Source organism: Corapipo altera, unplaced genomic scaffold (genome assembly GCF_003945725.1).
Source record: "Corapipo altera isolate COAL_440 unplaced genomic scaffold, ASM394572v1 2b, whole genome shotgun sequence".
Taxonomy (NCBI): domain Eukaryota; kingdom Metazoa; phylum Chordata; class Aves; order Passeriformes; family Pipridae; genus Corapipo; species Corapipo altera.
This window is the reverse complement of record NW_020884874.1, coordinates 35,103,766-35,175,666: the sequence shown is the minus strand read 5'-3', so window position 1 is coordinate 35,175,666 and position 71,901 is coordinate 35,103,766. Positions and strand designations below refer to the sequence as shown.

The following is a 71,901-nucleotide window of genomic DNA, read 5'->3' as shown; positions in this document are numbered from 1 at the left end:
AAGCTTTTCACCCTCTGAAAAATATTTTTCCATTAATTCATTGTTTCTTTCTCTATTTCTGGTCATGTTTGTATCCTTCTGTAACTCTTCCAAAACAAATACAGACTGTCTTTCCACAATGCAGGAAAGCTTTATGCAACACGTTAGCAAAGCAGATCGGGTGTTCACTCAGGGTTGAAGGTACAAGTCACTGATTAACTCTGTACTCTGTTAACCCCTTTGTACATTACAGGACTTCAGACTGTAATGGAGGCATAAGGTCTTTGCTGCAGCCGATACTAGGAAGAGGATATATTGGGGCAACAACTGATAACATTCAAAATGTTAAATGAAACAAAAGAAAGACCTATAAAAGGTATTCCCTGAAATATTTTTAACTGTTGAGCACTGCAATGCAATTTGCAAACTGGCCAAGTGGCATGTAGTGCACATGTGGACAGTGAATCTCAACCTGGCTTATTGACTACATTGGTGGATACACATCCACCATGGCTTCCTTACAGATGGTGACTCTGTCCTGAAGCCAGTCCCTGTAACATCATCACTTCAGGCAGTATCTCCAGAGCTAAGGACAAGTACCATTTAAGCCCGAATTCTCATGACGAAATACTCACATTTGAGACTTTTACATCACCGAATCCTACAGGAGGGTCACTTTCATGTGAAGATCAATACTTAGGTTCTGCATTAATGTGAATCAAATTCTACCTGTATTACTTCAGTTCCATTTCTCTCTCCTAACATCCATAATTTAATCTTTGGGTGAAATTGTTCTTTATGTGGCTGTTATTTGTATTCTAGCTGATACCTTTTCAGAAGATAAATAGTATTGAGGTGCAAAAATAGATATCTCCACAGATCAGTCAAACAGAGAGACAATATAGAAAGGCTTAATTGCCCTGTGGAGGGCCTTTCACTCTTCTTTTCATGCCCTTGAATATAGTATGAGTCCTGTTCACTATCCATATATCAAACCCTTGCATCACATACTTGTCTCTTTCGTCATAAATGGCTGTTAGACACTTAGTAAATCTAAACACAAGTTTAATTAAGCATGAGGAGGTGTTAAATCAAAAGTATAACTGTAAGACTTGGAAGATTGATAAAAGTTACTTACAAACAACAATTTAAAATTATTTTTCTCTCAAAATGCAGAACCATCAAAATGGACCACTTTATTGGAAATATTTTCTCTAGCAGTGCTATTTTACTCATAAAAGTTTGGGACAGTGTTCATACATTATATTCTCTGCCAGCTTTGTTTTTGTTATTGTTTTCAGTTTTCTGTCCATGTGTTTACTCTGAGTTGCAAAGGAAAATTTCCTTCCCCTTGCCAATACTAAAGAGCATCAAGAAATTAAAACTTTTTTTTCCTGTCTTTGGAGCCAGCCACCTGAATCCTGAGGGAGCCAGATAAGACCTTGACATGAAATTTAACAACCTGAGCTACTGGGGACAGAGGTGCCTCCAGGTCCTTTAACCCTTAGACTCTGATCTCTGCTTATCAGCAGGGTGCTCGATGCTGTCACAGCCACCTGTCAGTCTGCTCAGGAGCTGCAGAGGTGAGGGCTCAGAGAAGCCCTGTCTCTCTGGAGAGACTAGTGGTAACCAGGTGCCCTGAGGATGTCGAGAGTCCCAGTCCCAGCGCTGTCTGTCTGACAGCCAGTGTCTTAGGGTAAGCAGGTGACTGACTCATATGGCACAGCTCATATGGTCACCAGGCAAAACTCTGAGTTGCTCAGTTACCTACAGGAAAATCTGCCTTGGATAGAAATGCTGGTATCAGAAGCATTTGCAGTACAACATAAAGAGAAAATTCACCTTAGCCAAAGATTTACCTTAGCCTTGTTTTGAAAAATGGATTGGGGAAAAGACATGAAGTAGGAGATGGGTTAATATAATTTTTCTGGTTTGTTCATCTTCTTAGAGCAAACAGCAAAAAATACAATGTAAGCATCCCCTTCAGTGGAAATATATAATTTCAGGAATCATAAGTAACAAAAAAGACTAGACCAAAAAGAAAGATAATTTTTTTTATTATTTTGAAGATTGGTAAGGATCTAGCAGTAATAACATTTGAAAGCCACTCCTATTGTGTTAGACAATTATATCTTACCTTGAAAAGAGATTCCCAAATTTTTCTGAATTGATTCTCACACTCACTGACTTCACCTCTGCTAACGTTTCACTCTCTCGTAATGTTAGTCATCCATCAAGTTTCCTTGCCTACATTAATTTTCTAACACGGCAGCTTGCCTTCTCTATCCTCCCCTCTCCCACCTCCTTACTCCACTAAATCCAAGGGCCCACAGTGTATCTTCAATAGGCCAAAAGCATGTGAGGTGTTACTGCTTGAATAGCTCGGTCCTTCAGAGTGAGACTGTAGGGGCACAAAGAGACTAAACCCAAGCCTTGGGATGACACAGGAGAGGATAAACTGCAGAAACAGGTCATGGTCTGGTTTTCTATCAGATCAGTGAGGACATGTCTATGTTTTATTTTAGTTTAGGTGTTGTCCAACTAACTTTAATCTAGTTCAATAGAGTAATGGTGATGCATTATTATTTGAGGAATTACCCAGAGAGCCGGTCTTTCCCCTGGAAGCCGTGTAGCATCCAGTGTTTGCAAAGATTGTTTCCAGACTCAGTAACAACTACCTACATAATCTCTCACCCAAAAATGCTACAAAGGTAACGGTTTTTTAAGATTAATGATTTCACCTTCTTAACTAAAATAAATGCGATATGCAGATTTACTTCGCAAAGTCCATTGTGCCTGGAAAGCCTCACTGCAAGGGAAGGTTCTTGTGTGGTATCAGTGTCTGAAAACCCAAAAGCTTCCATGAAGCTGCAATGGGGCTCAGCCAGTGAGAACCCAGAACGCAACTCTAAAATCTGGTGTGGATCTAATTGGGGGGAAATTATCACATAAGAAGTCAGACTTGATAGACTTTTGCCTGTTCCATAAACTGAGGTGTTTGGTGAAAATATAATTCATGCAAGAAGGGGTACGGGCAGGGGATCAGTAAGAACGCAGAAAGCTGGTCTGCTATATTACAAGATGCCTACAAGTATAGATCTAGAAGGGATTTTATGTAAATTTCTAGTCCTCACCTTGTACTGCTAAAGAATCAAGCATGATTATCTTTTCCCTGACAGATGAAATTTCTTTGCAGTCTGTGCAGAGCATCATTCTCCAGTTAAGACCTGCAAACAGAGGCTGTAATAATTATTGCCTGTGTTTTAGGTATGGTACTCCTGTTACAGTAGACCTGAATAAGATTTGGCCATTTTTTTCCAGCACTGTCACCATGTTAGTTCTTGCTGAGTGTGATTACTCAGGTCTTTTCATGCCAACTGCTGCATCACTGGTTTACCCCCATTGAATACCTGTGCCTTTGCTTTCTCTTTTCTAAATGTAGTGTTTTACACTTACTTTTACTGATCTTTGTGTTTGCTAGTCTTTTCAATTTGCTATGTTGTTTCAAATTGTTTCCCCATTTTCTCAAGTACTTTCAGCTGTCTATTCTGATCTCTAGACTTAAAAGTCAACCATTTATGACACAGTATGTGATATTAGTTTGTCCAGCAGTGCTAAGAACAATGTTGAATATGACCAGGACTCACCACTAGGGGATACTGCTTTAATTGACCTCCCAGTTTTGCTGTCATCCAGTATATGCAGTTTGACCATGAGCATGCAACTGAGTTCATAACATCCATGTAAACAAGTGGATATTCGTGAAGGTATTGCTGCTGGTGACCCTGCTTCTGAATGCCTTTTGCAGCTGTTGTATGAATTAATTGGAACACAAATCTACTTTCAGTACTTCAATTTCATTACTATAACCACATTTGCACACTGCCATCTCCACATACAAGGCCATACATTTCTGGATTTACACTGTGTCTCTTCTGTCATATAATTTCAGACCCTTTCTGATGCTGTCACCTATTGTATCTTTTGTCTATGGCTTATTCAAGAGGTAAGTTATCTTTTAAAGGAGGAACACAAACAGCTTTGACATGATTTATACTTACTACCTTATTATCCTCAAAATGTTTCATGGGGGGTTGCTTGGTCATTTTTGCTAGTGCATTTCCAGGTATCAAGTTAAGGTGACTGCTCTATTTTGATTCTTTCTCAAGTTTTTAACACAGCTATTACATATGTTCTCCAAGGCATCTGGTACCTTTCTGGGTTCTTACCCATAATTTGTAGTTGTTCAAAGATGACTTGCATCAGGATTTTCAGCTGCTCTGCTTTCAAATTCATTCATTTTTTCTAAATATTAAGCATTCCTATTTCTTTGCAAAACTCTACATGTCTACATATGTCCAGGCAAAACCAACAAGCTTTAAAAGAGTGAAGCATAAAGTCAAAGAATACTTTATTATATTTTATTTTTATTTCATATCTGCTTAGTGGTGAATCTATAAATTGGGTGTGGTTTTTCCTGTTTTTAATTCAACTGTACTTAAAGAACTTCATTTTGCTTCTTTTCCCAGAACAGGTGGCTGAAGTGCAATTAGTCCCTGGACAGGTCTGAAATACTGTGTCCACAGTGCCAAATAACAATGGCAGTACAATATAGCTGAGTATAGTAATGTCTCACACCATCACTCTTGGCACTCCCACTCTCTCAACAGAACCATTTTCAAGACACTGACAAATTGGAGGGGTTCCAAAGGAGGACCACAAAGATGAGAAGGCTCAGGGACAACCTCATCACAGAATTTCAGTAGTTAAACGGCAGCAACAAAGAGGACAGAGGTTCTCTGTTCACAAGGAGCCATATGGAGAAGGTAACAGGCAGTGGGTTCACGTGAGGAGGGGTTTCATCTTAATATAAGAAAAAATTTTTTAAAGTGAGAACAATCATTCACTGGAACAACCTCTCCAGAAATGTGATAGAGTCTGTCCTCATCACTGCAGGTCTTCAAGATGCAATAATCTCATCTAGGCTTCATTTCTCATGAAAGGTTGGACCGTATCATTTTTCAGGATCTCTTCCATCCTGGGCTGTTCTATGTTCCTATAAAAGCAGTGCCTTTGAGTGAATTTTTCCGGTTCACACCAGCCTATAATCTGAAATCCATCCTGACATTTTGCATTCAGCGAGATTAAAATCCTTATTCCCTTTCTTTCTTCTCTCTCTAGCTCTGATCCAGTTTGTGCTGAAGTCATGGAAGACATCCTTTGTCATTAGGTTTGTGTCAGATCCATATTTTTGCTAGTAATCTTTTCTGTGAAGATTTTGCTTGATTTGAAACATTTTTGAAGAAAACATTATCTGCACAGTAAATAACTATAAAATAGTCTAGAAAGATGGGGTTTGGCTAGAAAGAAAAGGGGCTTTTCCTTCCAGGTGACAGCTACTGGAACAGGGCTGTTGAATTTTTGTGAATATGATTAGTTGACATGTCTTTCAGCAAATGGGTGTAACCAAAGCAAGCCAAAGATCTCACCATAAAACAAATGCCTACTATTCATCATCGTCACTATAAAGGCTGCTGCAGTCTGTTTATTACAGTAATTTTAAGGTGCTTTGATAATTTGATCTAATTTTCCAGTATATAGTATTCAGATTATCAGCGTGTGCCTTGTGAACTTCTTGTTCTGACCACATTTTATTACTCTTCAGGCTTTACAGTACACTTCATACTTTAACTTTGCTCCGAGTTTAGTTCCTCCTACATATTCTTCAAATGCTTTGTCCATTTTCTCATTCTGATCTTCACTGAAAAGATTTTTCCAGTCACTTACAGCACCTTCAGAGAAGTAAAGAAACTTGAAAATCAAAAAATTTTCTATACATCTGCCATTCTTATTCCATTGTGCACTAAATACTGTTGATCTATTTTTCCAGATAAAACTTTACTCATTTCTGCACCAATATAATTTTGTGAACTCAATGGAGCTGCATATCTGCAAAACTGCTATAATGCAAAAGAGAATACTCCTCTTCCGGTGATTGTGTTCAAAAAGGCAGCCTAAAGTCCTGGTCCCCTACAACTCTCTACTCCAGTCAGTTATGACTGACAAAGCGAAAGATCATGAAGAATTGATTAAGAATTATCTCGCAGGAGGCAGAGCTGAGTTTCTGCTCCTTTGGCAGCTAGAGTTTTTATCTAATGACTTCTTTAACATAAACTGCATAAATAGATTGACAGCCAGTTGGCCTTCCTATTTCTGTGTCCCCTACACTATGCTGCAAAAATAGTTCCCTTTTGTTGCCCCTCTGTGTACCTGATTCTTTGCATGCTTGACTTCCTCCTAACCTGTAAGAGTGAACAGAGGTTTGGCAGTGGCCCTCCTAAAAAGTGTGATCGTGCCACTCAGGTTGAGTTTGGCCCAGTGCTGCCTGCTCGGATAAGCCTCTAATGGCTGAACAATCAGTGACATAGGCACAGAGGTGAAGAGGAGTTCAGACACATGACAGTTCCTCCTTCCTGAAAGCCATCTGTGGGCCTATAAAATTTGTTCTGTTGCCAGAGCCTTGCTGGGTATCTTTCTCAACACTGCTCCTTGAATAGCTTTCTCAAGTGAAATAGTGATAACCTGCTTGATACTAACTTGCAATGCTAATATGTATGCAAAAAAAAGAAGTAACGAATGGCCCAAGTTCTTGAGAATGTGACATTTCTACCTCTGAACTGCTTGGAGCTTCCTACCTTTGCGAAAGAGAATGTTGCCTAATGCCCCATGGGTCTTCTGTGAGTTCTTCTTCATTGATTCAAAGCTGCTCCTCTCCACCACAAACTGAAGCTCCTCCTCAGTCACTGAAATCCCTAAGAAAGCAGCTATGTTTTTCACACCCACGACAGGATTCTGGAAAGAGGAATGTAACATACCACATGACATTCAAGGAAATTACACTGCTTTCCAAGGCATTTACAATTCCCTACATCTCTCCGTTAGCTACATATATGGAATATTCATAGAGTTCAGTAGGACTAGAGTAATACATAGTGTTTCTCTTCTCCATAATTATTTTAGAGGAGATATGAGCTGTTTCCCTATAGATTACAAAAGATTGTGCACGATTTACAGCTGAACAAAATCTACACTGTTGAATATATAAAAGCCCCTCCCAGAAAATTATTGGGGATTTTGATTTTCAATTATTTGGTCTTATAGCACAGCTAAATAAAAAACAATAATAATTTTCTCAGGCGAAATTTTAAAAGGTTTTTGAGTTTGCATTTTACCTTTTCTTTACGTAAAACAAGAATCTATCCCACACAGTTTGCATAACCTACATGAATATAATGGTGACTTGGTTTAGGAAAAAATGCTCTTTGAAGTATAAAATATTTGTAATTATTGATATCCTCACCTCTTTTAGCTCTTCATAAGTTATTGTCATAACATTTTCTTCATCAGCATATTTGTTCCATTTGGAAAGGTATTCAAAGTAGGATCCCCAGACCACTAAATAGAACAAAAGAATACTAAGATGTGTCATAAATGAACATTAGACAAGCTCCTTAAAAAATAAACTAAATTTTATTCATTAAGTTGATCTCTCAGCCACGGGCACTATTAATCATGTCTATGGCAGAGTTTACACCCTTCTGTGGAAATTATAGGTTTTGCTCCAGGCTGTTCTGGCATATGCACAAGTCTCAAGGATATGATACAATTTGTAAGTTGGAACAGTAAAACTTACTAGTATCTCGAGGCAGACGGGACTCCACCAAAGAGCTATCAGTACTCAAACCATCTTGCAGACTCCCTTAATCCACTTTGAAACCTTGTGTAACCCTCCCTTCAGCTGGCCGTGTGCTATGCTAAACTTATGCAATTTAAACTAGTGTTATTATTTTCTCTCCTTTTTAATGCATTAGACTTAGTCCAAATAATTCCTTTCATCCTATTTAGCATGTAGGTGTTTATATGCCCGTATGGACACGAGATGATGGACACTGGAGAAGAGGGGTGAAGGGGATCCAAGACAGAGATAAGGAAGAACTACTTCTTTCAGAAAAAGTATCAGTTTAGACAAGTTAAAGCAGCTTGTGGAACTGCAGTTTTGACAGGGACTTATCCTCAAGCAGTAAGACAAGTATGGTAAACTTTAGTGCAAATGTCTAACTTTCTTTCTTTAATCTCTACTTTTGTACTGTAAACCAAAAATTCCTAGTGAATCTAATTTACTGAAGTAAAGCTTTTTTAGACAAAGGCAAAGCCTTGAATAATTGACACAGCCAGAATAATATACTGTACCTTTCTTTGTCATGAAATCTGTGAAGAAATCATCCCAAGTCTCATAGGAGGGAAGAATAGCCAGGCCATTGGAAAAATGATAATAGGATGTAGCTACATCTTTTGGGTTACGAATCAATAACAATATCTAGAAAAAAAATTAATTATTTGTACAGAAAGATGTAACAAACTATAGCATGAAAACAATAATAATATACTTTATAATTGCAGTTGGGGAATTTCTAATATCTTGTATGCTACTTGCAGACATAGTAATTTCATTCCAAATTAAGAAGGTGAAGTATTTAACTTTGCTTTGGAACCATGTGAAGATGATTGCCTTTATTTTATACAGATTAACCAAATTAATTATGCAGAATCTAAGTATGTTTTGCTCAACACAAGCATAATTCATCATTTAGGTAGCAAGGAAAAAATCACAAAAATACAAATTCTCTCTGAAACTTGTCACACTGAAGCCCTCACTTGTGACAACACCACAAAATGTCTCCCATGGGAAATTGTGTCAAAATGCATTTTGCCTCTGGAGGATTTGTTCAAGTCCTGCAACTCCCTTATGGAGACTGTCACAAAGGTGCCAATAAGGATGAACAGAGGTTAAGTGAGATGAATGGCAATACTTAAACAGGTATGTAGCAATGGCCAGGCTAAACACTTAAGTATAAGAGTGATTCTGAAAACTGGCAGAAAAGTATTTCATTGGTATAAAAAAAAAAAAAAAAGCCGTTGAAGTGTTTGCTTTCAAGACATTAAAATCAGCACTCACCTTGACTTTATTTTTGAAGATAGACTTGGGAAGGTTTTCAGGACGGAGATGAGTAACCATAAATCTTGGAGAAGGTAATTTGGTCATTCGCTTTAGGAATTGGAAGGAGGAGAGTGGACAGTTCACTACAGTCAGTACAAATATTCTTTCCAACAGCCTATTTTAAAATGTTGCCTTGCTAAACTTATCAAGTTATTGGCCGATAAAAGTACTTTTCTGTGTGTGTATGTTTTACCCTGGGATATTAGTGGGCTGCTGTGAGTAGCTCTAATCTTCAAAAACCCCTGAGAATGAGGGACTAGAGAAAGATTATCCATTGTTAATTCTCTTTAGTGATAATGAATTTGACATGTTCTGTTAGATAAGGGATCAAATCTGAAGGTAAGATACAGACTCTAACTGGGTATATGTGAAAGCTGAAGAATCTCAAGGACTGGATGCAGGGGTGAGGAGGAAGAGCTAGTAAAAGACACAAAAGTTAGTATTTCATTATTTGATATTTCTTGAAGCTCTTCTTAAACACAGAAGATGCTATGTTGAATTTCTGCAGTTCTTGTGCATCTAATGGGTAAGTGCTCCTGTCACTCTCATTGAAGTGTTCATTTATCCCTCACCATTTGGCAATCCAGACAAGATTCATCCTGACCAGATGCCATATACAGAAAAGCGGGAGAGTTCTTTTCAAACAGTGGAATATTTCACACTCCATATATTCAGTAATTTTACACATATTCTGTTCCCACCTCATATTTCTCGGCATCTCCAACTTCAAGGTAGGGGAATTCTAGTTCTTCGTCATTCACACCGCTTTCTCTATCCTGTGTTTTCTTTTTAGATATGTTTATCAGGTCAGTTAAGATTTGACTTAGCCAGTTTGTGCCTGAAAGAGGAAAAATACAGAATTTCTTGTAAAAGTTTTAGAATAAACAGAAATGGATTTTCCAGGAAAGCCAGGAGGAAGGTAGTACTACTAGGTGAGTTACCTGGTCTCCTTTCATGTGATACAATCACAACTGACTATCTGGACAATCACCTGTCAGGGTCCTACCTTTGGTCCTCTGTGCTGTATGTACTCATTTGCTTTGCCAATAGGAAAAAAATTCTCTGAAGTGACATTTCCTATACACTTTTATTATATTTTTCTCAAAACATACCAAAGAGTCTGTAGCGAACTCCCATCTTTAGTCTACCATTTCCTGACTTCTGGATACTGGATTCCTACATCTTTCTCACTACAGTCTTAACAACTGCAGTCTGGTGCAAGCATTTCTTCAAAAAGAAAATATGATAAAAAAATCAAAAACCTTGCAATCCTTTCAGCTCTAAGACAGTGCGAACCCAGCTGGAGGAGAGAAACTACTAGATTAAAATGAATATGAGACACATTTGACCCAAACCTGTGGCTCTGATAAGGGGCAGCACAGGGTGCTCTCAGGCAGAAAGGAGCAAAGGAGCAAAGGTTGTAAACTTACACTCCTAGCAAAGATCTCCTCCTGATTTCCTAATAAGCATTGAACAATGTGATCATTTCAAATGCTAAAAAATATTTCTGATAGCTATTTCCTGACATCTGTATGAAACAAACTAAAGAAAATGCAGCATGGCATGGGAAGGTATGGAAAGCTCAATTCTGTGTAAAAAAACAAAGCTGTTAACTTTACAAAGATAAATGTGACAGCAGATCCTGTAATATCAAGAGATATCAGTATGTGTGGTGTAAATCAGTGTATTTTAATTCTCTCCAATTCATGCATTTAACTTCATAACTATGAAAAGTAAAGATAACAAAAACCTTTACATGTTATAGAAATCAGATTGTTTTTCTCAGTCTTTTGGAAAATTTCCTACATAAAATCCTCATAATTAACTATCTTGTGCTTTTTCAGAACAAAATACATTTCACAAAATTTTGTGAACATTCTGAATACAGTTATTTAATATAATATATATTATATCATATATATTGCATATATTAATACAAATCCACCTATTTGCAATTATATGACCTTATTTAACAAAAGCAAAATATATTCACCAGATTTAAGGTATCCTGCCAAAATTACATCATCACTTCTGGATTCAAAGGACTCCAAGGCTCTGAATGTTTCAGGACTACAAATGGTGACAGGGTAGAGAGTTCCATTGTAAGAAAACAGCAGTTCATCACGAGGCAGTAAACTGGCAGCCGCTATTCCTTTATCTATAAGATCAGTAAAATGTTTCCTGGACTTATCCATTCTACTTCTCTCTCTCACATACACAGGCTCTGACACAGTGTGAAATACTATGTAGAAAAAGCAACCCACATGTTACCTTTTTATAGGTGCTTGATTTGTTGGGGGTTTTTTGAGTTTTGTTTGTTTGGAGGTTTTTTGGACCCTATAATAATAATTTACTACTCTTTCTGAACTATGCCACTCCAAAGAGTAATTTGAACCTTTTGAAATCAATGAAAGTTGAACATAAACAAGGTAAACAACCAAATGCAATTGCATTCTAGGAAAAAGGGCTTAGATAATTTCAAAATATCATGCCTGTCACATGAAAAGGGGCAGAAAAGAAGCATTTTCTGTCCAACCTGTATTAATTTATTTTTTTGGCTATCACTGTCCCCCAGGAGATCAAAGCCTTTTAACATCCAAAACAGTCTTTTAGCATCTCACCTAATGAGACCCTTGGCTTAACAAATTCACCAAGATGGATAGGACATTTGATACCTTTTATATGGGGACTGCACTTAATAGCGTTAGAAAAACTCCTCAGCAGGTTTCTCCTATGAGTTATTTCACTGTCGACAAAACTGTCAGCACCTGAAAATGAACTCACTCCAACAGTTCACAAAATAACATGTTTATTAATACATATCTGTGATAATATATGGGGTTTGCTGTGCCTGGAATAGGGTCCAATTGCAAAAAAAGCACACTTATAGTATCTAGTAATAACAATAATACAAAGCATAGGCCCACACCCTGAAGCAAAAGCAACTTACAATGAAGTAATAAGTAAAAATTTTAAAGTTGCATGGAACAAAAGTAAAATTAGTGCATATGTATAAAGCAATCACTAACCTCACGGCATTCCAAGAAGGTGGAGGGAGGAAAGGTAGCCCTTCGGTTACCTCCGTGGCATTGATGGAACTTCTCCCTGATTTTTGCTTATGTCCAATATCTCTTTATACCTTTTTCTTTAGGCAGTTTGAGTGGCTATACTCAATAAACTAATCTTTGGGGTGATAGACAGATGAAATAGGCCCAAGGGTCCACTTCCCAAGTTCGGGGGCCAGGATGTTCAGGAAGAAAGGCCGTGTTATCTCCATATCACTCCTTTCTTGGTTTTAACCCTTTTATCAGTTCCTGAGAATGTCTCCCCTGGTGATGGGTTTTTCCAGGAAACCATCAGGAGCCTTTTTCTTCTTTTGTGTGGCCTTACCTATCACCTTATACTGCCAACAAAAATCCATGATTACAACACAGAGTTTGTAAAAAAAATATAACAAAATAGAATTACATGAATTGCAGACTGGAATTTAAACGTCAAAATCAAAATCCTAAAGGCAATTAATCTCTTTCCAGTACTCAGTCTGCTGGGATTATCTTTTTTTTTATTGTCTCACCAAAGTTAGATCAAACTTGTTGAGACTGGGAGAGGAAATGTTCAGTGTGCTAGTGACTGAGCTGTGGGCAGTCCCATGAGGGTGGCAGACTGCTCCCTCCAGCTGGTGCCCAGGGGCACAGGGGCACATGCAGTCCTTGGCCACTGTTCAGACTATGGTACAGAGTTTTATTTTTCTGGTGGTTACACGGAAATAACTTATTTATACACTTTCTTAATGAGCTCAATCATTGTTTAACAGTTGATCAGTCATTCCTCAGTTGGTAATAATATAACCTCAGCTACAATGATTAGCATTTATAATGTACTTAAGGTGATGAGCTTCTGAGTGCACTGACCTCAGCAGAAGAACTGGTGTTAGGTTTTAATACTCAGGTCTCTGTCAAAAGGATGGATGGGTCACAAGGAACAAGAAAATAGCTCCTCCAAAAAATTTATGCCAAGCACTAAAATAGCATGCTTTCTTATCTCCAGCTTCTGAATGCTGGCTGTTAGGCACTGGAAGCACGAGGACCAGCAACTATCTACCTGTGTACTTTTGCCATTTGCTCTCTCTGAGGGATTCACACCTGGTCCCTGAGGCATGGGATGACGTAGCCCTACATTTTTACTGCAATTTTGTTCAACCCATACAAAATCTTTTGCTTTTCCTTTCGTCTCCTATTCTCTGTACGGCTGTATCAACATAGAAAGACTACCTATGAACAGGCATGATCCAAAACAAGTGGATAACACATATCTCTTCCTGGATCCATCTGCTGAACGAGATCTGGGCCAAAGGGCAGCCAGTTGGCCCCACCTGCATCACTGCAGGTTAGCTAAGAATTGCTGAACCATGAAATAGCACCTTTGCTGATTCTTGAGGTATAACCAGCCACCCTAGCAAAACAAAAAGCAGCTTGCTTATTTTTTGCCTTACGTTCCCTTGGCATTAAACTGTTGTGGACTGAAACTAAGAAAATGTGTTTAATTGGTATTTTTACCTGCTGGCAAAAAAAAAAAAAAATTAGTTGCGACAGTCCTCCCTCAGGATGGAAAAAGAGAGAAAATGGTACGTAAATTATTAATGTATCTCATGCAGTAGCATAGCGTTGGAGTAGGATTTCCATAACAGAAAGACAGCTCATTTCAATCCTACACTTCACTTATCACAGAATAATCCAACGAAATTTTGATAGCAAAAATGCAGAGGGTTTCCTGTGTATTTTTGCAAGAGAGGGCAGTCAGGCCAATTATTCCCTGGAGGCATGTTTTATCCCTAGGAACAAAAAAAACCAAAACCAAAACTAAAACAAAACAAAAAACACAAACAAACAAACAAAAAACCCCCAAACAAAAACAAACAGACAAACAAAAAAAACCCCCAACCAACCAACCAAAAAACCAAAAAAAATGAGTAATGTATTAATGGAGAAAAAAACAATTAGAAGACATAAGTCATGAGGAGTGATATTGAGAGGAGTTAAATTTCTTGGCAAAAAAAGCAGCAGTACCAAGATTTACAAATGTGAGCCTTTGATACAGGCACCTGCCATGACAGCTGAGCTGGGAGATGGGAGCAGTGTACCTCACCCCGTATGCATTACACAAGACCCTCTGATCCTGCCTAATACTGAACCAAGAGACTGACGGAAAGTATCAGTTGATTTAAAGTTTCTAAGAAGCAGCTTAAAAAACACAGAGATTAAAAACAGATTAAAGGATTTTATAATCTCCAGATTAATGGTATTTGTTGTTCAAGCCACCACAGTTCCTCTAAAGGTTTCTGGCTTCCCATGTGTGGAGGTTTGGAAAAACAATTTTAAAAAGCTAATTTCAAAAGTTTTTCTACAATTTGTTCTAATGTGTGTAGAGAAGTTTTCAGACAGGCACAACTCAGTATGGGGGAAGGGAATTATATTACAAGTTATTACTTACACAATAAATGCTATAATACATATATATTCATATATATAACAATTTTAACTATCTCTTCTATGGTGAAACAATATATATACATAGACCATCTCTCCTTTCCTTCAAAAAAAAGTCCAGAAAGAAAGAAGAAGAAGTCTTCTTTTCACTTTCAGGCCACAGTTCTTCCAAATTAATTTCTGTGGCACTTGGAAGTGTCTCTTATCTTTAAGGCAGCAGTTTCAATTTGTCATAGCTAGAATTCTTCTTTCTTCTAAGGGGTGTGGTGGGTCTGCCCCCACTTCTCGCTCCTTGGCCACCTCGTCCAAGGGTGTTACCATGGGTTTCAGGGGAACACCCATGCCACCACGTCTACAGCACGAAGTACAAGGAGTTGAAGTTTAAAGTCTTTATCCCCTGCTCTTGCTCCGTGAAGGTTCTGGTCCCTGGGGATGAGCTCTCGGGAGACTTCTTGGGGGATTTCCACCCCTCCTCCCTGGAGTCAAAGAGTTTTAGGGGCTTTCAGTTTAGTCCTTACCCTAGAACTGATTGCAACCAACTCTCTCTCTCTCTCTCCCTCTCTCTCTCTCTTTCTGTTGGATGTCTCTGCGCCTCTCAGTCTGCTCCATGCCATATTTGCTGCTCGTCTGCTATTTTCTCTTGCTGCTAGAGTTCCTTTGCACAGTCTTTTGGCCAGAAGCCCGTCTTGGCTCACGGCCACAGCTCTCTGTTGTGCTGCTTTTGCCACTGCTTTTCTCTCCCCGCCACTGCAAGGGGGGGAAGAAGATGCAACCCAGGGGGTCTTCCCGATCTTTCGGGGTCCCCCTTGATCACAGGCTTCAGGGGGGGCTTCACTCAGTGGTTGTGCTGCTCCTGGCCCCCCGACCCCCCTCTAACACGTGGAGCTTCAAGGCATGGTTGCTTCTGCTTCCAGCTACACAGTTAAAATTAATGTCTTCTCTTCCAGTTTTGTATGTAATTTCCACAGGGTGCATCAAATTTTAATTGGTCCAGTATCAAAAACACTACCCCCTGGGGCAGACTATCACCAGCCCCAGGGGGGAAAGGTTTTTCCAAACCACCACACCATGCTTACCAGACCTGGCCTTTCCAGACTGTGGAGCTTTACAGAAGGAGGATGGTGACTTTTCTGTGATAGCTACAGGACGCTGCCATCTGGCCCTTGTGTAGTGGACTGATCTGCTTATGCAGATCCATTCCCTGTTAAATGAAACAACAAAGCACAGTCTCAAAACTTTTGCTTTCATGTGGTAAATGAGAAGAGATGGGGTTTTATAACGATTCCTATGATCTGCATTAATCTCAGTAAAACTCTGGAGGAGTCTTCCATAAATTATTCCTCTAAAATAATCTAATAAGTTTTAAGATGGATCCATTAAGATTGATCCATTCAAGAAGGTACTTTAAAACTCCCCTGATCATTCATCTGCAAAAAAAGAAAAGCTTGAAGGAATAAGGACATTCTCTGGGCTTCTACAAATGAGCCCATGAAAAGTAAGGCTTGAAGCAGAATTGGCTCTATAATGAAAATGCCATATGTGGCATTTTCTCCTTTGAATAATTTAGTATGTGGCCGATCAGAGTGGAGTCAAAGCCTCCAAACAGAGCCCAGGGTAGTAGGGTGTCTTAGGTTATGCGATAAAAGCTTGTCTGCACATCCACAAGGAAGCACAGCAAAACAATGGAGAGGGAGCCCAAATAATACCCTGACCAGATACTCCCATGCCATTGGCTGATCAAAGGCCTGTCTACACAACCTCAGAGGAGCTCAGGCAGGCCAGAGACCAAGTTAAGGATTTTTACAAAGGAACACCTTGTCCAGGTCCCTTCTACATCCCAGGCAAGCTTTAGCCCCATCATACTGGTGTGAAAGTGACCTATCAAAATGATCAGTGCTTGAGAATATTTTGAAGACTGGCAGAGACTGCTGTCTCAGGGTATAGGCACATGAAAGAATGCCAGGTAAGAGCTTTTCATGATTGCACATGACTTACTATGTAAGGATTACATGACAGGTATGAGACAACTACCTGCAAACAAATTATTTACCATCTTGCATGACACTATTAGCATTTACAATATAGGAAGTACTGAAATAGAGATAAAAAATAACTAATCCTCAGTACACGAGGGTTCATTTTCTTGACTACTCTAAAATACTGTTTGGGCTACAGACTAATCTGTCATAACATTTTCTTGGATTCTCCTTTACCTTTTTTTTCCCTCTTGAAATGCACAGCCTTTTTCACGATGGTCACCTTCTCTAACCAGGACGAAGCTCATGACAACATCAGATTAGACCATCAGATGACAACATCAGATTAGACCACTATCCCTTGTCTACAGAAGTATACCCTTCTCAGTCTTTCTGCTACCCAAAACTTTCCACATCTCTTCTACACTTTCTCTCACAGCTTTTTTTCAGCCTCAGCTTTGCTATCTCTGGAGAGTTTCCATTCTTGTAATCCCCACTCTGGAACAAAGTAAGAAATAAGCAATTTTCCACAGCTTTCATCATCTTTATTAATGTATTGGCTAGTTCCCAAAGTTGCAATGGTTACCTACCCTCTCCCTCCTGTTAATACTCCACTAGATAATATGAAAGAACAAGCCAGTAAATACAGAGAATGTCACAGTACACAATGACGGAGAAATAATCTTCTTAACGCTAACTTGAAGATGTCAGATATGTGTTAACAGACTGCCCAAGCCACCATCTGGTTTTAGAGGGTATGGAGTTAATTTTCTTCCCAGCAGTTGGTACAGAGCTATGTTTTTGATTCAGAATGAAAATAATTTTGATAACACACCGATGTTTTGCTTGTTGCTATTAGTGCTTATCCCAAGTCAGGGACTTTTCAGTTTCCCATGCTCTGCCAGCCAGCAGGTGCACAAGAAGTTAGGAGAGAGCATAGCCAGGACAGCTGATCCAAACCGGTCAAAGGGATATTCCATACCACAGAACATCATGCTTAGTATATAAATGGGGAGGAGTTAGCCTAGAGGGGCCATCCACTGCTCAGTCATGGGCTGTTGCATTGGTCAGCAGATGGTGAGCAATTGTACTGTGCATCACTTGTTGGTCCTGGCTTTAATTCTCTTTTTCCTTTTTGAATAATTATTAGTTATTATTAATTATTATTACTGTTACTGTTATTATAATTTATTTCTGTTATTAAACTGTTCTTTTCTCAACCCTCAGGTTTTATCTCTTTCTGATTGTCCTCCCTATCCCACCAGGGGAAGTGGAGGGTGGGGAAGTGAGACAGTAGTCGTGTGGTACTTAATTGCTGGCTAGGGTTAAATCACAATACATCAAAACAAATTTCCTTGCTTGTTTGTTTTATGTGATGTCTCCCAACTATATTGGTCAAATTACTGTAAAAAGTTGAAATTCTCTGACTAGAACTTTATTACTATATAAATGTCAGGAGCCAGGCCAGTGACCTCAAGAAGTCTTCTGTTGCCTCATTGTGTATCTACACAACTTGACATTAAAAGAGGAAGAGGAAGAAACAGGAAGGAAGGAGTAAAGAATGCCAGAAAACACTCACTGGTGTTATGGAGGACTTTCTGATTCTTGCTAATGCACTAAATGTCCTATTTCCTCCAAACCTGTCATTAATCTCCTTCTGGTCTATGCCCCTGAAATAATCAAAGCCCTGGAGCCTTTAGGAGAGAAGTTATTATGTCCTACAGTGTTACATGGCAATACAAATGAGGCTGAATATAAAATGCAAATGTAAAATATGCTAAATAAAGCTGATTAAAGAGGCATTTGAAAATTGAAAGGTGCATTAAAAAATTAGTTGTGTCACATTTTTGCATTCCATGCAAAAAAAAAATGCCATTTTAATTCTCAGTATAGGAATTTGAATGCACCAATCAGTATTATCAGTGTGACTAGCTCAGTAGAGCATATGAGACATCAGCGGATATAGTGGTACAGGAGCTGGAAGTGTGCAGCTCTGGTCTTAAGCACAAAGTAAAAATTGTGTATTTAATTTAATTCTTTTTCTGAAACCCATATTTGAACTGGGGTTTTTTCCATTTAATTTATCAAAGACATTTAGTTTTGTTCAAATATCATGGTATTAGGAGTAGAAAGTCATGCAAAAGAAATACAGGGTGTTTTTCTTTAATTTATTTCAAAGTGTTTCTCTGTGGATTTTGTTGAGTCACAGTCCATGACTGTAAAATAATCCTTTAGGAAGTTCAAAGAAGAACTGATGGCTAATGGACTGTGGGCTAATTCAGATGCTGATTACCTGGCTACCAGGTCAAAATGGGCACCACTAATAACACCCAATGATCTTTGCCCATGACCCCGTAATTCTTTCAGCTCCTGCTGCCCTCTGAAGGACCAAGGGAGCTAACTGAGCTCCACATGGTGTATTGTGGAGAAAGAAAAGGGCTGGAAGCAAAGGTGGGACATGGGAGGACATAGAGCTTCGTATCCATTCCCTCCTACCCTCATAGGGTATGGAGATGAGGGAATAGCAACATGAGTTGATGAAAACAAACAGAGAAGGAAACAATACTCTGAGCATCTCTTCCCTTGAAATACCCAGTTCACCACTCTCTATGGGCAGTTTAGCCAGACTGAAGATTAACAGCTAGCAGAGGAACAAGAGTCAAAAGTTCAGACAGAACTCTGTGATAAGTGCTTTTCTGCTGCTTCCAGGGTAAACTTCGCAGCATAACTCTTTTTGGTAGCATTGCTTCTAATAAACCCTGAGAAACAAGACATAGTTCCATGCAAAGCTTCTCCAGATGTCTGTACTGCATTTCCTAGTGCTCTGGGTGAGTGCTGTATCCAACCTCGCTCCAGTGTTTGCACAGCACTGAGCCTTAGCAAACAATTTTTCCTAGAAGCAGCACATGGAAAGCCCAATGCAAAGACATCTAACCACTTCCACAGGGACAAAACTGATGCCAAACAGGCAATTAAAACCCTGCAAGACACAGGCTAACAAAGCCACTGTATCAGTATTTGGCTTCCCAGCATGTCTTCTGGTAGCCATATAATCAGACTTCCCAAGTCTGAACACAGGTATCTCAAAATTGCCCATCTGTCTTTCCCTGCTTCATGCAGCATGTCATCATTAACAAATTACAAAATTCCTGCACTGCATTTTCTTCCTGAGGAAACCCATTGCTAATGAATTCAGAAGATTATTTCTGCAAAGATATATGTCAGACTATCTGAAATTCCCCTGCAATGCCCAGGTAATGTGCATTCTTCATAAACAGAAGTAAACCCCAGAGACAAGGCAGTGAGTACATTTGTGTGCCTGCTTAGCTCTTGGCCTGCTTCCCATGAGTGCTCTGCTTTCTACCGAGAGACTCTACTCAAGTGAATTCACCATGGCCCAAATGTCAAGTGCTCACCATAAAGTTCCTCCTCATCGTCCTTTTTATATGTTCTACCATTTTCTTACTCTCCTGGTCCATCAAAAGGTTTGTTTTTCTTTAATTAAAAACCCACTTTTTTTATCCTCTCATGATTTTCTCTTCTTTTATATGATCAGCAGGTTTGATTCATTTCATAAATTAATTATTTTGAGCTCAATCAGGACTGCATGGCTCTCATCTTCCCTAATTAGATTCCATTCAATGCCTCCAGATTCATTCCTAGAGGGGAAAGGGGAATTCATATTCTACTTGATGTACCTGATACTGGACAACTGTCTCTTCAAATCTTCAGAGGAACTTTTATAGCTTAGACTTAATCAAAATACCAAGTATCCTTTGATGTCAGGAAAAACAGAGATACAAAAACATGAAAGCTTCTCCCTCTTTCTATTTTACCCTACTTCTTTCTTAGTCTCAAGACTCCCTCATCTTCACCATTCCCGTTTTTGATCCTAATATGATCTTTCAGCTTTCATCTTTCTTTACACATTGCCTAGGTCGAGTCCATTCCCTGTATTAAGATTTGCTTCACTGGGTAAGGTTGATGGGTTTTTACATCCAAAACAAGATAATAATAGTCGGCAGTAGCACAGGTCACCAGCCTGACTAATCTGTTCATGAAATATATTTCCACATATCATTCAGAAAAGGTAAAATTTCTGTTTCCTTTTACTTTGTGAGCAATTTATCTCATTTAAGTAATTCTCTGCCAATAGTTATGGCTGCTCTGCATCACAGTAACTCCACAGCTGCTGCCTTTGAAGAGTAAATACAGATAGTTACTGACAAAAGTCCTAAATACCCTCAGCTTTTACCATTCCATTTTAAAGTATTCTTAAACTGATGTTAATTTTCCTTGATGTACCAGGGATACCATTCAGGAACTGCTTTTGAAGTTCAGTCCACTAGACCTTTCTCCTCCAGCCAGTGACGGAGGAGTCCTCCATGATGGTAAGACAGCACAGACACCTGAGGCCAGTCCAGTTTCAAATCTGTCTCACCATATGGATTGAAACCTGTGTTTCCCATTTTATACAGCAATTTTATAACAGCTGCAACTGACTTTATCAGAATTGCCAGGATCTAGAAGGCAGTGCAACAAGACAACAAAAAGGCCCCTGTTAGTGTAGAGTGCCAAGTTAGTATAATATTTTTCACTCCTCATTAATTCCAGTGGTGTTCTCACACTTAATCTCTGTCTTGTGACCAGCAGCAAGAGGTGCTTGGTAACTGGGATCCTTCATGGCTGTAGGAAGGAGTGGTCACTGACCAGAGGACACCAGGACTAGCTTTGCTGGCTCACCCTATTCCTTAATGAGTTGATGACTGTCATGGTTTGAGAACTCCAAAAATCTAATTCCCTAGTCCAAGCCCCTTTCCACATCTCAACCCAATGTGAGATGGTTTTTTCCCAGACAAAACACGAGACTCAAAATGGGGAAAGGGAATATATTACAATGACTGTACAAATAAATATTATAATACATTATACACACAATCTCAACTAACTCTACCATGACATAAGTATTTACAATGGATCAGATCTCTTCTCCCCTCCAAATAAAAGTCCAGGAGGGAAGAAGGACAGATCCCTTCTTCAGAGCAGCAATGTCTCTAAGGCAGTAGATCTCTCTATGTCTTCTATGCAGCAGTTGGAGCTGGATCTCTGCCAGCACACATCAGGGAGGCCTCCAAGCCCCTCGCAGCCCCTCGACGCAGGTGAAGGGTCTTCCGTGGGCTATGTTCACCCCAGAGAAAGGTCATTCCACCACGGTCATACCACGAAGCACAGGGGGGCTTTGTGACGGTCTGGTATCTTCGGGGGACTCAAGCCCCTTGCAGAGCTTCTGTGCCCTGCCTCAAGATGGCCGCGAACTTCTTTGTAGCTTGCAGCAAGGGAGGGCCCCAAGGTCAACCTCCTATACACTGTCCTGGCTGAGCTCTCAGGACAACCGAGCTTCTTAGCTCCTTTACCCATTTAGGACTTCTAATCCGTAAAAGTCTACCCCCTTCATTTTGAGGGATCTCAAAGAAAGTTTAGGGGAGTTTTGCAGTTCTTACCCCCAAGCTTCCTCTCTGTAGAACTTAGTTTTGTTCTCTGCTGCAGTTCTTCCTCTCTCAGGCTTGCAGAAGTTCTGTCTGCTTTGCTGTATGTTTATTTGCTGCTCTCTTATCTTTTGGCTCTGTGCCGCCGCTTTTCTCTGGTCCGTGCTGGCTCCCACTACTCTGGTATCTCTTGTTGCTGCTTACACTGGAAAAACATCTCCTGGTTTAACTACAGACACTTAACCCAGTCTAACACTGTTCCAAGTCTCTGCAGTCCCTCCAGCCGGGGGCTGGGGGACCAGAGCCCCTCAGGGGCTCTTGCCCTTTTCTGCTCGTGGCTCACAACATGGCTACCTCTTCTACAACAAACTACAACTTACTTTCTCTTCTGTTTGCTTGTGATATGTTTATATTTTGCAGAAGTGTTCATTGGCTAAAACTTCAAAACTTCCAGGATCACCACCCCCTGGGGTTTTACCACTTTCTTAGCTTCAGGGGGAAAACCAGGTTCAAACCACTACAATGCCATACTTAAGGCTTAAGGTTATTAGTAGTTATTATTTGAAAGAGACTCCAAATAAGTATGATTACTAAATCATATAAAGAAGTTCGGGTTAAATAGTACAACTCCTCAGTGAAGGCTTTATTATACACAGACCAGATCATATAATGGGTAACTGTTGTTTCACTCATTAGGTCTTAACCTCCACACTTACCTTTCTTCCCAGCTGGGTTCTCACTAACCCTTAGTAGCTGTAGGCTCGCATAAGAGTAGAGTGATCTCTAGTTAAGGTAATACATACCAAATAAAAGCAAGTTATGGAAGAAAAGTGGTAGAAATGCAAAAAAATTATCCTTTTCCCCAGACCTCAATACTACCAGTTTGGAGAATTGCAGGGTGAGGGAGAAATGAAAAACATAACTTTGAAGAGAGGGATAAAGAGCGGCTCTGAGGAAATGCCTCGACGAGAGACAATAGATTTTATATACTAAAACACTCTTAGATTAATAAGTATATATATTTTTATGAGTATTGAATATTTAATTGATTTGTGAACTATATAAAGAAATGTTAATGCAACACATGCAAAGAGCAGGTAGCAAAAGCTGTCATCTGCCATGTGGGGAACTAACTGTTGAATATTTGCATAAGTGCCTTGCAGATTTCTTGGAAGCCCTCTCTTCTAGTCTGGAGGGAACAGGTAGGACAAAAGCATTCCTGGGACCACTTCCTATATTCAGGCTCAGAGTTGTGTCCTATCTTTATCTGCAGCAGCCAGTAGTAGGGGAAAAAAATCTGTCTCAGAGTCTTTAATCCTGATCTGGAGGGAAATGTTGCTGCTCGGTCACTGCACAAGCTTTGTACATGCTGAGTTCTGCCAGGTGCATAAGGCTGCAGAGATGGTCCTTCACTCCCCAGGGAAGGCAAGCACATAGACTCTGGTGAAGACAGAGGTGTCCTTTAGGTCAGCACACTGACCTCATGGTACAAGCGGCTGTTACAAGTCCTTTTGTGGTCAGGCAGGGTGTGCTTGTGAAAGAGTAGCTAAAGGTTAGCTGGGAAGTTTCTTCTGAGCTTCTATAAAAGCCCAAGAGGCTAAGGCCCTGAGCAGACCTCAGTAGACTTCCATAGTCAGAGCAAAGACATATCCCTCCCACAGAAAATATCTACCACACACACAGCATAGTGAGTTGCCTTGAGCTCCATCAGCATTCAGGGGAAAGTCTCAAAGTTTGGGACTAGTGCTTCACTTCTGACTTCAGAGCAGACCTGAGTGGAGGGAAAAAGTAGCCAAGAGTCAAGTCCAGGGCACGAAGATCTACCCATCACTTTTCCACATTCATGCCAGTCAGGTAAATGTCTGTTCCTTACAGTAGTGTCTTAATACATAGAGCTACCACTGATAATTCCAAATATTCCCATCAAAAAAGCTGTTACCTGTAGGTGACTAAATGACACCACTGAGTGATGTCAACAGTGAAATTATGGTTAAGGGTCCACCTCCTGCTTCTGTGAGCAGGAATGAATCTCAGAGCAAGACAGGTCGGAGGGCGTGTTAGAAATCCATGAAACAAAGGCAAAGGCAGCTCTAAACTGTAGCTTTACTGTATAGTGACGAAACCAACAACAAAAGCAGCATCTAGGAATGACACATATAAACATCATCTGTTTGCCTTATGACAACCATTTTTATTAGGCTAAAATAATAAATCAGGAGGCTCAAGCAGCCATGATACATCTTTATATGATTCAGATTTTGGTTGATGCAGACTTGCAAAGAAGCATAAAGCCTGGCAGAGAATTAACAAAGCAACCTTTGTAAGTAGATTTACATCAGGATTACCCAAAGCTATGGAGACAGATGCTGATATTCTGTCTTCAAAAAGATAACTATACTTGAAACAGATTGAGCTACTAACGTGTCATGAGCTTCTTTCTTAGTAGTGTTTAATGCAGATTTAATTCAGATTTCAATTAAGTCAATGAAAAATTTCCATTTATTTGAAATATAATTGGATGAAAGCCTAACTATGGCAGAAACTTTTTACCAGCAAGCCAAGAAGTGACCTGAATTTAGTCTTTAGAAAGGTCTCTAGGTATATAATAGACTTCACTACTCTAAAAAGCCTGAGGAATTCAATAATAAAACAGGAAATATATTCTTCCATTAAGAAGGCATAGCATGAAGCACAGCCATTAGATTCCTCTGTATGTGATCAATTATAATACTGTTCAGTAAATTAACAACTACTCAGTATGTCAAAGGTCTTACATTTAGCATTAACACCTGACATACACTGCAGCCACTAAACAGGCAGCTGTAGTCCAAATATTACAACACCTATCTGGAGCATCAACTTTTGTCCTGCGTATTGTGCAACTGCATTCACGATTAGAGTTCAAGAAATGATTGCTTTAACAGCTCTCTTTTATCTCTCAGGATTTGCAACACACATTATATTTTAATGTGGAGTGCTTGCTATTAACCATTCCTTGTACACTTTCTCCATTTCCAAACTATGCTTTCCCTCAAAAAGCTTCCTCCAATAGCTAACATCACTTAAAAAGAACCCTTATTGACACTGTAAGATTAATGCAAAGAATTTTTTTTTTACTTTCTCAGGAAACATTATTCACATCCCTCTACATAGGATATAGTTTATTGGAAGGGAGAAGTCTACAACATACAGTATTACACATGAAAAGAAATTAGACAGCTTTATGACAAAGTTTATGGTGGGATCTTTTTTAATTTTCAAATAAGAAGGCCATTGTCCTTTCTCACTCATCTCAAATAAAACCTGAAATAAATACTTCATAGTTGCAAATGCAACATCATAATGACATTAGTAGTAGTAATTACTATTATTATTGTTATTGTTACTGTCATTATTATTGCTATTGATATATATGTTCTGATTATCAACATTATTATGGCAACCCTCTTTGTATAGCGAGAAAAACATATCTGATTTAGGAAAGCTTGCTAGAATAACATCATCTCTTCTGGCTTCAGAGGACATCATAGCTTTAAATACTTCAAGAGTGCAAGGAGTAGTGGGGTAGGCAGTCTCCTTGTAAGTAAAAAACAGGTCTTTATGTTCCAGTCTGTCAGCAGCAATCACTGATTTTTCCAACACATCAGCTTAGTCAGGTTTAGACTTTTCTATTCGTTTCTCTTCTCCTTTGCTTTCCAAAATTCCATGTTGATGTGTAACAATCATAGGCAGCAGAGGAAGACACAGGTTACTTATTTATGGATTATTTGTATCCGTGACTGCTTCTTAATTAAAAGGGCCTTCCCAGGTAAGGTAAAGAACAGCCCTTTACAGCCCTTCGCAGAAAAAAAGACCCAAATGAGCTGCAGCTCAGTCACTCAAAACTGTCTCACTGACCTCACTGAGAAATCCATAGACTCCAGAGGAAATATAAAGGAATCTATCTGTTTTTAATGATGACTCAAAGGACAGCTAACATGCAACATATATCATCAGGTATTTATTCCAATTTCATCATTGTTAACCTGGCCTCTGGCATATTTTCATTGGACATGAGATAATTAAGAGAAATTAGGCTTTATACTTGGCCTATAAATGAATATGACAACATTCACAGAAGAATGTGGTTTTGTTTTGTTTGTTTTTCAAATATTCTGAGGGAGAAGATTTAGAACACAAAAATTTGGAAACAATGCAAGACTATCTGTGATGGTCCATTTTCAGTTTACTTCAGCAACACCAGAGCTTTGACCTGGGTATGTAGATCAAGGTATAGAGGGTCCAGAAGAAGGGGGAAGGCAGCAGGAATATCAGCATGATGACAGGGCCATGAAAAGAGATTTGATGGCTGACAGACTGGACACTCATTGCAGTGTCACTGAGGATCAGATCAATGGGCTCGGTGTGACAAAGGCAGCAGAGCAACAGGTTCTAAGAAAAGCGTTCACTGTGCTTTTTCAGGCATCTGCCTTTCCCTAAAAAGTATGATCAGCTTGAAGAATGTGGGAGTTGAACTAGATGATCTTTAATGGTCCCTTCTAACCCAAACCATCCTATGAACTAGTCGATATTTTATTGTCATTTTAGGCAATAGAAAGGTGATAGCAGGTCTGATACACAAGGATGGGGTAAGTGTATCAGCAATATTTTATTCTAAAAGGTAAACTAAGATGTTTATGTTCTGTAACCAATGGTCCATATGTAAGTGTTTTAAATGGTGAGCTACAATCTAGACTAGAATTTTATAATTTCAAGTATTACATAAGTGAAGAGCTTCCATGCTAGAAGTAAGAGTAGCCATAGTTTGATTCATCATAGAAGTATGTAACCAATTAAAGAAAACCCTGCCACAGGACACTGTGTTACTGAAAGCCAAGAAGATTTCAAAGGGCAGCAACAACCTTATGGAAGAGAAATTCTCAGAGGGCTGTTAAATACAAGGACTTCAAGATTTAAGCTGTCTTTAGGTGACACATTGTTGAAGACTGGGAAGCAATTTTGAGGAATTATTATTATAGGCTGGATATTCTGTTGTCCACACTTGTACCTAGGACACATGGCTAAATGCTACTTTACTCCATTCTATGACTGATATTAGGGTCCCATATTCCTTAAAGACTCATTTTAACTTGGCCTCATGTCACAGGAGTCTAGCCAGAATCAATATTTATCCTGTAATGCATAAATAAAATATCTGATCTAAAATATGGCTTGAGCTTCAATATGTTATATTATGCAATGTTTGTTTAAAGTACACAGTTAATCTCATTCTCAGATTACAGTTGGTGAAAGGATTGGTTTTCAGGCTTTTATTTCACTGTTCTGTTTGCTTAGCTGACAATTATACTTAAAAATAGAGGGGTTTAGCCTGATCTAGGTGGATGTACTTGTAGGGTCTGTGAGTACTGTTTCATATTATTTTATGAAGAATGGATCATGTCAATTCTGTCAATCATTCCAAAGCCTTTAAGACCAAGAACTTGACTTTTTGCCAAAGGCTATATTTTTATGAGAATTTGAGCAAAAATGATCTTGCCATTTTTAAGTATGTGAAAAAATGGTTTTCTTCTCTCCTTTTTATGGCTACTGTGATTAGTACTTAATTACTGAAATCATGACTGAAGCCTTGCCTTAGTTAGAATTTTAATAGGCATGGTATAATTCATATGAGTTTTATCCAGTTTGTTTTCTTCTGCATGTTCAAAAGATTAAGATAACAAAAATTTTCAAGCCTTACCCTAGTTAGAGTTTTAATAAGCATGGTATAAATCATGTGAATTTTATCCAGTTTTATTTTCTTCTCCATGCTTAACAGTAAAATAACATAAATATTTTCCTCTACATAAAATGTTATCATTAATTATTATATAAAGGACACAAATTTAGCAGAATGGAAACTACAGCTACCACCAGCCCACTGTTGCCTTATTTAAATAGGTAGCTAAGGGTAAGGAGCAGAAATTTGACTTTGATACTTGTCATTCAACACAGAACCCTGCATAAAAGCCCAGATCATGAGAGCAGTAAGGCACAGAAGAGCTGAGTCCTGTCTCCTGATAATGTTGGGCAGAGTTGCGATCCAATCAGAAGTAAAACCTCCTGTCACATACTTAGTTCTTAGCATCAAAAAGGAAACCTTTTTTCAACAGTTCAGCTGCTGAAATAGCCAAGTACTAGCAATTTGGAAGCAGTGATCCAGCCTGTTTTTTTTTTTTATGATGGATATTTGAGCCCATTCAATAGAAATTTTGTTTAGCCAGCTTTGCCCACATCGTATCACAGAAACACAGCATGCCTGAGATTGAAGAAGGCCCATGGAGATCATTTAGTCCAATTCCACTGCCAAAGCAGTTACATTTGGTGACTTTGGCACCAGGTTGAGCCAGATTGTGCACAGATGGCTTTCAAATATCGCCAAGGACAGAGATTTCCCAGATCAGATCTTCACTATTTGATACATATAAAGCATACTTGAAATATCACAGGATGAACACTACCTTGATGCTTATGTAGTCTTACTGGCATGGGGCACTGCAGAATTACTTAATATTTATAGACAATATAGAATGTATATACATATAACTTCTGAGAATCCAGTTTGGAAAACAGAAAGAATTCGGAATAAAACTAACGTCATGGTATTGGTGAATTTGTACGTAAAGATACGGACGAAATAGTTTTCTTATAAAACTGCTCCAGAGCCTTTCAGAATATTTTTCTGATCAAACTTTGTTTCATGAGAAAAGTTCTCATCAGCTGTACTGCTGATACCTAAAAGGGAAAAGCAGATTACAGATAACACTTTACATGAATCTTGTATTCTGAGAAGCAAATCTACCTGCTGTCCTTTGTATCTTTGGTAACGTGTCTTTGCAGAAGACAGAACATTCTCATTCTCCACAACTTTTCTTGGCATTTTTTCCCAAGACCAGAATTTACTATTTTCAACAATTATTTGAACACCCTTTCCTGTTACTTAGATCTAGAAAAAAAAAAAAAGTAATTTTTTTTATGCCCAGAATCTGGTTCTGAAAAATAATAGGTGATACACTGCAAGTTACTGGCATTGAACATATTTTTTCTTGGTCTTTGGACAGGCTTGCTGCTGGAAATATATTTAACAGAGTTATGGGAAGTTCAGTTAGACTTCCCAAAACATTTTCCAGTAGTTTGAATGTTCTTATTTTATTCCCTGCTTTCCTAACTGTGCAAACAGAAGCTCCAGACTGCAGCTCAGAAGTGTGGAGCTCTCAGAGTGTTTGTTTGCTCCACTGGAAATCACAGAGTGCCAGCACAGTTCTCATGAAATTTCTCATGTGTCTTTCAGGAACTATCAAAGCTTATCCCATTTTAACCCAACTTCTTCAGGAAAAAAACCCAAGGGTTTTGGACATCCAGAGAAACTTCAGTCTCCTTTTTTCTCATGAAATTTCTCATGTGTCTTTCAGGAACTTTCAAAGCTTATCCCATTTTAACCCAACTTCTTCAGGAAAAAACCCAAGGGTTTTGGACATCCAGAGAAACTTCAGTCTCCTCTTTCTTCCAATAGTTAAATGAATGGCTGCCTTGCTTTTTTTTAATTTTCTGGTGTCATCTAAGTTGGAAGTGGAAAAGATAATCCCTCTGTAGCAGCCTGGATTTGTCTTGAGAGTTAAGAGGGTGCAGAGAATAACTGCATCTGTGAAATTGAACTCAAGAACTGAAGTAAGGAAGAGAATAGCTGAGAGTAGCAATGGAGATAGAGATGGTGAGCTTTCAAGATCAGTTTGGGAAACCACAGATAATACAGAACAAACACCAAGACTGGTGACTGCAAGAAGGAAGAAACGGAACAGGAGCAGTGAAACAACTTAATAAAGATTTTGCTATCAGCAAAAATGGCTATGTTGATCTGTGGGAATTATCAATTCGTTAATACTGTTGTATCTGGCAGTCTATGAATAAATGGCCAGAGTTGCCACAAAAGTGCAAGTTTTCCCTCCATAGTAAGTTGGACCCATGAAACTTGAGGCTTTCTCTGTACTGCCTAAGTTGCTATTTATTCTGACTTTAAAAAGCAAGACATTTCAGCTGATGTCCTTATGAATAGCTGCAGCACGGCCACAGCTCTCTGTATGTGAGTTAGTTCCCCAAGGACTCCATTACAGTCAGTGAAGAGATGTAATCCCTGTCAGGGCATTATTCTTCTCATCCTAAACAGATAACTAAAATGAGTCATGAATTGCCTCCCTGAAGTACAAACGTCTCTTGGCACACTTATGGAACAGAATAGCCATTACCCACTCAAGAGCATCTCTCCAGTTGAAGAGCTTTCAGCCACTGCTACCAGCCTGTCTCAGGGCTGGCAAAGGGGCACAGTTGCTTTCATTTGTGCTCAAGGAGTGCTGAAGCAGCTCTTGTTCTTGGTGGTATAGTGGGTGAGGAGGTTCAAAGAAAGGTAGAATGCTTGTAATAATGTGGGACTTAACTGAGTTTCCCAGTTCAAGATATGAATAATCCATTTTTTCTTCATCATATTTCATTTTTCACCTGCCACCTCTTTGCTTTTCTTTGTATCTGTTGCAAGTATATCCCACAATATTTGGAAAGTGCAATGAAATAGGTAAAAAATGGCTTTAGAAAAACACCATTGAGCAACTGCATCACCTTGTGCTAAACTTTTTAAACAGTCTCCACAGGAAAAAGAAAAATATCTGTCAATTTTTCTACATAAATGAATTATAAAAAAAATAAGAAACTATGAAAGAAGTATAAAAATGGTGGAAAGAAGAATAATCTTGGCTGTTGCTACCTCGAGAGTATAATCTCATCTGTCTCAAAAGTAGCTGCAAAGTTTGAAAGATTGATGAATTAGGAGAAAACAACAAAAGAAGGAAAAACAAATGTGGACAACACTGGAACAGATTTTGAGTCTTTGCAATAATGCTTTCATCTGCTGAGAAGAAGTCTCTTCCTGCTGTGCAGAACTGTAATAAGTAAGCTCACGAGAGTACTTGCCTTTCTTTGGAATTAATGAACTTCCTATGAGTGAACTTTTCACACTGTACTAAGCACAGAGGGAGGCTGAATTTTGCATTATTGACAGTGATGGCTCTGTGTAATAAAGGAGGACATGACTCTGCAGACTATTTCAAATATAAGCTGGCTCTTTTGTCAAATGTAGAATGCCTTCAAGGACAATGTCATCCATTAAAGTTACCAATTTTTGCATTATTATTTCTATTTAGTGTCCTCCATTTTTCTGAATTTCTTGCACCACAATGACACAGTGCTCTGGCTAACATTACATTTCTGCATCTGCTGCTGCTGCCTCCAGTGAAGAACTGTTTCTGGTTTTTCCCCCTCAGGACAAGTCTTGCTTAACCTTGAAGCAGGTTCAGATGCAATGTTTTGAAAATCCTGATGAGCAGGACCTTCAAATGCAAGAATAATTATTTTCAAAAACAATCAAACCAAAAATTAACACAGCGACATGTTCACTTTCCCATGGTGTCACATGAAAATTATGGTACAAGCTGTCAAACAGACAGCTCTAAGGTTGACTATTACAATTGCATCAACCCCCCCATTCCCATCCTTTATATTTTGGAGCTCTCGTATTTAAGCCTGGAATACAAAGCTAGGTTTTATTTTGCTTTTTTAATTTCACATATGGACACCAGCCAAATATCTGGGGGCTGTTATTTTGATGTTCAGATGTGCATTGTGCTGTTTAGCAGACAGATTTTCTTTATAATCAGCACACACCCAAACATTTCCTCTCCATATGGTAATGCGAAAACCCCTAAACCAACTGTTATTAGTTACCTCATTTACTGCTCATTTTGAAAGACACTCAGCTATCATGCCAAGAAGCATAGCATGAGACCCAAAGAACAGCCCTTCTCCTGCTGACAACTTAAGTTTTCAGATGTCAAACCCCAAAAGAAAGATTTTTGAAAAGCCCAAAGAAAGACAGTGAAAAACTCCTGTAAAAAATCCAAGAAAAGTGTATCTCCCGTTTTATGGACGATATAATTTTCACTACTTGTGCAAATGTTGTATAATGAGAGTCACTTTATATTATTTTTCATACTGGATTCATCTGTTCCTTTCTTAAACCTCTTAGGCGTAAAGGTTCTTAATCACAGCATTATACTACCTTTCTCTGTGTTTTGTTTTAGAACTCATTGCTCTTCCAGTTTTATGTCACACTGGATAATCCATATTTTGACAAATGTTAACACCTGACATCTTGATTTTGTTTTCTTAAGGAGAAAGAGGATCATTAATGTTTGTGCTGTTACCTAAAAATCTGTGCAAGTTAGTGTTTAATATTGATTTTAAATTTGCATTAAGCAAGCAGTAATATTTGAAAACTTGCCTTTGTTTCATGAAATCTCAAGACTCCATTTCTATAAGTATTTCAAGGTGTGAAAAATGCTCTTCAGTCACACAACCATTCTGAAACCAAATTGCTGTCTTCTACATTTCTGTGCACTTGTCCTAACAACTGCTTTTAAGGGGGAGAATTCTGGCCTTTCATTCATAATTACTACTGAATTGTATTCAACAAATGAGCAAAAAAAGTTCTTAACACCCTTTTTCAACCAGCAGCAGTGATCACTGAGGAGAGAAATGCTAGGAAATTCTTCAAGCATACATCTGGAGTAGATCAAGGGGTGCAATGAAGAACAGGGCAGACGACCCCACATCCATGGAGATTAAGCTTTTAAGTCCATAGTACTAAATTCAGTAGCGTGTGGGTCTGCAAGCAAGGGTACATAGGCAGGATAACTGCCATTCAATGAGAATCATCTCCCTGCCTCCATTTAGCCCTGCCTTGCCCTCAGTTTCATCTCAAACTTTCCACTGCTTTGGGTATGCTTTATTGTCCCTTGTTCCTAGCAAGTCTATTTATTTGTGTGAAGACTCTCTGCTACCTACCCATCTTCTGCAGAAAGCATTTCCACAATTAATCTAGTTCCATCGGTACCCAAAATACAGATTTAAGTCCAAAAGGAACAATTAATTATCTGGTTGACCACACTGGGAGAATGCGACATTTTATCCAGTTTCCTGTGTTAAGACAATTCACTTTGAACTGAACTACCAGCAGTGGTTGCCTACTTTTAACTTAATTTCACCAAAGTTCAGTTTTCAAGATCTATTTCTGGACTTCACTGCACTGGACTTTAGTTACTCTCCTCCTTTATTTGGCAGTTCTGTACCAGTGCTTGAGAGGCAGCATTAACATTACCTGAGGATGGATGCACTTGCAATTAAAGTGCATGTAATTCTTTCTGCTTCTCAGTTTTCAAGTATAGCATATAGAAAACTATTGGTTATAAGCAGCTACATTATTCACATTTCCTTCTAAATGCTTCAGAAAAACAAAGTGCAAGCTCTGTTTAAAACAAAACCATGCAATTGCAATGAAGAAAATTACAACTGAAAGTAAAACCCTTTATTGAAAGAAATGTGCTGAAGAAGCTTCCGTATTTCTCATTTGGATCTACATTTTGCAGATAAACTTATTCACCCCAACCACTAATTAATAATAAAATCTCAGTACGGATCTCTCGCACAAACCATGGGGAAATAACTGTTTCAAGCATAGTGATGACATCTCAGTGTCTTCCATTTGCAGCCCACAGCAATGTTACTTGACCCAGTCTGTCACTGTTCCAGCTCTCCCTGCCCAGGATTCTGACATGAAGGAAAGATGAACAGGTTCAGCAGTCAGTGAAAACTCTTCCTGACATAGCCCTGGCGCGTGATGGGTGTAGTGGAAAAGAAGAATTGAGTTCTTCGATGGTCATGCTTCCCATACCCCTTCCAACTCTAAAGCTCTTCCCCTTCACTGGAGGTGGATTTGGGCCATACTAACTTTTGAAGAAGAAGTTACTGAGTACCACCCATACTATGACTAAGTATGCTTAGGGCATACTAGGTCTGCTAAGACTGCTTTGGGCACAGTAACTTTCTATTGTTTATTTTTTAATTTCCAATATCTTAATTATGAATTAAAGAAAATATATTATCCAAACACACATACACAAGTTCAATGCACTTACTTCTTATTAGTGGTCACTTAGCAGTAGATTAAGATTTTTTTTTTAATTTCATTTAATTTCATTTTTATTTCACTCCTTTCCATTCAATTTCATTTAAAATACTTCCTGATCATCTTATAATACTTTCACTTGAAGTTGAGAAAAATTATCCACCAGATTTAGGATATTCAGCTAATAACTCATCATCATTCCTGACTTCAAAGGATTTAAGAGCTTTAAAAATTTCTGGCTGCTTATCACAGCAGGGTACAAAACTCTCTGAAAGGAGAACATCAGCTTCTCTGGGGACAGATTAGCAGGGAAAGTTATAACCTTGACCACTGAACTTCTTGTTGGCCTTTTTTTTTTCCTATGGCTATGTAAATCTGTGCAAGCAGAGATATAAGGAGGCAGTTAGGTTATTTGTTTCTCAGTAATTACATAGAAAGCTTGTATTACATGTTTATAAAGATAACACTAATTAATAAAATGTGAATAGTTTTGACGACGTGTAACAAATTAATGTGATTTTTACCCCTGTATCAGAAGTGTTGGCAATGGCACATTGTACCATTGCACTGTTTGCATGTGGCCATGCAAGGAGATGTCAGCAAATACTGAGGAAGATATCTATCCCACTTAATGGAACAGGGTGCAGTGACTTCCCAACCAGTTGTGCAACCAGGAGAACCAAAGGGTGCATTTATCACCTCAGATATGACCCTGTACTAATGCCTTGGGCCACAGTCTGTTGTCTCTGCAAAACACCACACTATCAGATGGATGCCCTAGCTTGGGTTAGAACTACTTGCAGTTTCTTTCCACAGACCTCCTTTGCTCAATGTAAATGAGGCTGAAATCAAACTATGGCATATTATGAATATAACAAGAAGCCTAAAAATTCTGGAAACATCTGGATAGCAGAGCTGTCCAACAGCCATAAGTTTTCCTCCAGGTGGGCTAGAAAGAAACTACCTGCATCTTACCAGAAGCTTGTTGAAACCAACACGTTACTAGAAAACGTTTCTATTGGAAAAGTGGTTGATTTTTAAATTAAATTTGTTTCAACAAACATTCTCTGATTGCTTGACAGTTACCAGCTCCTCTGTCAAAGTACTGCCCAGACACCTGCTTCTTCAAGCCCCTCTCCTTTCCATGCCTGTCTGCAGCCCAGGATATTCAATATCCTCGAAGCTCATTTTCTTACTCCCAGCTAGAGTCTTTGTAACGCCTGAACTCTCTTCTTAAGGTGTCACCACCTTAAAAGGCACCCACTGTTCTGTGTGCAAGCAACATCCCTAGCATGCCTAGTCATCCTTCCGTAACTACTATTAACTGCCAAGATCCCATCTTCCTCTGCAGGAAACCTGCCTCTTCAGTTCTTTACAACCATATTTACAACTGATCCCTACTTTGGCTCCATTTTGAGTGCTCCACAATCTCTGCAGTTGCCTTTTCTGGAAGCACTTCTATCTATCCCAGAGGCAATGCCTACTCTTGAATTTCTAAAGTAGGCAATTTACCAAAGTTTTTCTCTCCTCCTTGTCCTGTCAAGCTAGCCTTATATATAGATATGGCTTTGTTCCTGATTTCCACCAGTCACTATCGCCATATCTGCCCATTCCTACCTTCCTTCCTGCACCCCAGAAAAGCCCTTTACATAGTACACCTGCTACTCCCTTGCACTTCACTGCAAGTCTCCTACCTCAGAGCGTTGCCAACCCCTCAAACACAGTAGAGGATGCTAAGTGATTTCAGAGAATGAAGAAGAGCTAGGATAAATTTGGGGACTGTGTTTTGACCAAGAGCAGAAAATTCTTAATACTCTTCATTTGAGCTGTTTTCTTCTCCCAGACACACAGTGGTGAGAGATCATCTGGGGAGGCTGGTGAGTCCTCCAGACTGACATATGTGTAAGGCTGTGAGATGGCAGCAGCTGTGTGGAGAGCTACAGAGATGCTAGTAATAGCTGGTAAACTCACCAGCTCCATGTACTTGAGACATGAGTAGACCCTGTGTGACTTCTGCTTACCCCCAGTTCCACGATCATAGCAGGAGCATGGCTGGAGTGCTGACTCCTATGTCCCACAAAAGTAGGGGAATACCAGAGTGCTCTGAAAGCTGTAGGGGAGGTTTTGTCAGGAAATGCTGCATCATCATCACTTTTCATGAGAATTCACTTCCTCCACCAAAATATTCACACATAATTTTTGTTGGGTAAAGTTTCCCAGCTTCAGAATGAAACTTTTAATGGGAAGAAAGAGACTATCCCACTGTGACAGTTTGGTCTAGGCCTTCCTTGGTGACCATTTTGTAACCAAGGAAGGGTCCAGATTTACCCAGTATTCCCTACGATTTTTATGTAAGCCGGGCTATAAGAAGAAAGGAGGAAAGGCCTTCGCTCTCTTTCCTTCCAGCGGCTTGGAGGTGAAGGTTCCCTGCTGTTGAGTCTGCCGTGTTGGGGAGCGAGGCCTGGTAAGGCCTTGTCAACCTTGGGAGAGAGAGGTTGCCGGCGATCATTCCAGCGTGACTTTCTGTTGTCCCAAGGAGAGTAGTAAGATAGTCTTTTGCTAATTTCTTTTAGTTGCTAGATCTCGGGCTACTGATTGGGAGATATATATATATATATATATTTTATTTTGGTTTTGTTCCTTTTCCCTTCCCCCTTCCCTTTCCCTTGTGAAATTGTATATATATTTCAATTGTATATAACTGTAATATAAGTGTAAATATATTTATATATATTGCTTTAGCTATCTCTCTCTCGTTTCGGTTTTCTTGGTTGTTTTTTCCCTCTTCTCCCTGAGGTTTGGAGGGGGGGGGGGGTAGACTTCTTGTGGTAAGGTTTGGAGACTTGGCAGGGAGCCAGCTTCAAACAATATCACCCACCCTAAACAGAATATAACTAGCCAAGGTATAGAGCCTTGAATAAGGATATCAAGGAAATCAGAAAGAAAAGAGTTTAACATGCCTCTCCTATAATCTAGGTGTGAGGGAGCACTGCATGGCAATGTATTAATTATTTTGGAAAGTTCTGAGGGCTTTGTTTTCTCTCAAGGCGGAGTGGAAAGGTTCAAATTTGAAGGACACAACAGCTAAAAATAAACACATTGGGAAAAGCTACAAAGGTGTAGGTGGGGGTGTAATGTTTGTAAAACACTGTAATAAAAAAATTTTAGCAGTAGCATTTGCAGACAATTCACTTTAAAGCTGCTATATGTGGCACCCATATAGACTGCATTCTTTAATTTCCTCCCACACATTCAGATACTATTCCTCTTGGCATGCTTACCCTAAAACCTTCTGGAATCTGATCCCTAACCCTAATCTGAAAAGCCAGGAGGTTGCCTGACATCTTTGCGCCATCTACTGTCTTCCACAGATCTTAGTAGTCAAATCACACTTTTTTTTAATCACACAGAGCACTGATTAGATGTCTTTATAGAAACACTGATTATAATTGTATTGTCTTGTTCCTTGGAGATTATGGTTGCTCAGAATCCCAACTCACTTTTTTTCTTTTCTTTCTCCCTACTATTATCACAGTCAGACTGACCTCCAACAGGTCACAGTCTATTCAGGATTTATCCAAACTATTTCCAACCCTTTAAAAAGTTATCTTCTTTTGGTTTTAAAACGTTCCAATACTTAATTACCTCAGCTTCAAAAAGATGCCCTGTTTCTAATAACTTTTATCCCGAAATAAGGTATGTTTTTTCCTCTGAGATGGAAAGGAGTCTTTTAAGAAGCCAGCACAATGAAAACATAACATTCTTTGTCTTTACACAAAGAGAGCCTACAGAATAGTTCATGCATTCCCAGGCTACTTCCTGGATGTGAAACGATATAAAATTAAACACCTTCCTCAGAGCCAAAGAAAGGACCAGTGTCTAAAAATGTCACCTCCAGCTGCTGGATACCAAATACTTTGTGAGAGAAAGGCTCCTTGCCCGAAGGCTGGAGATGTTGAGCTGAAAGCTTCTTCTGAGCACAATCAATAACCAGCAAAAGGAAGCTTTAGGCTACCAAAACCATTCCTTTTCCAGATATGCCAGCTTAATAACTATCTAAGATATTGGATATTAGGTTAAGATGACATGGCCACAACAGTAACAAATTTACCTTTAAAATACAGCCCGCTTATTAAGATAAGCAAATGCTTTTCCAATCTGAATTCATATAGTTGATACAACAAAAAAACCACTAGCTTATGTTCAGCTTGTTGCTTCTGATGGAAGAGGAAAAAAAAAAAAAAGAGAAAGCTGTTACTGGAGTTTCATGTACGGAAAATCAGCCATTAGCACAGCCATAGGGGAGAGAGCAAAAGTGCAGCTAGCTGAAATACATTTCTGACAGTAACTAATACTGGATGCTAAGAGAAATAATATATGTAATGGGGCAGAGTCAGAGAGTATTCGTTTCCCCTGTTTATCCATCCATTCTTCAACAATCAGCAGCTGTGAGTTCCTGCACTGATGGATGTACTCCAAATACATTTAACAGCCACCAGTGGACCAATCCTTCATGATTTTTCCTAATCTTCTTTTGTCTAGCTATGTGAACTTTAGTCTCCACAGCATCCTGTAGCAATAACTTCCTCAACTGACCTTAGTGTGGTGCAAAAAGGATTTTTCTTGTACTGCTTCTGCCCTATCACAAGCATGATATTTCCCCCTATAATCACAACGTTATCACCCTACAAAGACTTCTAGGCAAAAGGTAACTAGAAACTCAATTTCTTAATGTAAAACCATAAAGAAAATAATCCTTTAAAAATAGTATATATGCCTTTTAGAAACCTCTTTTTTAAAAGGGAAAAACTCATTCCATTTTCCCTGATAAATTATATTTATCATGAATTTGCAAATCTAAAGGATCACAGGAGGAACATGGTATCAGCAGGTCATGACTGAAGAGACATAAACCACAACAAAGTCCCTTTCTCCCTGGGTTCACCATATGCTGCTCAGCCTCAAGGTGAGAACCAATTCACATGTCTTAAGTGCAAGTAGGTGTGGGTTCACTTTATGAATTCACAGCAGAGATGAAAACCTTACCTTAAAATTGTGTGCGCTCTAATGCATTTTAGACACTGGCGCTCTTTAAGTGTACTGTGCACAACCTACTAACTGCATTTTATACACCAACACACACACATATATGTATACAAATATAATAGTTAGATTTTTCCTTTTAATTTGGAAATTCTGAAACTAATTTAAATGGAAGAACATTCAATGTCCATTACTACAAATGAAAGTCAATCAACTTAAGGTAAACAGGGAAACTGCTATTTTCCTAAAAAGTTGTCTTGAATAACTCCAAAGTTTTTCTTGCTATTTTTATCCATTATTTGGGATTACATATTTTAAATGCTGGTCTCTTACACTTGAACATAACACAGAAAGTATTTTTTGCAACATTAATTAATGGTGCAAACTTGCCTTTACTGGTGCCTAAAAGGGACTGGACAGATTTCTGATCTACAATTTGCACAGTTCAAAAAAATGATGTTCCAACACACTAGTGGTGGAAAATATTTGATGGAACATATTTTATTCGAGTATGCTATTTCTGGAAAAACAATCTTGTAGGATATTGTAATTTTTTAATAAAAGCAGTTATATATGAAAGATGCACATCACATTAAACTCAGAATATTTGGGATTGAATCCTTTTTGGAACATTGTTCTGACTTCCTCCTTTAATATCATTTAAATTTACTGATTAACCTAACATATCATCTGAAATATTTTACATTTTAAGAAGAAGCTTAACTCTACCACTACCTACCTTTAGACTGTTTAATTTTCCAGCTTTATTCAGGTGATATATATCAAATTGTGGCTACAGATGGTGTTGTAGTTTAGTTTAATACAGTCTATTTGTTTTTTCACTCCTGACAGAATTTACCTTGTCCTGTCACTTGATAAATGGTTGGCAACTCCAGCTTTTTATCCACTTAGCAGACATGGTGCAGTCTGGTGCTGTGCCATTAGATGTCACTCTGGACCATACAAAAGAAGATCAAAGCATGAAGTAGCATCTTCCCATCTGCAAACAATAACCCCAGCTTCAAAACAAGTAGATACCTCTTCCAAGACTGCATCTTACCCATCTGCCCTCTCCAGTATGTACACCCTGGCCTCCACCACTACGCTCCTCTGTGGCTGCTGGCTGTGCTGACACAACGGCACACACTGGAAAGCAGGCACCATAGAGCAAAAACTCAGTCTCGTCCTCCTTTCATTTCAGGAAGGAACAATTTCCAAGGTCCACAGAACCATGAAGAAGCACAGCTGTGGAGTGCCTCGGAGAGGGCCAAAGGCCAATGATGAGTATGGTGTCTCAGCTTAAGTAAGGCAGTAAAAATGAGATATCTGGTGGGTTGGATCTGAAGCCAACTGACTAACCACTCTATTGCTGCACTGTTTCTTACCGGCTCTACTTCCTTTAGTCTTTTTGGTTGGTTGGTTGGTGAGTGGGTTGGTTGGTTGCTTGCTTGCTTGGTTAGTTTGCAGTTTTATCCTGATTGAGTTGTTCTCAGTGAAGAATTTCATCAGTTTGTTGCAGCTCCCTCAGGGGTAGTCCCCCTCAGGGACTGATAGTAACTTTAATCTCTGGGGAAGCAATAGCAGTGGCAAGGCACTCCTACATTTGTCAGGTGGATTCTGCAGATGCTGAAATCCTGAGGGGAAAAAACCCCTACATATTGACTTCTTGTAGCAGCAGGATCACAGTCTGACTGCACGTATGGTGTTTGTTACATTCCCAACTTCCCAGGCTAGGGCATCATGGCATTTTATATATAAACTGCAAGGAGCAGAGCTGCCATGTCAAAACAGGACAAATTTTAAAAGTCCCCAGAGTTCCTGTTGACATGACTGTATTGCAGACAACAGCTGTGGAGTTTTGGGTGCATCCTGGAATTTCAGCCAAAGGCAAAAGTACTGCTTGGGATAAGACTTTTGCCCATTGCCACATCATTCCACTAATTCTAAGCAGCTCATAAACAGCCAAAGGTGGGGCATCTTTGAAGTACCTTGTAATCTAATCATATTTATGTCTTTTTAAGCAGAGCACCTCATATGTCACAGCAAGACAGGGCTGGATTAATTTAAAAGGAAATTTCTAAAGAAAGGATTATAAAACCCCACAGGTTATTAAAGGTTCTGCTTTCCAATGGCAGAGGCATTATACTGTCCTAGAAACCATGCTGCATACACACACAGCAGCGGAAAGCCAAAAGAACAGGGATTGTGGATATAAGCTCTGACAGCCATGTATGCAAAATTCACTTTGAATCAAGTGAGAAGCACAGGACTGTCAGACTGAGAGCTCATACACCAGAAATTACAGCATTCATTGGAGAACTTAGCCCAGAAACCAACAATTCTTATTCCTCCTCCAGAGATGAGGATCCAGAGCACAAGTTTCTGGGATCATATCACATGGCTGTGCTGTTTTAGAGGGTTCCCAGTATGACTAAGACAGACAAAGTGACAAGCCTGACCACAAACACCAAGGATGCAAGAGTGCTGCAAAAATTATCAAAGTGTTCCAAGTCCAGCCTGGTGTGTAAATATTGACCTGATATCAGCATCAGGTGAGGAGTGTTCTTTAGGTAGGAGTAAAGCATTTTGAACTGAGGCATTTCAAACTGAAGTGGCAGGAAACCAAAACCTTTCAACTTTTGACTGTCACCATCACCTTCACCATTACAAGGGGCAAGCTGCTGCTCTGAATTCTGGAAAAAGGAATTGCTAATTTTACAACACAATTGTTCTCCTGAAAACCTCCTGCAGGATTCACATGGTGTTCTTGAAGGCTCTGACGGTTTGTCTGAGACAGTTGCTTCTCAGCCCTCAAGACAGCAAAGCACATCTTTTGTCTCACCTTCATTCTCTTCAGCATTATGAGAAAAGAAAGTGAGCATTTTCTCCCTCATTACACCCTCCTTAGTCTCAACTTTTCTCATTTTCCCACATTCATCAAGGGACAAACAGAAACATATCCCGAATCTCCATCATAGGATAGTAAAGCAGTAGGTAGTAAAGCTTGCCATCTCCTCTGCATTTCACCTTATATGGTGCAGAGAAGAGACAATGCTGTTCATTTCAACATTGCCTCCAGAAGACTAAGAAGACAAAGATTTCCTTTTCTACCTTAATTTGATGTCCTGAGAGGGTTGGATTACTGTCTTCTAGCCAGGATACATCTGCAACAAAATATGCAAATTAGCAAATACAAAATCTTGCTTTCTGAATTTTCTCTAGGAACAGCTTTACAGTACTTTCACAAGAATTTGCTTGCAGGAAAAGATATTTGAGCATCTAATTTAAAACATCCTGTTCCACGAAGATGAAATATTTCTTTGGGTGTCCACACATGTGGAGATGCTTTGGTTTCTTGCAAGTGCTTCTGTGTTTGTCCTTAAATTCTACTCCAGCTGGTGCATCAGTGTTATTTTACAGCTTTAAAAACATTCAGCAGGGTAGTTGTTAGCTAAGGTTTCACACTCTTGATAACAGATAGCAGATGTTCTTCATGGTAGCAATGAGGATAGCAGCTGCCTCTGTTTTGGAAGAGAGAATGAAGAACTTGATCCACCCTAGTGTTTGGAGAGAGTTGATCTTAGGGCTTCTGACATACCTTCCAAGTTTAAAAAAAACACTAGTATCTCACTTAAGGTCAGAAGAAGATGGAAAAAAGTATCTACCTTGCTGCTAAAGTGGGTCTGGGCACTAACTTCTCCACCTTTGCAAAGCAAATTCTGGGTAAGGATTTCTGCTGCGTATCTACTCTGTTAAGAAATAGCTAATGAAAAACTACATACAGAAGGGAAGAGGAACCTGGGAAGCAGGAATGGAAACAATCTCATGGATAATTTCAGCTCAGTGAAAGGGAAGAAAAGAGTCCATACTACCTGATTCTGCTTTACTCAAGCTGCTCCAGAAGGCATGGATGTGAGAGAGCTATGGTGTCTCTCGGGCAGGGTTGCACAATGTTCTCAGGGGACGCTCAAGCCATGGCATGGGGCCATGAGCTAGCACTGCAATTACAAACTGGCTGTGCCAGAGCAGTGCTAGGGCACAAAGGAGCTCAAGGACTCCAACACAAAGAAAACTCACACAGTCCTGCTAGGACCTGAAAAGGTATCTGTAGACACATACTGCACTAATGTAGCAGCTGGCTCCAGATCTCCAAAACAGCAGTGCTTCCATGGTTAGTGAGAACAGAAATACAGTAGTCTCTCCTGAGAGTGAACAATCTCAGATCTGAGAGATGAAGAACAAATGTGCAGATAGGAGAAGGACAAGTTACCAAATCCAAACTTGAGCTGAATGATTTTTGGAGGTTCACTTAATCTCTTCAATTCACTTAATCTCTTCACTTAAGCTCTTCTGTTTCTCTCCAGGTAGTTCTGGATTCCTGATAGTGTTACTGATTTTTTTTTTTCAATAATTGTTCTTAAATATCTAGCTGTGGAAACACTTTCAAAGAGACACTGCAACTTCAAACTCCTTCTCCAAGCTCCAGGTTAAATTTATATAGTGGGGTAGACAGTCAGGCAAAGTTTTGACTGAGATTTAGAAATGCCTGTCCCTCGCTGACCTAAAAGTCAGAATTGTGGTAGTGGCAGTGTTGTATTTTTCTGGTTCTCACACCAATACATTTGGCAGTAACTGTGTACCAGCACATCATGGCCTACAGTGTTTTAAAAGCCCCTATGTGAGAAGTGAATGCTTCTCTGAAATTCTTTTGCCACTGGTACTTGAGAGAACACATGCCCACAACACCAAAGCACAATTACCACAGCCAGTGGAACAAGAGAAGCAGCAATTCCCACAGTTGTGCTGCACCCACTCCCAATGGCAGCATATCTGTTTACCAGAAAACCTATTATCAGGTGTATTGGGTTTATGTGGCAACCTTTTGGAGGCTGGGGGGCCTATAGAGTGACTTCTCTGAGAAGCCTGAAGCTCCCAGGCAACCAGCAGTAGGACAAGAGGGCACAGTCTTAAGCTCTGCCAGCGGAGGTTTAGGCTGGACAACAGGAAGAAATTTTTTACAGAGAGAGTAATCAGACATTGGAATGGGCTGCCCAGGGAGGTGGTAGATTCACCATCCCTGGACATTTTTAAGATGAGACTGGATGTGGCACTTACTGCCATTGTCTATTAACCACGGTGGTGTTGGATCAAGGGTTGGACTTGATGATCTTGGAGGTCTTTTCCAACTCGGATTCTATGATTCCCCTATATTTGACACAGCCAATGCCAACCTCTAAGACAGACACACCGCTGCTGAAGGCTGAGTAAATTAGAGATTGTAGTTAACACCTCTGTAATAACATATTTAAGAAGGGCTTTGGTGGGTACGTGGCACTCAGACAGGGTCAAACCAGCACATCAGGAGACTGTTTTACATCCAGTAGGTCAAGCTCAGATCAAACTTAATTTTTCAAGCTGGATTCAGGTATGCTCAAAGTGGACCTGTCTCAATAACTTTAGTAGACAGATAATTTACATGTAGGGAGTAGAGTCGTTACGACATGAAATTTTCTAGCAATGCCATAACTGAAATACACTCTAGTATAACCTGTGCCTCTCCAGGAATTAGAGAATTTCTCTGCTGTCTCAATCTTGATGACGATTTAACCCAGCACACTCTTCTCATAGGCCTCTGTCAATTCCATAAGCTCCTCTACTCCTGTCTATCCAAGTAAACTCTCCCTGTCTGAGGTTGAGTACAAGAACATTCAGCAAGAGGTCAGACTCAAGATGCTTATTTTATAGGAAGAATACCTCGTATCACTGCAGCCAAAAGGACAGTAAGACAAGTAAGAAAGGCCTTGAGTGCTCACATTCTTACATCAGAAAGACACGTGGAAAGAGAATGAAGCCACATGAGCCTCCTGTGGTGAGGGATGAGATATTACCTATGGTGGTTTGTACAGAACATAGCAGTATGTATTTCACACAATACCAAAACATCTCATGTCCAATTAATGGTATGGTTTTTTTGCAATCAAATTATGATTAAGGGTTACTTGGGCATGGGTTGCTTATATAAACTTATAACACTTTAAGTGATTTTAAGAACCCAGTATTTTATAAAAAATTCTCGTTACAATTTCCTGTTTCCTATCTTTCCCAGGTATTCACATGGCCATGTACTTCGCAATCAGACTAGTCTAACAAAAACTACAATTAAGAATGTAACCAAGGAATCTCCACAGACACCTGACAAATTTGCTGAAGAGGAATAAGTTTTAGAGAGGGTGACATGGCAAAGTCGGGCCATATATAATGTATATATGTGTGTGTTTGTTCACAGCCTATTCACACAAAAAATTGTGAACAGAAATGTTAAACAAAGTACAAACTCCCCAGACCCAGTGTCAGAGGAATTAGAGATCAGATATGCATCTCCCACTCATCTTCCCCATCCTGGAATGTGCAATATGTGCTTTAGCCCATCCCATTGCTGAGCACACAGTAAGTGTCTCAGCGTCCTTCTAAGTTTTCCATTTGTTTTTCCATAGCTCGCTAATGACTTATAACTGCCTGATCATCACCCTGCTGCAAAGATGGTAATGAATTCAGCAGACCCAACATGCAAATGGAAAAGCATACAAAACACTAACTGTTGGTACCAATATGCAACTGGAGTTTTGCAAACCTGCTGGTGTTGCATAACATGCTGAAAATATAGTGTCAGAAAATAAGCACCTTCTTCCTGCCAGCACAGCTCTTCTTCTGCTATATGCCTAAGAGCAAAGAATCATTGTCTGTAAAGTAATTCAGTTTTATTCAGTAGCTAGTGTAGTTAACCTTTACAGGAAAGAAAGAAGTGAAAAAGAAACAAATTTTAGTTTGCCACTGCTCTTTTTAGACATGACAATATGAAGCAAAGGCTTTACTGATGAGAAAACTTTGCCATCATATTTAGCAATACTGCAGTGGTGTGATGTACAACAGTAAATTTTGTCAATTTATAATACTGAAGCAATCTCTACTAAGGTTTTCTCACTGAGTTAGCTATGGGGTGCAGGCAGGCCCCAGTTTTAGGAAACAGAGACACAATTGAAGCCCTGTGATTAGTTCTTTCAGGGGAGGCTCAGCAGGAAAGCATACTCCCCAAGGCATGTTTTGCGTATATCTGCTCTTTCTTATACATAGAAGCAAAGCAATGACTGAAACACAGGATACAGTGTATGGGTTTTCATACACTGTATTGTAGTGAACAAAAAAGGATTTAACATTATCAGAAAAAAAGAATTTGATAAGGCTTCTTCTCCCATCTCAGATGTTGCTGACATTGATGTGCGTCTGTGGGGATACACACATCAGCACTTCCTATCACAAGTCATTTAAGTGAAAACATTTCCCAGTCACCACAGTGCTGTGTGATTCTTATACACCCTCATATAAACTTTCTTAGCTCACAAGAACTCACAAAAATACTCTCACTAACCATTTAGGTCAGTGGTCAAAACTGGATCAGTCTCACTCTATCCTTCCTAGAAAAGAGAATGCATTTTAAAGCACGCCCAATAAAATCACAGTCCTTACAAGCCAGCAGGTTTTTGACTTTATTTTCTTCTGCTTTTGAGCGAAAGAATCCAAAAAGCAGGCCTATGAGCATCCAGAAAGTTAAGGGTGCATTATCTGAATGCATTCAATGCCTGCTAGTCAATAAAAGTACATTACCATGCGATCCTCTGCATTGCAGTCTAACCCCCGCTACCTGCACAGATCTCCAATGCAAATAAATATGAACACCAGCTAAATCAGCATGCTGTGAAACTGTAAGAGGAATTCCTCTTTCCTTCCTTAGCTAACTACTTTTAACAAAAGATGTTTAGTTCTGAATGCTCCACAGACCCAGAATTTGCAGATGTATTTGCAAGATTCAAAGTAATGGGTCTTTAGGCTTCGCTTTAGCAAGATACTAAAGCCTATGTTGAACTTTGAGAATAGAAGTAGTGTTTTTGACTTCAGTGGGACCACTCACCTATTTAGGGTTAGGTGAGTGTTTACACATCTTGCTGAATAGGTGCCCTGGGGCTTTCTAACCTTATGTCCTGAAAACTTTTGCCATCCTTAACTAAGCTAGTCAATACAGCACCATGAAAGGACCTTTTTTTCTCCCTCTTTTTTCTGGCATTGTGTTTTGTTCTCATTGGAAAAAACTATTGGAGGGCTGGGGTTTTTTCACTTACTAAACTTTAAGTTACATCTGTCCAGAAAAAAAGATAGTGCCCTTCCCTTATAAGGCCTCAAAGTTAATCAGTGGAATCCTACATTAGGGGAGGAGGAATACTTTATACTCTGGAACCGCACACTGGTATGTAGCTGTTTCTGTTGAAAACACATTCCTTTTTTGAGGAAGTAGACTCAGACCTCACACACACCAGGATTTGCTTTGTTTTTCAGAGAAGTGTAGAACTTTGAAAACAGAAATATCATAAGGTGTTACACACGCACAGACATACGCACAAAGAATGGTGAAAAGATAAATCCACATGTAAATGCTGGTTAAGAATCTGATGTGAAATGTACAATGTGAAACAAAGCAATGGAACAAAAATTCTTCAACTGGTGTAACTTAGGCTTTGATGGATTAATTTCTTATTAATGCTGGACAAGTGAAAGAAGAAAATCATGATCTCTTGGACTACAAGGAAAATAAAAATGATAAATGGTTAAATCAACCAAACAACAGAGACTATCATTCAAAATATTTTTAGAGGATAACTGTGAAATCCAAAAATATTTCCAATATTAGCAGAAAAGTACACAAGTAAAAATAACTGCCTAGGTAAGAATGAGAGCAGTTCCAGCAATGAGCGATTACAAGTCACCCAGTGTAATCTGGCATAAAACCAGAAAAAGGTGGCTGCTTGGATATGCAAAAACGATCACCTATATTGAAAAGCTGTTGAAGGGAATTAAGTAAAAGGAAAGCAATAATGAAGACCAAGAATCAAACTGGTAGGAGTGTCTGCAACTGTATTGTAATGTTGATGGAATTCACATTTAATATTAATGATCAAGAAGAAGATTTTAAACAAGATTATAATGAAATCTCCATGTGATGTGAACTTGCTAAACATTATGAATTATAATGAGGGCAGAAAAATATTGCTGCAGAGCCAATAGAAATCAGGAGGACTGGAAGAAAGTGAAGTTTTTGGGGGAAAAAATACAAGCTACAACTGGTGGAAGGAAACATGAATTTTCATCAGGATGACAATGAGTGTGACCAATAGGTGTAAAGAAGGTACCGCTTGATGTGGAGAAACAACCATTATTCTCCTTGGCTTCTGATGTAACAGCACAAGGCAGACTGTGTCCTGGCTTTGTGTGCCTGATTTCAGGCAAGCATTCACCTGCACACTGTTCTTAGCAGAAGCTGAGGCAGAAAAGGGCCATCAGCACCGAGTGAGCACAATCCAGAGCAAGGCTACAAGCCACATTAGAGGAGGGCTGGACGAAGTAAGCCAAGCCCGCAGGGGCAGCAGAATGACCATGCCTCCATTTCCTCTTTGCCTGTGCCCTGCCCCAAGCAGCCAGCCTGGTTCCTTCCATCATAACAGAGAAGAGGTTTTGAAGTGATGGGATAAGACTGTTGGCCTTCTTGGCAGCAAGTTAGTGATAGCTCCTCTTCAAAAACTGCCTTACTTCTATCACTGTGGGACAGCCTTCTGGTCCACTCTTCCCTTTCCTTTAAAACTCCTGCATCAACATGGCAGAAGCACGTAGCATCAACATTTGGCATCTCATTCTTAGGGATGCCAAAACTGAATGTCTCCTTTATTTCCGAAGAGCCTTACACTAACTCTGTGTCCCTGAACACGTGCAGCGACTCTCTAAGTGCTGGCCCCAGGCCAACCATACACACCCCATGTGCCTCCCTGGACACCTTTAGTTATGATCTGTTGTAAACTTAGATCTCTTGCAGTTCAAATTATTTCTTTGAGCTTCAACTTTTTCCCTGCTAATTAGGAGGCAAGCTTTTAAAGCCATACCAGATTGTATAACTTTTCTTTCCATTTTCTATTAGGCTCTCACATCTGTCTTTTTTTCTGAATACTGATACCCTTGACTGTTTTCTGGCTTAAGACTTGAACTTTGGTCCCCAGACTCATCCTGGCTACTGTGTGCCACCCTTTCTGCCTACCTGGATTTCTGGTCCCCTCCACTCCTGCATATTCTGTGCTTCTTGAGGTCCCCATCTGTGCAACACTCGTTCATGTGACTACCCAGTTTGCCTGTCTATCCACGGATTTATGGATAGGCACATATTTTTACGTGATTCAAAATACAGACTTTTAGTTACAAAGATTTCAGTTGGAGGGCATAAACTGGAGAGAGATAAGTATAAGCACTTTCATACTAAGCTTGTGACAGTCCTCAACAAAGCCTTCTCCCTCCCCTACAACCCCCACCATTGATTCTCCTGTGACACTCCCAGCACAACCTGCAACCCCGTGAAAAATAAACAGAAACAAGCATAAAAACAGATGGACATCTCTTAATCCCTGGTAGCTGAAGACAGGATTTTAGTCATGTTTTTAGAAGATTTCTCCTTCTAAAAGAATTCCATCACCTCAAATCTGAGTTTGTAGAAGCTGTATTTGTGAGAGCTGTGCTCTCTTCCTTTTACCTATCCATTACCATGTAAGCTATAGTTCAAAAAGTAATTTTTTTCCATTCAGAATAAATTGTCTGAACTCTACGAAGACCCATTCCCACCAGTGATTTGCTTCTTTCTAATTAAATAATCCTCAAGACATCAGATCTTAAGAAGAATGTTTTCAAAGACAGCTGTTCTGCTAATTAGACGAAATGCCTGGATGATGGCAATTTACTTAGAGTCAGCTCACAGAGGGACACACACACTACTATGCATTCTCTGGCAAACAGTGCTAGCACAGAACCTACACTGTTCTGTGCGGGCAACATAAGGGTTTACTACCTTTTCAGTATATTCCTAATGGTCGAACTTAACATTTCCAAAAACTGCCAGGCTTGTGTTAGATTTGACTCAATGCACATGTGACTGCATCCTCCAACTAACCTTCTAAACATCATCGAGATGTCAACAGCTCAGAAGACCGCCTTAGGCAGTGTCTCTGCATGAGATCCGCAGCAGGATCAACGGCAAAAGGCTTGTAGAGTAGAACAATAGGACAACACAGAGGACAGAGTGGCTGGCTGGCAAAGTAAGGATGCTGGTGCATGCACTGTACTTCTGTCACGTCAAGAGATCCTTTCTCACCTACTGCCACACATGCTGATATCAATACAGTCTAAAGACTCAACTAAAATACAGGCCGAAACCTACGCAGGGAGAACTTCATATTCCTACACAAGTTAATGTTACCAAAACACCCTGTGAATTATTTTTCACAATAAAACATAAGCAAACGTGGGAAGCAAACTGCAATTAGGTCTTGAAGTTGTCTGGTATACCAAAGTATTTTGTGTACTCTGGACTTCATCCAAAGCAAACATTCAACTACTTTTCTTTTAACACATCTGGAGATCAATAAATATTGTCCTTCCCCTAACAGCAGTCTCACACAAACTGGCTAATATGCATCCGAAAAATAGAGAGCAAAGTAACTTCTGTGGTCACATGAATGATCTGGCTTCACTTTCAAGTCCTACCACAGATTTCCTCTTCGATTCTATGTAAAAGAGTTAACCTCTCTTTACATCTCCATCTGCCAAAGAGGGTAAATAACACCTGCCTCCTTTCTGGTAGTTTATGAGGCTCTGAGGGCACATCTCTACCACAGGTGCAGGCACACCCAAGCTGGCTCCATATGAGGAGGACTAATTGTATTCCTCATTTTTCTAGTGATTCAAATTAGAATACCCAGTATTCAATTTACCAAAGTGCTGAGTGCTCAGAACTACAACTGAAGTTAAAGGGAATTCTGCTTGGAACAATAAAATGGATATATATTAACTGTATAATAGTAAGCACACAGAAAAATCAGGCCAAAGGCATCTCCAGTGGGCACCCAAAATGAACAAGCACGTCTGAAAGAAAATTCAGTGCCTCAGGTCCTCCCTTATTAAACAAAACCAGCTTTATACCTTTTGGGATGTTGTAAAGACATCATTCACTCATACTGTAAGGCACTTAATAGCTAGAATGCTTAGTTTTAAAAAGCAAAAAATTCTATCTGTAGTGCACAATTTAAGTGATCTGCAGTAAATAAGGCATGGGCTGGAGAGCGAGGACAGAGGGCATTGAGTAGTATCTTTCATTCTATACGCTTATAGAATCATAGAATAGAATCATAAAATCAAGCAGGTTGGAAAAGACCTCTGAGATCATCCAGTCCAATCCTTGATCCACTACCACCGCGGTTACTAGACCATGGCACTAAGTGCCACATCCAGTCTCATCTTAAAAACCTCCAGGGATGGTAAATCCACCACTTCCCTGGGCAGCCCATTCTAATGTCTGACCACTCTCTCCATAAAAAATTTCTTCCTGTTGTCCAACCTAAACCTCCGCTGGCAGAGCTTAAGACCGTGCTCTCTTGTCTTACTGATAGCAGCCTGGGAGAAGAGACTGATGCCCACCTGGCTACAACCTCCTCTCAGGTAGTTGTAGAGAGTGATGAGGTCTCCCCTGAGCCTCCTTTTCTCCAGGTTGAACAACCCCAGCTCCCTCAGCCTCTCCTCATAGGACTTGTGCTCAAGTCCCTTCACCAGCCTCGTTGCTCTTCTCTGGACCTGCTCCAGCACCTCAATATCCTTCCTGAACTGAGGGGCCCAGAACTGGACACAGCACTCCAGGTGTGGCCTCACCAGCACTGAGTACAGGGGAAGAATCACTTCTCTGGTCCTGCTGGCCACACTGTTCCCATATTGAGGAACATACCCATGGAACAACACTGTGCAATTATATAATACAAATCAGAATGTAAAATAACATTATGTAAACAAATTGTTTTATTTCCTACTGTTTTGTTGTCTGATTTTGTAACCATATTGTTCCTTCACTACAGCTTTTAGCAAAATTTCATTTACCTCAGGATCTGCAGGTGGAAAACAGAAATCTTATTCCAATTCTTGCTTAAATCCAGAGCAATGTTTTAGAAATTGATGGAAAAAAGGTAACATAAATGAAAAGTCAAACCTTTTGGCTCCTGAAAAGTGCAAGCAAAGCTTAAGCATTCAAATTCAGTGTGCTAAAGCTAGACAGCAAAATAAGGTGTTACCTATAGACTGCTCGCTTTTTTTAATTAATTCTTAAAGTCTAGTGAAACTTTACAGAGTATCAATATTGAACATTCTTATCTGTAAGTCATTAAGAATAGCAGAAGTTTTCTAAGTCCCTACCGTGCAAATTTCACTTTTACTGCTACTCCTCCTCCACATAATCTCGTGGTTTTAAATTTGGGTGTGATTCACACCTTTTATTCTTTCCTCCAGAAATCAGATAACACAAGATATTTGTTGAGTTATCTGAAAAGATTAAGTGACATCATAAGGGTTCTGGGGAAGAAAGTAATCAGTACAACAGAGGGGATAATAAGGAAGCTGATTAGAATACAGATACTGCTGTGATATAGCCCATTTGGGAATTCATGTATGAAAAGATAAAATGACGAAAGAAGAGGAAAAACAAAGAGGAAGGGATAACAGTTCCATGCAAGGGAAAGAGAAGGGGAAAAAGAAAAATATATGACCTTATAATATCTAATTCTCCTACCAAGTATATACTAAATGGTAGTTCTGTCAGTGACTTGTATTTGGTCATGTTAGAACATGGTTTGAATAAAATAAGGAACTGCACTGTATGTCTGTTTTAACAAGTGCCAAGCCAAGTGATTTACAAAAACGCTTCACTCCTTATACCTGCAACAGCATTTTGCAAGATTCTTGCCACATGCCATACAGAGATAGTTGTTTGGTTCTTCACCACATTCCATCTGAGAGGTGGTAGAATTTCATGCTGTCTTTTGTCAGCACCTTGAAGAGCATCTTGGTGTTGAACCCAGTTTTTCTTTCCACCTTGTAAATGAATACTGGTGACTGGTTCAGTCATCCTGGCACTGAAGCATTGCTCTGCACAGGGAAGTTCTGTGAGATGAATTGGGAAGGAAGAAGAGTAGAGGTATATTCATCAACCAAAAAAAAAACCAACAACAAAACATGTCTTAGGTGATGTCATACAAGTCATATCTCACATACTTGAACTAAGCACTGTACAACCATCAGTCATTCCTGTTCCATCTGCAGATGGAGACATCCGTTATTAGTTGTGCACAACATGTCAGAACAGGGCCTCTCTGGACCCCTTCTGACATAGTTCAACATTGCAAGGTAAACATCATTTTCAAATCTTCAAGCTACATAAAAACTGTTGAAAGTGACATTATGAAAGCAAAGCTTGGGTTCTACTGAGACTATCAAATAATGTGTTGCATGGCACCTGGTGAACAAACACGGGAATAATTTGCCTCTCTGCCCCCCAGCAAGAACTGGATTTGACATGACTACTGCTTTTAACATTTGTAAAGCTAGGGACTGCTACAAGGAAAGTTAGCCTGGCTACAGTGCTAAGTGGTGGGCACAGCCACCCACACGTGGTGTTGAGAAGAGGCTCCTTGAAGAACAGATGACAGAGCAACAGGTTCCTGCTCACCAAAGTCCTGTACCCCAGCACAAAGTTAAGTAACATTCAAATTAAAGTATGACAGCTTTTAAAGATATGCCACAGGGTGAACAGAACATAACCACAGACAGATGGGCTGTGCATGTGCTTACTGCCTTATGGGGAATCATACACATTTCCCGAAATTATGTAAATTAAGAGTGTGGCGCAGAGTTATCCTGGGATCTGTAGGATCCAAATGCTTCCTAGTTCAGTGCAGGCAGTAGAAAAATTAAGTCTCCTGTACCATGATCTCCACTGTGTTCATTAGGCTCTTGGTATCAGGGCTTCCTCTCCCCCACTGCATCACTACAGACTACACATTATGGTTTTGCTGCCTGCTAACCAGCTACCTCTGAAGAAGCTGCAGCTGCCTGTCTCGGGGGCTTTAAATGCGGACATTATCTGGTAGCAACAGCACCGTAGCGTTGAATTTCCACGGCTGTGTTTTCACGTCCCATTTAAAGCAAATCTTAAGCCCTTCGTATTACCTTGGGGCAAGGGAGAGAGCTGAGCCACACCTTGTCCTCAAGACAGGACTCTGCCTTGCTTCCAAAGTGAGAATCAACAATTCAGTACATGACAGCGAACTTGTGCAGTGAGATCCCAGTTGGGTCGGTTCCTGGAGAGCAATTAAGGAGTGCCAGTGCTGTGCCTAGCTGGGGGCACCACCAGCCAGGAGGAGAAGCGTTGGAGTTACAAACGCCACGTTTTTGTGAAGGAAGCATTGTTATACCTGGGAGCTCACAGCACTATACCCTCGCATCACTTCCATTTGCACGCGGCTGCAGCACGACGCTGGGCTCAGCTCCGATCTCCGCAGCATCCCGAGGGCTCGCTGCCGGCCGGGACCGGCGCTCTCGCCCCGGACCTGCCTGTTGGCCCCCCAGGACCTGTCTCTCCCCGGAGAAGGCGGGTACCCCACCCCTCTTCACCCCCGGGGCGGGGAAAGAGGCGAGAGCAGCCCCCCGGGCAGGGGCAGGAACGGGACAGGCGGGAGCCGCCCCCTGCGCGGGGCGGGGGGAGCGCCGGGCACGGGCTGCTCTCCTCGCGTATCCACCCGAGAGGTGGCCCCGGCACTGCCTGGAGCCGCAGCCTCTTCCCTTCGCTCCCGCCCTCCCTCTCTCCCTCCCCTGTCCCCACCTCTTCTCCAAAACCGCAGGAGCCGCTGCAGCTCTGCTTCACTCGCTCGACTGCCAGCGGCGGAGCGGGGTGGTCAGACCCTGCCGCAGGCACGGCCCGGGGCAGGAGCAGCCCCGCCGCCTCCCCGCCGCCCCACTGCCATGGCCGGAGCCGCGGCCCATCGCTGACGATGCTGCTGGGCGCCCCGCGGCCGGGAGGCTGGGATCGCGGCCGGGTGGGAGAAAGGCTGCAGGCGGCCCTGGCCGGCCTCCAGGAGCTCCAGGTGCTGCGGGAGAAGCAGCGGGAGCTGGTGCGGGCCGCCCTGGCTATGCCGCAGCGGCCGGCGGCGGGCGGAGAAGAGCAGCCCCCGTCCGCCCACAGCAAGGAGCACCGTCTGGAGGCCACCCTCTCCGCCCTGAAGGAGCAGCTGGTAAGGGACGGTACGGCACGGGACGCCCCGCTGCCCCGTTACCCGGCTTCGTGAGTCCAGCCGCGGTGCTGAGGGCGAGCGGAGGGGAGCGCCGCCGGGCTGCCGGACACCCGGCCCCGCCTCTGCAGCCGCCGGCGCCGTGACGGGACCGGGAGCAAGCAGGCGCTGCAGCCGCGGCCCCTGCGCTGCCCCCGCCCCGCCAGCCGCAGCTCCCCCCGCGGGCAGGTGCGAGTCGCGGCTACAGCCCCGCTATAGCAGGCGGGAGCTTCCTTTCCTCAGGCGGGGCTCACCTGGGCGGCCCGAAACAGACAGAGCTGGTAGCGGGCTCCGTGCCAGGAGAAGCGCTCGGGAGAAGTTGTTAATCCAGCACCGCTCATTCACCGGAGCCGAGGAGTAGGTGATGATTAACTTCAGCAGTACAGCGCTCGGCTCTCAGTGGCAGCAGCCGTTTGCATAAGGAGATCAAAAGGCACACGGAGGGAGATACACAGGCACAGACTAAGCGCCCAGGGGTTCGGGTGGGCGTGTGCGCGCACACCTATGTGTGCCCGCGCGGGTGTGCGCCCGTGGGAGTCGATCCGCCAGGAAAGGCTTCATGGGCCAGGAGCACTTTGTTCTTTCCACGGATTGCGTGATCAAAAGGGAAGAATAACTGAATGCCAGGCCTTGTGTTTAAAGTGTTACGTTGGCAGCTTGCACAGCTTTTTTTGTGAAACTGAAAAAAACTGAATTGAAGCTGAAACGAGTTTCATAGGTGAGACAACAATCAAAGGGTAAAGGGCGTTAATGTCTAGTGTGGGCAATTACACACTTCAGTAAACTCAGACTTAATTCAGAATTTTTTCCTTTCCTGTACTACTGGAAGGCTCGGCCATCAGTTATCAATCAGGTGTGAAAACAGCATGGTTATTTGCTTCCCATAGGCATCTTTATCAGGCAGCATCTCAGAATAAAACTGGCTTTAACCTTTAGGGAAACCTAACCACCACTCTGTGAAAACACAGCAGCAGGCATATCTTGATTAAGAAGACACAGGACAAGTGGACGGTCAGCTGCTTGATTACCTGTCATTGATAATTTTAAGTAACGGCTCTACATTTTTTCTTTTTTTTTTTTTTTTTTTTTTTAACTAAACAAAAGAATTGAAAGCATTTATTGCCTGTCTGGGGCTTCTGGGGTAACAGAATCACCCAATGACCTCTGACTGTAGTGACTGTACTTTTTTCATGTTAGCTGTTGTGCTTTAATTACTCACTTGTTTATATATTTTTCAAATGAAATATTAAATTGAAGGTTGGCTTTTCAGGACCTTACTGCCGCCTTTCAAGGCTTTCCAAGCACGTGGGAGAAACTAGCCGTTAAAACAGAAGGAAAAAACAGCCTTTAATTGCTTCCCTTAGAAATGTGGGAGCTGAGTGGACAAAAGTAACTCTGTACACCTCTGGAGAGGGATGGATTTCACCAGTAGGTGCCAGTGCAATTATGGGAAACGTGTTTCTTAGGGTGCCTGGAAGGGAAGTGTTCATAAAGCTTGAGAGGGATGACTACATAAATCCAGGGGTAGGTTCTTCAGCAAAAATACAGTTCTGTGAATGCTTAAAGTAGTGATGTAAAGCTCTTCTAATTGACCCATGGCTCTGGAAGCTTTTCAGACTCTGCTGCTCAGGCATACTTGTTACCTTTATTGGTTTTTTCCCCCTGCAAACTGCAGACATATATTTGAGTAGAGATGCAGACCTCAAAGCTGCTTAATAGCAAAGTAAACCCAGTTGAAAACAGGCTTTTCACCATCCCGTTAGAAGTAGTCCACAGGTCCTAGGATCTCAGTGACCACAGGTGGAAAACTTTCTTGGTGACTCGTAAGCAGTGTATTGCACTCAAAACCCATGAAAATTTTGTTCGTGATTGCAGGAAATTAGGTTAAAACTGAAAACAACAGAAAATGCAAAGCACAGCATTGCTCAAGGAGTGTTATGTCTTCATTGTTGTTGTTGGCCCATGGATGATAAGAGTATGTGATTGCTGCTCTGTAAGCTTTCAGATTGAGAAACTCATTAACAATGTAAATGTAGCTTTGCCTTGCAGTGTATCTTGATCCAAGTTTCAAGGAGGGCTGTAGCTCTGGGCTTTAGCGTGGTCGTGGGTTAATTCATAAAAAGTTTGGTTCTTGCAACATAAAATCGGGAAGCTGTGTCAGCTGGAGCTGGCTCAGGGCATCTCAGTGATGGAAAGAAGGCAGATAAAAAGTCAAACCAGGCTTCTCCTATAATGGTAGGGTAAGAAACAGAAGAGCAGAGTCAGTACCCTCAAGTCCCAGTAGTGGAAACGAGCAGAACAAAGCCATCAAGTGCCATGGGGGCTAGGTGCAGATGCCATTACAGAATTCCAGTCTTCTCCCTAACAGCATTTACCAGAGACAGACAGCAGCTGGCCTGTAGTCTAACAGCCTACATTCTGATGTAGGCAGTCTGCTGCCCCTAACAGTCACATCCTGTGTCGCCCCAGCCAGTGGCTCTTTTTGGTGTCCAGGGTCTTCTGACAGCTGCAAATTACTACAGTGCCAGCAGGGTCAACTCTAGTAGAAGAGGAGCAGAGTTAAGTGATGCTGCCCACCGTCAGAGATCCCAAAGCTACTAAACTTCTCTTAGCCAAACAGTATCATGGTGATATAGAGGAAAAAGAAGAGATGCAAATTCAGGCTAATGCAAAGAAAGAAACCTATGATCACTTTTCAAGTAGGTGGATATCAAAGGCTACAACACTCAGTATTTTCTCAGCTCTTTCCTCAGAGGATATGTTTATAAACCGTTTATTTGATTTGAATCTGATGATCTTGTTTTTGGAAGCTTTCAGATGATTTATGATGTTATAAAAATGTGAGAATGGACACATTATATTGAAGAGAAAAAACCAAACACTTGATACCCAGTGTTTTACACAGAATTTTTTTCCCCTTTAGATAATTTTAAATAGGAGAAGACATCTTTTAAACCAGAGATATTATCTTTTTTTAATAAACTAACTTCAAGTTTTGTCAACTTGAGAGAAAGAGATGCTTCCAGAAGGAATTCATCACACTCTAGAATACAGGTCTAGGATAGGTGATATTAATTTTCCTCTGAAATTGGCTGCTTTGCACCATCAGTTACAAAAAGACCCAGAGGTCTTTTAGATGGGCAAAACCAGGTACGAATTCTGTCTTTTGTGCATTCCAAAATACAGTCAGAGTAACAGAACTATCAGGTGCTGACTACAAACAATGTGTCACACACACCCCCCTTTATAACACATTAATAGTTGAGAATAGTCAAGTATGACCAGTGGGGTTTGGTGCCTTAATTTGAGGTGTCAGCTTGTGTTGCTGTAAAGGAACCTGCTTTTCAGAGAGTGTTCTTTATTCTGAAAAATGTGTGGTATGGTGATATGCCAGATTTGGCTCTCCAAAACTGTAGTCCATTCATAGTACAAGGTGTTTTGGAAAGTTTGGTCCCACGCTGTGCAGTGTACAAAAGTCTTCACAGCCACATTGCCCAACGCAAACATTTGGTTTTACCTGTGAGGTTTTGTCACTTGTAAAATTCATGTTGTGAGTTGAGAAAGAGTGTGTTTTTGAGTGCTGCTTAACGTGGGTATTGGAGCAATAACAGCCTCAAACAAACACACCGGAAAAGTCATTCTTATCCAAATGGTTAGAGGAATGCTTCTCCTCCCTGAGTGCAGAAGTAGTTAGCTGAAAGATCAAAGCTATGGAGTCTGCTGGAAACCCAATGGTGTGAGACACCATAAAAGAGTTAAAAACGATGATGTAAATCATGTGTGTTGGTTAAAATGCTGTGAAAGCGCAGACAGAACCTGGAGGTATAATAAATAATGTTTGAATACCTGAGAGCCTTGTGGCCTCTCTGTCATTAATCAGAAACCACAGGCTGAGGGATTGGCTGGCAAAACATTAATCATTAAGCAATTAATTCCAGCCATGAAAACAAAACTTTGTGATTTCCTGAGTAGGTGGGATTGAAGAAGGCATGGCATGGTTTTGCTTTTTTGTCAGGAAATAAAGAAGTACTGACAAGGTCATACATTCATCATTCAGATGGGATAGAAAATCTCCTTTATTATCCAGTTTTTCTCTTCCTTTTGGTTATATGAAACAGGAAAAGGGAAAATCACCATGGGTTTTCCTAGGAAGCAGTGATGAGCCACTTGAGCTTAAACCTTTCTAGAAGTGTGATGCTAACAAAAAGGGGCTTTGTTTCTTTTGTCTTATATATTCCTCCAGCTGTCTGTAAAAGCACAATAGAATACCTTTTTTTTTCTTCTCAGCAGCATCACCAGCCCTAACAGTTGTTTTGTGAAACTTGGGACATCTGTCTTTTGTCTGGTTTCTCTGTTTTCCTTCCATCACAGTTCCTAATCATTTACTGATTACTTTAGGATGTCAGGATCTTTCTTTTCTTTTAGTATTTACAGCTATGGAGAAACCTAAAAATGCAAATATTAAAAGCTGAATAATCCATACAAAAGGAAAGTGAAGTTGAAAATGTGTACATACGGATTTTGATTTTCTGCACATCATTTAATTTTGCAGATACTTTAATTGGTTCAAGAGACCTAGATTTTTTGGTTTTCATATTTGAGGTTGGAAATGCTGCTAGAACTACCACTTGTATTTTTAAATGTGAGCTGTACACATAAAGAAGAATCTTAATCATGTTTTTCTTACAATTACTGAGTGGAAACCCATACCCTCGAGGGCTTTGAGCACAACTTTTCAACCAGCTTCAAGAGACCACCTTTCTGTATAACCTTACTGTAAAGTACTGTAGGATGCATGGTGAGGTGAGATATAATTAGAAGCTGCCTAAATAGTGACTGGGCTATAGATAATTTGCCAAGTGCTATGTGAGAAGTTTGTCACAGAAACCAACTGTGGTTCTTTGGCTGGTACCTAACGCCCGGCCATCTGCCTCTCCAAGCTGACGGCACAAATACTGGGGGAGCAACTGCGGGAGCTGTTACCTCAGATCAACCTGGTCACTACTTGCAGTAGACAACAGACATTGCTGCTGGCTTCTGAAAGATTATTGACAAACTTGAGACACCTTTTATTTTAAATACAGTAATTTTTCCATCAGTATTCAAATGCTAGCTGCTTCTTGCGCAAAACGGGTGGAAATATCTAGCCATAAGACATGCAAGGAAAACTTGCAGCAAAATAGATATCACAATTCTTGCAGTGTATCCTTTCAACTATAAACACGTCATCAAAGCCAAGGGTTTTACTGCATTGAGTATGCTACCTTAACTTTGTGTGGCAATAAGGTACCTCTACATACAGGAGTTTGCTTTCATCAGGCAGACAATCCATAACATTTATCTCCTTCTCTGCTCAGAGGCAGAGTGCAGTACATATAAGAAAATGTTAATTAGTTAAAAGATTGCTATTCTATTTAGAGATAGAGTTCCTGCCATAAGTGTAACAATAAACCCAAAGCTTAAAATTTGAGAACATGTTCAGCTGGGCAGAAGACAATATATACTGAGAAACAAAATGTTTTGTCCTTGTCTTATGTCAGTGTCATTACAGAGAGCCAATTGCAACAGTCCCTAACTAAGCAAAACACTTAATGAGAGCAGAATCTGGCTGGCACAGGTGGCCTGAATTCATGCATTGTTGCTAAGATTCTGACTGTGATTATTCTTCATTTCCTCCTTCTTCCCTCGACTTGTGATTTAGTCTCGTTTGAGGAGACAGGATGTCGGCTTGAAAAGCCACCTGGATCAGCTAGACCAGCGAATAAGTGAGCTGAAATTGGATGTCAGTAAGACCTCCAGTGAATACTTGGATAGTGACAGCCGGCCCAGCTCAGGTAATATGCACTTGGCTATTTATTTCATGGGGTGTGGTGCGGGGAGAACTGAAGAGTGTCAACTGCTAAGCAAAACTCCCTGTATTGTTTGGTCAGAAACAGTGTCCCATGGCTGAGGTAGAGTAGTCATCTGGCACAGAGCTAACTCACAGAGGTGATAGGAATTCTGCTGAGAAGCTGATTTAGTTGGAAAGGATTTGTTCACTCTAACAGTATTTTTTCTGGATTTTTTTAATTTTATTTTAAAATTAACCTTGTAGCCACGCATGGGAGGAGGAAGAGACATGTACTTATTAATTACCTTAATTATTTATTACCTTATATTATTATATACCTTAGTTATTAATTACCTAAATTAACTATCCAGTGTAGAATAACCATTGGCAAAGTGGCTAGAGTACTTAAAAGAAGTGAAGGAGACCAACATCCATATCAATGCTCTGCTCGGATCCAGGAGGGTTCTGAACCTCACTAAGGCTTTGAAGATCACTAGTATTGGAGTGCTCCAGCCAAATGAATGTTTGATCATTTATGTAGAAACAAAACAGCTCTATTAAAAGACACTGAGAAAAAACACCCCAAAAGTTTGCTGAGTTAAGATCTCACAAACAGAAAAATACTGGGTATTAGGTTACTGGTGTGATTCACAGAGAAAGTTGTACTGCAGACTTTTATAGTTAGGGTGTCTGTTAAAACCGGTTTCTGTTATCTAGTCTGAGACAATGAGAGTAGTTCTTTATAAACAGAATTTTGGAAAGCCTCAAGTCTTCAGTGAGACAAGGGAAGATTTATTTTCTTTTTATACAGCATACAGATTTGCAGCCTAGTACTTAAAGGGGACATAAAACGTGCAAGTTTCTGTTGAGCATTTAAGTTCAGGATATGTGCACTTAGGCACATGCACATAGTTCAAAAGGAAACAGCTTCTTTTCTGTTATAGAGAGAAATAATAAAAATTCCTGTCTTGAATTTATACAGAGCCTTTTTTAATACTTCCATAATTACTTGGCAATGATCTCCAGATCTGAAGAGGGAAGATAGCTTCCATTCCATCTATCATAGGCTTGGCAGCTCTGGTCACAGGCTAGTTTTACTCTACTTTCCCATCCAATATGTGTTTCTATTCACCCAGCACAAGTTACAACAGTGTAAGATGGCCCTATTTTACACCAGTTGCATAATAGTCCCCAAAGACGTTCTCCAGTGAAGAACTGGGTGTGATGGTGCTACACTTCACCCCATCCCCCCCCACCCTCAGAACTAAGCAGGCATGTGTGTACCAGGCTGGCTCAGGGCCTAAGTAAATATGCAGAAGCCCAGTAAAGTTTGGTTGAATTAGAGTATACCTGTGCTAATGTTACCTAAATAAATGATCATAAATGTAGGCTTGTGGCACATTGCAAATGAAGATTTATTGTATTCTCTGCATTTTTCTTCTACAGAGCATGTTTAGTTGCTGTAAGTATGAAATATCCTATTTATTTTAACTCTACAGGATTCTATGACCTGAGCGACGGTGGTTCTTGCTCACTATCCAATTCCTGTACCTCTGTGTACAGTGAATCCATCTCCTCCTCCCACACCAGTCTCTTGCCCAGCTCTCAACACCCTAAAGCAAGGCTCAGTGTGTTTGATTGCCGACCCAAGTCTGCAGATGAAACTACTGTGCACACCACCAGCTTCCAACAGCAGGGGACCTATGTCAGCGATGGATGTCAGATTACAGCTAGCAGAGATGTTTCTGCAGCTCCTGCCAGGTCCAGACCAAGGCCAGTTTCCACAGGTAATTGATGGCAGAACTGGATACTTCATTCAAGAGAAGAGCAGATTCCTGGTTATTCCTTTTAGGACCCTGTATACCAATGTTTAATCAATATATAACTCTCCTTTTCAATACACAAAAAGAGAATTGATCAAAACCACAGAGCCAAACTCTTTACTGTCCAACTTTCACTTGTCTCCATACTCAGATATTTTTAAACAATATCAAATACAGGGATGAAACAGTAACAAGTACATGGATGAAACAAGAACAAATGTGAGGCCTCTGCATTTAGAAATGGAAAATACATTAGTATATGAGATAAAATTGTAATGAATGTTGAGATATTTTTTTTTAATTGACCTGCATGTGAAATCAGAAAATTTTCAATATTTGAAATACCTTGTGTGAAGGTGGAGGTATGTATGAAAGATCTAAAGTGAACTCAAAATTTCCTATTTATTCTAATTAATGTGGACTCAAACAATAACTCGTTTTCATAATTTATTATGTACAGTTAGGGACAACAGAGGCCAAAAGTTAATTATCTAGAAAGCAGTCATGAGCCTAATAGTGGATCAACCATGAGTTTGCATCATACCTTTAGACAAAATGTACAAGTCCATTAACATTCCATATCTCTTGTTTACCATCTGTGAAGTGACATCATATCACTTCTTATTATGGATTCTTCCATGGCCTCAAAGCAATCTTTTGTTAGTACAATTCTTATAGTGATCCAGTGAGATGTGTGACAGTTCCATTATAGAAACAGAGAAGCCATAGGGAACATCATTCCAAGTACCATGTCACTCTGGAATCATTCCCACACCTATTTGATGTGAGCTAACTCACCTCTGGCTTGCTTGGAATAGACACAAAGACCTGTTCTATACCTATGTGTGCAGACACACCTGAAGAGATGGCGGTAAATTATAGCATAAAAGCAAAGTCTTCTCAAGGCTTGTCAAAGGCTGGGGATTAAGCTGAGTTTAATGATCCATGACTTCCATGTTCAGATTACAGATCTTTTGCTCAAACAGAAACTTTCCTGCCTTGCAACATTTTGCTGAGACCCCAGCGACTCTATGGATTTTTGGATCTAGAGATAGACTAGCAAAAAAAGGAATAGCTGATATTGAGGGGTGTGGGAGAGAGGCTACAGACCTCCTTCAGACATCCTTTCTTTTTCCACCACCATCTCCCTTCTTCCTGGCTACAACCTCTTACTTCCTTCCATATGACAAACATAAGTAGTGAAGTAGTAGTGAGTGTAGTCTTGAAGGAACAATTCTTACGAAGTTGACCACACTGCAAGAAGTGAAGCAAGATGTTACTTAAAATCATCATTTGGAGAGGGGAGGAAATTTCTCTTTTCCACTCCTTAGCTTGTCCCCACAGGTAACTGCAGGTACAAACCAACTGCCGTTTCTTTCAGTGGCAAGCAGAAGGCTTGCTGAGACACCACAAGCACAGCTTTCTTCTGACAGCTTCCTGGTTTGTTTGTATGAGAGAGCACCATTACGTGCTGCCAACAATTCCCTAAAGAATTGTCATTATGAAATTAACTTGTTTGAGAAACCATCTTCCTAATCTTTGCTGTAGCAGGTCTGTGAGTGCCTCAGGTAGGACACTGCAGACAATTCCAAATTTTGGAGTCTTTCCAAAGCTTCCTGTCACAGGACATAAATAGCCACTGTTTGGGAATTACATGGTTGAGTTTGGTGGTTGAGTTTCATGTTAGCATGAAGCATCCAGGAAAGTGGTTAGGTGAGGATTTGTTGGCACTGAAGTTTGCATTGTTGTACAGAAAAATCCAAGATAACTGATTCCGGTATGCTTAGTCTCAGAGGTAACACAGCATCATAATGCTCTATTGGATGATGCGTCTGAATGGAATAACCTTTCTTCACACAAAAACACAGCCTCTCTGTACACAGGGAGTGCTTCTGAGGGAAAGGTGCAGCAGTCAAGAGTAACTTACAGCAACCTTGACAGTACTCCAGGATTAAAGAGATCTGAATTGATGGCCATAAATGTCATCTTCAGGGACTGCTCTTTCCACCTGCCTGAGTAGTTAACCTTAGATTTTTTTTCCTCTGTCAAAGTAAAGGTTCTTCAATTCATTCTTCTGTGGCTTCTCTGCTTAGAAATAAAAGTAATCCCTTATTTTTGTTTAGTCGCATTCCCATTATGTGTGACAGATATATATATGCACAGATTTACTTTCATCCAAGTAGCACAGTTTAAATTTCTTGCAAAGGTGAGAGTTTTATTATTTGGCATTAAAAGGCGTTCTAATCTCTGTTATGCTTAGGTGAATAAAAGCTTTAAAGTAATTCACTGACCTTGGAAGACTGAAATTACTTTCTTTATTCATGCTACTGATTTTAGTAAAAGCCATCACATCCCTGAGATAGCACTTTTAGCATGAGCCAGTTTGAATGTAATTGTCTGTGATTTAATTAGGTTGTTTATTTTCATCCACCATGTAGGTGACTTGGAAAGACTCCCTCCAGCAGATGCTAGATTTCAGAAAGAGACGGATCCCAAATCCATATTGCCTCTGTGCCATAACGGAGACATGCACTTCCTCAGTGTGGACCCCAAATTCCAGAATGACTTGGTCTCCAAGAATGGCATTGATGTGTATCCTTACCCAAGCCCCCTTCATGCTGTGGCTTTACAAAGTCCCCTTTTCTCCCTGGTGGGCACATCCCCAGAAATGGACTTCCAGGATCCTCCCAACAAACCTATGCCTAGTGTGACAGGTCCCAGCTTGATTAGGACTAGGCCAACCACTGAGGCCAAGCCGGGGGGTTACATCAATAAATTACTGCAGCTGACGAGATGCAAAGGGAACAGTCGGGCTGATGCCAGTGAATGGGTTCCAACAAAGAACCAGCCAGCCGCAATGCACCAGAGACTCATTATAACCCCCAGCGCCGGCGGAGTGAAAATTAACAGCAGCAGTAGCCAGCTGGAAAAACAGGCGAGTTCTCTGGAAAGTAGCAAAGCTGAAGGGAAGCTGTCGAGAGAGGTGTCAGAGGAGGAATGTGCCAAGCAGCATGAGACCATGCACTGTGTGAATGAAGAACAGCCATTCACTCGGCCTGATACAGAGCCATCAGCTGTGAATAGTTGTTACCCTGCCAAATCAGCAGCAAGGGGTTCTCCTCTGGCTGAAGCAATGGATAGCAGCACAGAGCACAGTTCATCCTACTCACAGCTGTGCCAGGAGGACTCTAGCCCAGAGACCTGGAATGCTAAAGCTGTCCCACCCAGAAAGCTGCCCCTCAAAAGGTGTGACAATGCCAAATTGACTAGCACTGGGGGTCATGAGCTAGTGGCAGGAACTGAGTTTGTTCATGCTCAGTTTGTCCCTGCAGAATCTCACCAAGTCCGGGTAAAGTTTGCCAGCTCCAAAACAAAGGCAGTGAAGATAAAGCGGAGGAACAGTGAAAAGGTACTACGGTCTGGGAAGCAAGCCTTCTGCATGGAGAAGGCAAGAGGGTCCCATGGGGCCACCAGGCTGCCTGCTGAGTGGAATCAGCCCCAAAGGCCACAAGGAGTGAAGAATCTCGTGCGGAGACCTTCTTATTCTGGTGACGTGACTGGCAGGTCATGCTCAGAGTCTAGTCTGTTCCCTGTGCAAGTCAGGCTCCCCACCATGTCATCCAGGCCAGAGCTCTACGGAGCCTCTGCCAGTGCACTGCATTCCCTCGAAGCAGCTTGTGTAGACACAGCCAACAAGAAGAAGCAGCGCAAGTGGCAGTCCACAGTGGAGATCTCTGCCAAGGCCAACCTGGCCAGTGTGTCTCATAGCTTTGGCCTGGGAGCGCCAAGGCAGCCAGCAAGGAGAGCCGGTGTCCTGCGCACTGTCAGTATGAGGGCTCGCTCCAAGAATCAGCCCCACAGAGATTATGCCAAAAGTGAGTCAGACCACTCAGAGTACTCTGCAGAGTGCGCTTCCCTCTTTCATTCCACAATTGCAGAGACCAGCGAAGGGGAGGTCAGCGATTTCACAACTAACCGTTTTGGGGACAGTGAGTCCAGTGAAAGCGATTTGGATGGCAGCAGTAACAGTAGCAGTCTTGCCCTTGACTACGATGAGGGGGATGAAAGTGAACTGATTTGGCCTGAAGGTTCAGTCAGACAATCGGGGACTGTCCAGGCCTCTTCCAAGCCTCTTCCCCCTGTGCCCAAAATCTGTCGCATCAAAGCTTCAAAGGCACTAAAGAAGAAGATAAGGAGATTCCAACCTGCCTCTCTGAAAGTCATGACCATGGTTTAAGGGAGAGCAAGCATCTGTTTCTTATAGTGAGGTATCCTGCTGGGTCTCATTTGCAAAACAAGAGAACCTATGTGCAGAGAAAAGGACTTGCTTAAAGGAACTGTGAACAATCCCTGAATATACACAAGGGATTTTGTTAATGCCTGGACAGAAATGTCACTGTATCCAGTTCCCTCTTCTGCCATTTCTGTAAATATGAATCTCTGTATATTATGTGATGCCTTTTTTACTATCCAGAAGGGTCACCATGGTGAAAATAAAAACATCCTCTGCCATAAGATTTTACAGGCAAACCTTGGTGGTTTGTTAACTATATGCACCCACTGAATCAGTCCCAGACACAAAGGTTTCCTAAGAGGAAAGTGTACTTACCTCTTGTCAGAAATTCTTTGCAGTCTGAAGTCTGCATTAACCATCTAGCTCTCATTGTGTTCATATGGAAAAGCTCTGTGTTTGACATAGTTTTGCTTTCTTTCAGATCAACCATCCCATACCTTCTCCCAAACATCAGAAGGATGAGTCTGTTCTTCTATAAAAATATAGTATGTTTAATCAAGAAGACAAGTGTATTTGTGAATGAGAACAGGACTTCAGTTTGTTTCCTTTTTTCAAAACTGAGAGTATAGGGTTGTTTTTTTCAACCTCCCTCTTTATTTTTCCATGTTATTGTTCATTTGTTGAATGGATGAAAGAACATGAGGGCTCTGTGTCACAGTATATGAATAGCTGGGACTGAAATTATAGCTTTCCCCCTGAAATTGCAAACTCAATAAATATTATTTAATGTACTTCTGAAAGTTGTGTTTGTCTGAATTTGATGTCTAAAGAAGATTATTCTCTAATGTCGTATCAGGAATGCAGAAGAGCTTTTTTTGGTGAAACAGATCTGTGTTTTTATGATCACTGCAGAGTGTTCAGAGGATCTCTGTAGCTCACTCAGAAACAGCATCTATTCACCCTCTACCTCAGGAAAACTGAGGTTAAAACACCTGCTTCTAAATGAGAGAATTTGAAAGCAGCATTTTTGTTGAAGACAAGGTAGTGTTTAAGTGACTCACTTAAATTGATGCAATTTTGTCACAAGACACTCTTAATTTAAAATGTGTATTTATGTAACTGTAATGTGTTTTGAATGCATTTTAGGGCACCAATGTGAAGCTTTGTGTCAGTGTCTAAGAAGTCAGTTTTTTATGTTCAGATAAGCAGTCCTAGTTCTTTCCTCTGAGTACAGCAATCTGGAAGCTGAGCTGAAGTTCACCCTGAATTTATAAAATAGCAGGTATTATCCTCCTATCCTATTTCAGTGCCCAATCTGAATACATTCCTGGCTTAGGAGATACAGGCATTACCTCATTCAGCTGCCTGTTTTGGGTCTGAAACAAAAGGCAAATACTTTGCAGAAACTGGGTAAAAGAGTGCTTGTTTACTCCAAGGATTCAGTAGCAAACAGAAGTATTGAAAGACTAAACTTTTACCCAATGTGTTCTATTCTTTGGAAGCTATGTTATGGTTTTAAACCACTCAGTTTTCAAATAATTTTTGGAAAATAAGAACACTAAAAGTTATGTAAAGTGATTTAAGTCAAGTATTCTAGCTAGTGCTTACTGTAACTAGGAAAATATTATGTTTTAGAGAAATATGTTTAAACATTTTTTCATGGTTCCAAGAGTATTGGACATAATCACCCGAGTAGGATTAATGGAAGAATTTCACAGGTCTGGCAGTGGTTTCTTGTTCAGCATGTCTAGCAACAGAACAAACAAAATAGTGATTTATGCTTTGTTGACTTTTTACACCACAAAAGGATTCTTTTTTCCATTTACACAAAAGGTTTCATTTGGAGCAGTGTGTCAGAAGTTACATATGATCCTTTAATCCATGGATTTTTCTGTGTTGGGGTGGGGTTTATTAGTTACATAGGAATTTTGAGGGTGTTCTTTTCATGAAGGGGGAAATTGTTCCTAAGTAGAAAACTGCTCTGGGTAGTAGCATTCTGAAACCTGGTAAAAACTGCCACCCAGTAGCTCCCTGCCCATTTATCAGAGTAAGCTCAAACAATAAGTTTGTGGTCCCACAACTCAGTAAATCCTGCTTTAGGGTTCTTAATACTCTGTCAGAAATGTTGCCAGACACATGATGAAAGTGCTGATCCAGAATGAACTCACACTGCCAATTCAAATAAAGAAAAATGATGACTTAATTTTGTACTGACAGGTTTTATGCCAGATGAGGTATCAGTGCTTCTACAACTCCCACTTTCTGCCAGGTCAGATACCATCTCTCCTCCCAGTGCCAGCATAAAAAGCCAACATAAAAGGATAAATCTGACACAAACGTCATCCCGTGCCTTGGCTAATTTGACAGAAACATGATTATGTGCCCACACTTGACCGAGGGGAAACCTGTGGTGCTGGAGAACTCCAGCAATGCAGAGAACCTGCTCTTAGATGCCGAGGCATCACCATGTGCAGTGATGCTACTGAGTTATGACTTTTTGGCAAGGGCAGAACTGGTAGCGTTACCTTTCTGTACTCTGGGACATTGAACCTTCTACCTAGCACTGTGCTTCGGAAACACTGCTTTCCTCTGCTGCAGCAGAAACTACACTGGGACCAGAGCTCTGGAGGGAAGAAATAGAACAATGCAAAGCAGGGCAGGAGATATGGGTGGCTGATAGTCCAGATATCCTAGAACCAAAAATATGATAATAGTTCAGTACACTGTAATATATTTTGTTGGCAAGTACACTGAGAATTTTGATAACTACTGGGTATGTATGTGATGCCTCTGTCCATCAGAGATTGAGCTGACAGCACCCCAGAATACCACCTAAGCAAATATATCTGGAACATACTTAAAAACAAAAAATGTCAACAAATACTTTGATGCAGTATTCTTTCATGTGTATGTACTAAACATCATAAAAACATCTTTCAAGTTCATATGAAGCCTCATCGTGAAAATAAGGGTTGCCTAGCCTTACTCATGGCCATACAAAATAGAAATATTCACTGTCTATTTTCCCTTCCAGAAGGAATCCACAAAATCTTTTTACCTCGCAGTACCTTAAAAGGCCGAAGAGAATGCAAAAAATGTCAGTTGGTGATTCAATTAGGAGTCTAGCACCAAACCTGATGCACTTCAGGAGCCAGAAGTTTAGCACTTTCACTGTGATTTGATTAGCAAGTGTATGGCCACTTCAGAGCAGCTTTATGAAGTGTCTCTCTCTGTTGCAGTAACTAACATGTCATCATTGCTCCAAGCTCTAGTGAATCAAAATCATCCACTGCTGAAATCTGTGTGCCAGATCAGCAGTTTCCCTCTGTCATAAGCAGACATTTACACTTAAGTGTAGGAGCAAATTGCTCCTAAACCACAAAGGAAAGAAAAGAAAGTTAAAAAGAGAGAACAGAAAGGGAATTAAGGAAGCTTTAAGAGCAATTTGCAGAATAGATCATAATTATGATTTTAAAAACTTCATTAATCCTTTTATTGCTCAAACAATTTTGGAACTGGATAATTGCTAGCCTTCTTGGCCATGACACAATCTTAAATATTCAAGTCCACATCCATTACCTAAACCACAGGACAGAGTCAAAGAACTGATGTTTTGTTGGAGGCACCATCCTTCAGACCAGACCTTTGTTTGGAGTGAGTTCTGCTCTAGCAGGGCACTGGTCAAAAGAAAGGCAGTTATCATGTGGTACATCTCAAAACCAGCTATGACTGATTCTCACACTGGTGAGTTTGATCCCAGTGGACACTTTAAGTCTGTGCTGGAGTCTGTTTTGTGTTTTCTTCCCCATCCTAGAAAATTCTCAGAAGTTCTGAAGGGGTGGGAGCTGAAGGTGAGAGGTGCTGCAGGAGCTGCTGAAAGGTGGGCAATAGTAATGGCTCTTTGGAGAGTAGTTGCTTCCAGCAGAACAAGGCAGGCTGAGGATGACACCAAAGGGCTCTGGTAGTTCCAGCCCCACCAGCCTTTGCTAGCTTTTTTACAATCCTGATAGGACTGTAACGCAGCCCCACACTGCAGTGCTGGGATTTGGATGCTACATTTGAAATACAGTCCACCATCACCCAAAGCCACAAGCCAATCCCTCCTGAGTCAGGGAGTGTCCCAACCCAGAGTCCCTCCAGAGTACCAAGTACAAAATCCCCAGTTAGGCCAAGATTGCTCAAAAGAAGTATGCAGCAAAATAAGGCACGTGTGACTGCTATCTCTGACAGGGAATAAGAAGAACAGCATGCCACAGAAGGACTATCTTATAGCTGCAATTCTGAAGCAATAACAGTGGCTTTCATTTGCCAGCCACTTTTGAGACCTCCTCAACCCTACTGAGGCTCAAGGGATCACCCCAGCTGTGCTCAGTAGAAGAGAGTAGCTCTGTTTTCAACTACAGCAGCCCCTCTGCCCTGCACACCACAGCAAACCCTTTGACTCCTGTGGAGAGCTCTAGTACCTATTGCTCCTTAACCATTAATTCAGTCCTCCTCACTCAACACCCACCCCAGGAAGTTGCCCCAAGATGAGAAGCTGGAATGTCCATGCAAAGGGAAGAAACATATGTTAACCTGGAATACAAGGAGTCCTATGTCTGAAACTTGCCTCTGAGGAATACAAATATACAGTTACACCAATACAGCATTTAAGCAGTTTCTCATGTCTTTTATGGATGTTAAGGAGACCTGTAATTCCAACATTAGCTGATAC

The 71,901-nt window shown here is 40.6% G+C and overlaps 3 protein-coding genes across 5 annotated transcripts in view; 1 reads left to right on the top strand and 2 right to left on the bottom strand.

The window, feature by feature from the left end:
* LOC113942789 (sulfotransferase 6B1-like) overlaps window positions 1-156 on the bottom strand; it is a 7,556-nt gene extending 7,400 nt beyond the window's left edge. The window contains exon 1 of the mRNA XM_027633882.1: window positions 1-156. This exon is cut by the window's left edge and continues 136 nt beyond it. Coding sequence (XP_027489683.1) covers window positions 1-66 — 66 coding nt within the window. The 5' untranslated portion in view covers window positions 67-156.
* A 2,401-nt stretch (window positions 157-2,557) lies between these two features.
* LOC113942790 (sulfotransferase 6B1-like) lies at window positions 2,558-11,299 on the bottom strand. Its single transcript, XM_027633883.1, has 7 exons — window positions 11,031-11,299; window positions 9,739-9,875; window positions 8,996-9,085; window positions 8,230-8,356; window positions 7,340-7,434; window positions 6,675-6,831; window positions 2,558-5,771 (listed from the first exon to the last, which is right to left on the bottom strand). The coding sequence occupies exons 1-7, from the start codon at window positions 11,230-11,232 to the stop codon at window positions 5,641-5,643; spliced, it is 939 nt and encodes a 312-aa protein (XP_027489684.1). The 5' UTR covers window positions 11,233-11,299; the 3' UTR covers window positions 2,558-5,640.
* Window positions 11,300-54,900: 43,601 nt separating this feature from the next.
* DACT2 (dishevelled binding antagonist of beta catenin 2) lies at window positions 54,901-68,025 on the top strand. 3 transcript variants are annotated; one of them, XM_027634152.1, is made up of 5 exons: window positions 54,901-55,264; window positions 61,002-61,134; window positions 62,630-62,917; window positions 65,392-67,227; window positions 67,439-68,025. In XM_027634152.1, the coding sequence occupies exons 1-4, from the start codon at window positions 55,025-55,027 to the stop codon at window positions 67,188-67,190; spliced, it is 2,460 nt and encodes an 819-aa protein (XP_027489953.1). In that variant the 5' UTR covers window positions 54,901-55,024; the 3' UTR covers window positions 67,191-67,227; window positions 67,439-68,025. The 3 variants fall into 3 exon arrangements, with proteins under 3 accessions (XP_027489953.1, XP_027489952.1, XP_027489951.1); XM_027634151.1 differs by having other exon boundaries at window positions 55,004-55,264; window positions 65,392-67,221; window positions 67,669-68,025; XM_027634150.1 differs by having other exon boundaries at window positions 55,004-55,264; window positions 65,392-67,468.
* The last annotated feature ends 3,876 nt before the right edge of the window (window positions 68,026-71,901 follow it).

What these genes read in the sequence shown, in the direction of transcription:
- LOC113942790 (XM_027633883.1), bottom strand. Translation starts at nt 11,232, where the DNA reads ATGGATAAGTCCAGGAAACATTTTACTGATCTTATAGATAAAGGAATA. An exon ending in GAGATGCCGAGAAATATGAG is followed by an intron (nt 9,086 to 9,738) that starts GTGGGAACAGAA and finishes CAATTCCTAAAG; the next exon opens with CGAATGACCAAATTACCTTC. An exon ending in AGATTTCATGACAAAGAAAG is followed by an intron (nt 7,435 to 8,229) that starts GTACAGTATATT and finishes TGTTCTATTTAG; the next exon opens with TGGTCTGGGGATCCTACTTT.
- DACT2 (XM_027634152.1), top strand. Translation starts at nt 55,025, where the DNA reads ATGCTGCTGGGCGCCCCGCGGCCGGGAGGCTGGGATCGCGGCCGGGTG. An exon ending in CCGCCCTGAAGGAGCAGCTG is followed by an intron (nt 55,265 to 61,001) that starts GTAAGGGACGGT and finishes CTTGTGATTTAG; the next exon opens with TCTCGTTTGAGGAGACAGGA. An exon ending in TGACAGCCGGCCCAGCTCAG is followed by an intron (nt 61,135 to 62,629) that starts GTAATATGCACT and finishes TTAACTCTACAG; the next exon opens with GATTCTATGACCTGAGCGAC.